The sequence below is a fragment of the Oryza glaberrima genome, chromosome 12 (assembly GCF_000147395.1).
Source record: "Oryza glaberrima chromosome 12, OglaRS2, whole genome shotgun sequence".
NCBI classification, from domain to species: domain Eukaryota; kingdom Viridiplantae; phylum Streptophyta; class Magnoliopsida; order Poales; family Poaceae; genus Oryza; species Oryza glaberrima.
Genome location: NC_068337.1, coordinates 21,662,524 through 21,731,876, shown reverse-complemented (window position 1 = coordinate 21,731,876; position 69,353 = coordinate 21,662,524). Strand labels below are relative to the sequence as shown.

Below are 69,353 nucleotides of genomic sequence, written 5' to 3'. Positions count from 1 at the left end.
AGTCCTGGGCCATGAGCACACATCGAGGAATTGGAGGGTCCAGTTTACGAATGGTGCGATGGAAAAAAGAAAAAGAGAAAGGACATGGCATACGGCACACATGGCAGCAAGTGACGATGCTTAGGGGTGGAAACGAGGCTCGGCTTGCAGTGGCTCGCAACAAATTAGGCTTGGCTTGACTCGGTTTAGTTAGAGAAACAAGCTAAAACTAGAGCTCGGCTCGGCTCGGCTCGGCTCGTTTCCTGGCTCGAGCCAGCTTGCAAGCCTTCCGGTTGATATACATATTCATATATATTTTATAATTATTAAAAAAAGCAGGAATAAATCATCAACATGTAAAATTTAAATAAGTTTATGTATTTAATTCTTCAAAATCTTCATGATAAATTTCAAGTTGAAAAATAATAACTCCATAAAAAGTAAAATAATCAATATAAACACACGACGGCATAGGCTCGCAAGCCAAAACAAGCAGCTCGCAAGCCAGCTTGGGCTCGGCTCATTTCAGCAACGAGCTAAAAAGGAGACTTAGGCTTGGCTCGTTTGGCTTACGAGCCGAGCCAAGCCCGAGCTGGGCTCATGAGCTTGAGCTTTTTTTTCCACCATTAACGATGCTAGACAACGTCATTGCTGGTCCAGCTCCTCCTCTCATCTGAGGTCAATCTTTTGTTTACAAGCAGTAACGATTTATTGGTAACTAAAAAATAATTTATGAGTAGAAATTTTTACATATATATTTTCCATGAGTTAAAATTTAATACTGAAAAGGGAACTATATTAAAAAAATCATCAAAACCAAATTTTAAAATTCACATCTTGACGACGGCGTATAAGCTATAAGGCAAACGCTGAGGCTGTCAAATCCTACTGTAGTTTTTGGAAGAGTGTGCTGACTGATGAGCTAGATATGTATATGTAGGCACTGTTCACATGTACACTATGTAAAAAATGTGACTTATACTGTAATTCATAGCGATCATTTCAAGCCATATTTCTATTTTTTTTAACTTATGGTGAAGTAAAAAAAGATTTAGAGTTTAGATAAATTAAATCTTATTATATCAAGTGTTTGCGATGAATAATTTTATTAGTTCATAAAAATATCACATTTTATCGTGCGTCCATCCGACGATCCTAATCAAGCCACCTAGGGTCACCAGACAATCCGATCCGCTGGTGCGAGAAGTCGAGGAGGGACAGAGGGAGACGAGTTCTCAGACAAGCTAGAACAGCTTCTCTATATATATATATATATATATATGCACATGCTTCGAGAGGGAGAAAGAGTGGCCGAATAATTGCCAGAGAAAATGAGAGAGGATAATAAACTTGAGCTATTTATTTTAAGAAACCTCCCAAATAACCCACTATGTTGCAACACTCGCCCTTATGATTTATCTCTACTAACTACATGATAAAAAAAATAACTTAGACTGTATTCGGCAGCAGCACAACAAGAGGAAAACTCTATCACTTTTGGCGAGCACGCTTTCCGAACTGATAAACGAAGTATTTTTTAAAGAAAATTTAACAAAAAGTTTGCTTAAAAAACATATTAAACTATTTTTCAAATATAAAATATTTAATATCAATTATCATACGTTAGTACGTGTTTCACCTAATTTTGTATATCTTCTCATCCCCCTCTCAAACACATCCTTACACGTCCTAGTGACGCCTCTGTATTATTATCGATGATGTTGTCGTGCATAGTACACGCGTCTGCAATTAAATTACCCCTGCACTCATCATATATGCACGCACGGCACTACACATATACTCCTAGCAAACAGAACCGACCACACTACTCCCTACCATAAATTAACCCAGCAAGTTTGCAAGTTAACCTTGCAAAAGTACATCAGTACACAATCACTAGATTTGTTTGCTTACAGTGAGAGCTTGCATGCAACTATGCAAGTACTTAGTACGACTGATCACATCGAGATGAGATGATGCGAGATGCACGTCAAGTGTAGTGGCTTTAATCCCGACATCTCGTTTTCAATCCCCAACACGCTCATAATTTCTTCTTAAAATAGTATTTGGAGGGATGTCAATCTCCCTCCAAATCTCATTCTTTTTTTAAGATGAGATGATGCAACCTGATGCATGATCGATGAAAAAAGTGATCATGTAAAAAGCTCATCTATGTCGATATCGATCGACCAAAGTTGTCCAAAGCTATGTCATGTTACCATGCGATGCATATCATATGCTCGATATCATCCTTTTCTGCATTTTTCAGGGACATGATCTTGTTGGAGAGATGTGCTGCTAGTACTATTTTTATTTGCATACAGGTCGTAGTACTAGATTGATGATCATATAGAGATGAGATCTCCTTTTTTTTTTCTTTCTTTAACTTGGCTTGCTTCCACTCCAAGCATGTGTACCATGTAACATGCATCCAAAGTGTCATTTCATCATCCATGATAGAGGAAAAGCTAGCTAGCCAACAATTTGAGGATGCATAACATGTTTTTTATATATATAAAAAAAGCATAACGGGATGTAGTTATTGTTGTTTTTAAAAAAGTTTTATATGAATTTTACCAAAAGCTAATTAATTATCTCTGGCAATATGTGGTTACCATACCTTGTTAATTATAGTGTGTTGTGCCTTTTTTTTTAAGTTGATGTAAAATAAAGTCATGCATGATTGTTGCAATCTGTTTTGCAGAAATTGTAGTTAGGCAAAATATGTTATCAAGACGTATCGTTCTCTCTATATATTAATTATAGTATTACCGTTTGCATTGCACCAAACAAGATTTGCCATACAACATATTGTAATACCAAACGGAGCGACATTCGATTGACAAAGATCAACCTATGATTTTGGAGATATTCTGCTTTTCTGATTTGAGAAAGACAAGCACTACATATAACTATAACTTGGAAGCATACTCCTGCCAACCTTAGATGGAAATATCTGTCATTGAGGGAGCATACTATTTAGTTTTATTTTTCCAATCAAGCCGTAGTTATGTAAGTCGCAAACATTCATCCTGCAATCTAGCTCTATATTATTTGGCCATAATATTTTGAGCAAAGATCGGGATAAATTCCATTATAAAAAAAGGGAGCCAAATAAATAGAAAAGTTAGAACATGTGCCAAAATTTTGTGCACATATGAGTGAGCTTCCTAGGAATTTAGTGAGACTAGAGATGTGTCGCTGGTCTCCGTCTCTTTAAGAGGAGACACAACAACCGTGGTGTGACCATGTTATATGTGTGCGCGTATTCCGTATAATAATAATAATAATAATAATAATAATAATAATAATAATAATAATAATAATAATAATAACTGGAACAGCTAAGCTAAGCTGTACGTATGTACTTACACTTCTGCGAATCATGCATGATATTAAAATTACCAACAGTACGTACCGAAATAGATATCGTAGGTACGATACTGGATACATGTACTGCACACAGTATCTTAGATATTTTTCAATGCTATTAGCTCCCTCTGATGATCGATCAGCTAGCTCCTACAATTATTATATATAATTAACTAGCTAATAACAAGAGAGATCGATCGATTGATATTCTTTAATAATTATATTCCATCCATCCACATGATTAGTTAGACTTATTTCATATTTAAGTTTTTCTAAATAAGTTGTTTCTATTTATAGTCTCTATACATATAAGATTTAAATAGAGAGGTAAATTAAATGTTTGGTCAGAATCCGATGAGTCATCTTAATACTTATTAGTTGCATATGTGCATATACATTCCTTAATTTTTGTTACATGCAACCTGAGTTAATTTCTCTTTGATCTTAGCGACAAAAGTAATAGGTGTAACTTTTTTGTAATGAGGAAGTAATTAATTAGTAACAATAGAGATCGATCGATCTAAAGCTTGACATAGCAGCATATGATCAGTTGTATAGGAAGTACTCTAGCTAGCTAGTACATGAACACTGTTGATCGATCTAAATATGCATGCATGAATTAATTGATTGATTGATTTCATGTACTATTATTTGTTGGAGGTACACCCTATAGCTAAGCCAGTACTGATAATATATGTATGAATGTACAACCACAAGAACAGAGTCCAGGGTACTACTGCACATGCATGCTTAATTTTCTTGCTAATTTTGCACGGCAAATGTAATGGTTTGTGAGTGGATGCAGTGGTGAAGCCAATAGATCATCGAAACTAAGCTGGCCTATAGGAGTCCTGAGCCCATGAGGGTGGGGTTCTAATCTGTCGAGGTACGCGGTTTCTTGTCTCAAATATAGGGGGCAGGGGCACATCGGAAAAATGTCACTGAGGTCACTGTTCAGATGCATACTAATTAAGCTGCTACCTTACTTGTGTTTTAATTTTGACGTTGGTTTTAAGATAAACTAATAGTTTTAGACTTGCTCTTATCAGTGCATGCATAATAGTCTCCAATACACATGTTTTATCGATATTTTTTTTCAAACTGTATATTTATAAATATTATTGAGAATATACTTCCTCCGTATCAAAATATAAGCATTTTTAAAGTCTAACATGTTCTCTGAGATGCTAATTTGATCAGTAATATCTATAAAAGTAAGATGTTTTAAATAAAAAGAGTTGCATGTTGTGATAGTTTATCTAACGATAAATCTAGTAATGTCAATTTTACCTGATTGATCTTTTTTATTTATTTGCTATTAATAGTCAAAGTTAAAAATGTTTGACTTGTCACTATGCTAAAAATGCTTATATTTTGGGACGGACGGAGTAAGTAATATGAAAGTATCTTTAATAGCAAATCTAATAGTGACATTTTGACATAGTAAAAGTATTTTTATATTTCCTTCTTTTCATGGTTTACTATTGTCATTCTAGGCTTCTAGCAAAATCACACCAAATAAGTAAGTGTGGCAAATTACCCTTACCCTCATTAATTACATCGCAATCGATTTTTATAAAGCAAGCATAAAAAGTTCTTCTCTAAAGTATTAGTACTATATTATGCCTCACTGATAAGAGCAAGTTTCTAATAGTAGAGCTCATTGTCAACTATTAGTTCATCTTAAAGCTAACATATATAGTATAATAGATTAGCTATATATAAGGTTGGTTTCAATTTTTCTTCTCCTACCTCTTTCTCTCACTTTGATGTATTTGTAGTCTTAGAGCATGTGTTAAGCTAACTCTTGTATGAGAGTTAACATCCTTTATTTTTTATTACATCTCTCCTCGAAATAAGGTTATAGTAGGTTTATAGCACATTATTATCCTTCTCTAAAGGTAGACAGTGAAAGTCACCTCTAAAAATACTTTAGAAAATGAGCATGACAAGTATTGTGAAAAAAAAATTAAATGCTAGAATACCCATGTAAATTGAAATGGAGTTATAGGATCTGTTAATGATTTAAGATTTTTAATGTTTGACTACATATATTCTTGGATGCTATATATCTACTCTAATTAACAGCAAACATAGTATAATTATATCAATACCTAATTGTATGGGTGATTTATTGGTTCCTAATTAAGTATATTTAATTGTCAAAGGGATTAATTAGGCTATGGGATGGGGTGGTAGACATAGGGCACATGAAGTAGTAGTACACTAGTACACCAGTACTCCCCCCAGTCATCAACAATATTTTGACAACCGTTCAACAGAGTACGTAACAGTAATTTAATTAGGCTCTGTTTCATATAGCTTATCCTTTCTATAAAATTTAAAGCTAAACATGCATACAACCATGCCACATCATCACCCACTAGCTATAATTATATATTTAACCTCGTGCAAGCATATATAAAACATGATCTACAATTTATTTAATTCTACAAATGAAAATACAAGCATATCTAATCATCACCCCTCGTATCATTTTTGCACAATATTTTAACAAATCTATCTATCACTTTTAAAATATTTAACATATACTTATCAATATGTTTCACACTGAAGCACGAGTATCATTTGACTGATAAACACTTATGTTTTATTTTTTTTCTTTTTACTGCTAACTTGATTGTAAAAATAATATTGAGAATTGCTCGGTAATTCTCACAGTAAAGCGTGGGGAATCATCTAGTATATATAACGGTTGCAGTTTATTCTAGAATTTCTAGCTTCACAGAAATTGGATTCTCACTTAGGTTTAAGAATTCGTAATTTTAATATCTATAAAATAAACAAGAGACCGATCGAGAAACCCAACATTTTTAGAGACTTTTACCATCCAGCTATATACGCATAAGTTGTTTCTTATAATTTCAAACTTTTCAAATATGGCATTAGTAACTTTCGGGGATAGGTAGTACTCCCTCCGTTCCATAATATAAGGCACAACTACTTTTTTTATATTCCATAATATAAGGCATGCATGCATGCATACAATTAATTAGGATATCTTCTCCATTAAATTATTACTTTTTTAAATCCTCCACCCTTAATATTTCTAATTTTATTAGATGCATGCATTATATTTATTAGGGTGATCCAAACCAGGAGATAATAATAATTGTTTCTTGGTTTTTAGGTTAAGGATGGTTGTGCCTTATATTTTGAAACGGAGGGAGTACTCACATCGCGTCATTAATTTTCAACCACAGTACTTTACCCACAGCTATAGTACAGATTAATTAAGCCACCGGTCTTGTCGTTCATCAAGAAATGCATGCTATATATCTACCTCGCTCACGTATCCCCCGAGTATGGATTAATTGGCCGGATTAACCCCCATTGAATCGATTGGTAATTATACCAATTTTCCGGTGGTAATTTATTGGGGAGAGAGAGAGAAGCAAACGATTGACATTAATTTGTACCCTAGGATCAATCGAGTCTACGGATGGACCAAGAAAGCCATCGATAGGTACGTAGAGTGGACCGGTCTCCGGTGGCCGCTGGTTAATTAATTCATTGTGTCCAAGCTCATTGATTAATTGATTTTCAGACCGACACGATTTTAGTTAGCTTGGAAATGCCTGTGGAGTAGCAGCTATGGGTAAACTGAGAGCAAGTTTTTATTGATTTTTCTGAACGAGATGCCCTTTAGATTGTAAGCAAACCATAACTGTTTTTTTTCCTATAAAAATCGCTCTCCCGGGACCTTCCAACAGCCATATATGAGAATTGCGAAAATTAGATTTTCACAGATGCCTCCTGCCCTCCTTACAGAGATTCAGTTTGCAAAAATCATTGTGAACTAAGTATAAAAACCAATTCCTCTCCATTAATTCCTCCACCTATCCTCTCTTATCTCCCTCCTCTCTCTCTCTCTCACTCTTCCTCTCCCTATCCCTCTCGTGCACGTGGATGGTAACGTAGCTGGAGCGGCGGGAGGGTCGACGACCGACGATGGGCAGGAGTGACCGATGCTGGGCTAGAATGGCAGGGAGTCGGCGACAACGGATCTGGCGTGAAGGACACCGAGAACGATGGCGGCGGGAGCGACCTAGGTATAGGTGACCGCATGTGAAAAATGAGATTTTCGCATGCGGTTGCGCCGGCCGCATGGGAAATGTGATTTTCGTAAACACCTGGGTGCACGCGGGCCATCCAGCCATCTGCGAAAAATTGATTTTAGTTGTAAGGAAAAATCTGTTATGGAGTAGTGTTGTATACTTTAATTTTATTTATATCATCTATTCATAAATTATTAAGAGGTGATGTATATAATAGATTATCTTTAATACACGAATCCCAATAACTCTAATACTCTTATATTTTTTTTCTATTAAAGTTTATGTAGAGATTGTTCTTTATACGTGGGATGACTTCCCTCTACAAGAAAAGAAAACAGAATGTCCTTGGCGGTTAAAAACCACCAAATATAGCATGAAAACCGCTGAGGATAATTATTTCGTCCGCCGACCGACAAGTAAATACCTTGCATTTAAGATACTAAGTGCTTAGAATTTTAAGATTAAAAACAAAACTTACATATTCGTAAGTACATACATACATACGACAAATCGTTCATAGGTATAAAATCACAATCATTCATGCATGCATGCATACATCACATGACACACGTAAATTGATACTACTACGTGCTACCAATTGAGTGGTTCGATCGTGTCGATAGCTAGCTAGCTTTGTCCCTGTCCTGCATGAACATATATGTGCAGACATGTACACATGTACATGCATACAGATCATGATCGGTCTAATAATTAATTTCGTCGGCTATACATATTTGCAACGACGTACATTACATTACATTGATCTGCTTTGCAATGCATGTGATATGGTCCTATTAATCTCGAGGGTAGTACGTGTAGCAATCTTATTCAAGAAGCCCAACACATTTTTTAACTATATATTCAGCCGGACGCAGGGGCGTGGATCCAGAAATAAAAAGTTTGAGGGACTCAACATACCAGAGTACGTTCCTCAACATACCAGAATACACCAGTATAAACACATCACCTCAGTATTAAACTATATTAAAATGCTATTAAGAGACCTTTAGCATCTTCTATCTTATAAACCATGACGAAAAAATTGAAGGGGGTATCCATAGATTCGGTAGGTGTGGGAGACTTGACTTGAGTCCTCCTGCACCCACACGTTGAATCCGCCCCTAGCCGGACGGTTGGTAGAGTGAGACAGATAGAGAGACGAATTTTCGATGGTCCTCCTGCATGTAGTGTCCATATGCTAACTAATTAACAAGCCTCCCGTGTATGAACAATATAATCTTGGTTATATATATATACATAAAAGTACTTTTGCAGAGTGCATGCAGCCGACCATGCATGAGGGCTGAGGCCCCTATATATGCATGAGGGAGCATGTTGGTGTGTGTCTCCTTTCAAAAAGAATTACTTCATTCGTTTCCAATGTATAACACCGTAAATTTTTTTAAGATACGTGTGATCACTCGTCTTATTAAAAAAATTATGTAATTATTAGTTATTTTATCGTGACTTGATTTATTATCAAATGTTCTTTAACATGATTATTTATACAAAAAATTAAATAAGAAAAATAGTCAAAAGTTTGTCAAAAACTCAGCAGCGTCATATATATGAAAAAAAAAGTGAAAGAAGTAACTTTTAACACGAACAGATCCAGGTCCTGAGCAATTTAGACCATAGCCCGGGCCTGAGTTATTTTGGATGCAGGATATGTAATATTTTGACTTGATCAATAGCAAAATTCAGTGAACTTAAATATATACATGTGTGTAATGAGTAAAGCCTCCAATAGACATCATAGAACGACAGATCTGGACCATTGGATTGTAAAGCAATATTTAACTGAAAACACACACACACACGTTATATTATGGTTGGACCCCCAAAGAAAAGAGAATGTGTTGCTGTTAAAATTATTTTTTCAGTCCTTCTGCCACCCTAGCTAGCTTGCACGTAGTACATGTACATTTGCCTCGCTGTTTCTGACTAAAATGTTCAGAGATGCTAGTAGTAGATGATTAATTAACCGTGCAAATTGATTGACTATAAACCAGATTTTACTTTTCTGCACCGACCATTGCTAGCTGTATGTGCTGCTGCTGCAGACTCTTTGACCAACCAGGGGAGCAACCGCATTTAAGGATCACGCACGCATTAACTAATTGAGAGCTAATCTAAACAAATTAATACTCCTACTGTTGTGGTGCTAACTGCATGTGTCAGATCTGATAATTATTTTTTCTGGTAATTTTAAACGTGTCACGTTTAGTTAATCATTTAAGTTATTTTTTCTGGAGTAGTATAATACTGTCCCTATTAAAGGATTGTGTAATATAAAGCTACAATTTTACGGCCCTATAGTTCATATATACTCACAAGTCACAATTTTTTGTTGCACCAGTTTCCAAATATACATTTGTAGGATTTAAATTTTGTACGTAAATATGAAAAGCATTTCTAGATGAGTACTACTACTAGCTAGTGTATTTCTATCACCAACCACCCTCTTCCTAAACCATCTAGCCTTATTTAATGAGAGGTGCGCAATATCTTTTATTCTACTCGCAGGGAATCTGGCGTGGGTGTTAGATCGATATTCATAAAATGATAGAATGAAGGGAGAAAAGGAGGGAGAGGAGGAAGAATAGGAGGGGCTAAAGGAGGAAGAAGATGAGTTATCCCTTTAATTTTATTTTGGATCCGCTAAATAGGGTAGAAAGTAATATTTATAAGTATTTAGGAATGGAGGTCCTTATTTAATGAGAGATACAATAGTCTTTTTATTCAATACTCCCTCCATTCCTAAAATATAAGGCATAACCACCTATAAGGCCATAACCTAAAAACTAATAAATAATTATTATCACATCATGATTTGAATAACCTAAACTAATACTATACATACATCCAATAGAATTAGAGATCTTGAGAATGTATGATTTAGAAAACAATAATTTAGGGGCGATAAGATACTACTCCCTCCGTCCCTAAATATAAGGGATTTTGGTCAAATACGACACATCCTAGTACAACGAATCTGGACAGGAAGAGATATGTCGCATATGACCAAAATCTCTTATATTTAGGGATGGAGGGAGTAATCAATTGTATGCATGCATGCACGCACGCCTTATATTATGAAACATATTTGAAAAGTAGTTTTTAATTCCTGCTAGACAACTTATAAATGTTTATAAGCGTAACGTTTAAAGTACAGTATTTGGGGAGAGGGATACATTGCAGTAACGAACATTGATGGTGAAATCAAAGAAGTACAGTATAACCCGAAGAGATCATCCATGTCTAGTTAAAACCTTAATTGCCCTCATAAAATTCAGCAGAAAACTAAGCTACTAGGCTAGGAGGACATTGGCCATCTCTGCATTAGGTGAGGCAGATCTCATGAGGACTACTGTAGCTGGGTGTGTGGCCCCTTAATTTGTAATCCTGATCCTATAAAAAAAACGAATCTAGTATAATAAATCTGGACAAAGACATATTCTAATTCATTGAATTATGATGTGTCACATACATTACTAGGTTGATTTTTTATGGAACGGAGAAAATAAGTTGTAAAGTTTGTAAATTAACCCTGAGTTGTGCATGCTGTACAAAGTTAGTTAACAGTACAGCCAGCAGGCACCTTAAAACCTAAGCGTCCGTAACCCCGTACCAAGGCCGATAATGGTGGTTGGATTTTGTAGCAATTAGGGTACAAGTTCAATTAATTAATTAAGCTGTTCCTTTTCTTGAACAGTGACATGCATCGTCATATGCCGTCATTCTAGCTTGTACGTGACCCCATCTGCAAAGTTTCATTAATAATTTGCTAATAAAAATTGCACCCCGTACACATGTAACTTGAAATTTTAATTTAGGTAGTATAATTTATACATGTGGATTAATTAGTGATGGATATGTATATATACCTGCTTTTCAACAACCTGATCAGATTAAATTTGTTGCAGTGATGCAGTTTGCTGCGCAACATATATATATATATATATATATATATATATATATATATATATATATATATATATATATATATATATATATATATATATATATATATATATATATATATATATCCCAAATTAAATGTTTATTTAATTAGACCGGGCTTCGTCCAAGACCAAATTAATATTCCTCATATATGAAGGGACATGTATAACTGGAAATTAAGGGAAATTATAATTCCATGGCCATGGAAATCTGGAAAAGCCAGCACTATTCCATGTTATTTTTGCGAAATTATAATTCCTAACGATTAACTTAATTATAACGTATGGTGGTTTAGCTTGCTTGCACGCATGTGCCCACAATAGTTAGGAGTTTATATATGTTAACAATAAAATGCAGGGCCAGCCATGCATGGTCCAATCAGCATTCATGAAGCCACATATATATATATATATATATATGTATATATATATATATGTATATATATATATATGTATGTATATATATATATATGTATATATATATATATATATATATATATATATATATATATATATATATATATATATATATATATATACACACACACTATTAAGTTTGGTATACAACTTTTTGTTGTTATTAATATACCAAATATTTTTGGAGGTCACACACACATTAATTAATTTGCCTGTGCACTGAGGTTAATGGAGCTAGCTGTCATGGTAATTAAGAGATTAACCATTGTTTGTGCCAGCTAGCTAGCCGGCCGGCTCTCCAACTGGAAGATTAGCTTAGCTAGCTGAAAGTGGCCTCCCTCCCAACACTACACTTGAGCATCACTGCTGCTGCTAAATATATGCTCAGTGTCATTGTTGGTAATCAATGGTGTGACAGTGATCAAAATCTATATGTAGGAGTACATACATACATACATACATACATACATACATACATATATATATATATATATATATATATATATATATATATATATATATATATATATATATATATATATATATATATATATATATATATATATATATATATATATATATATATATATATATATATATATATATATATATATATGTATATAGAGTACAGCTGGGGATGAAAGAAAGCTAATCAATTAAGCAAGCTAGGATGATTATGATATATCATAGGTGCTACATACAACTATGCCAAATGGATGGTTATTAATTGACACTTGATGTCAATTTTCTTGTGAATTCACGCAATTGTTGGAGTGCCCACACAATTGTATGGGTGGACATTACTAAAACATACCCATCAGATGGCGTTATATGATTTTGTAGTTTCAATGGATGGGTGGTTTTCATCGCGATTTAACCCTTAATTTATTGTCATATGGGCGAATGGTGTCCAGTCAGTTTCTTTTCACAAAATTGGCATCTTAACTTACGAAGTGAACTATATAAATAGGATATTAAATCAATATCTATATATCATTTCAAAAGAAGATAATGGTTGTCACCCTAGCAATTAACTCTAATGTATAGAGCATTGTATTACCAACTGCTTTATTAATACTACAAAATAGTCCTCCTACATACGATTTATTTCAAGCAATTAATATTAACACACATGTATAATTTATTTTAATCTATAGCGAAACACGTGTATTTAACTAGTAGCTTAAGAAGCCAAAAGGGAATTGAGGAAGACATAAATTAATGCAGCAGAGTAAACATTAATTGACATCAGAGTAATTAAATATTTTTCTTGACGTACCTAAAGTGCACCAATTTCATTGAATATGGCATGAGAAAAAACTGCTAAAAAGGGAACTTTACAAGGAAAAAAAGGAAACGAAGGTAAGATCTGCGCTAGGCGTTCCGCTCATGCTAGGGTCCAGGTTTTAGCCTCCTGAATTTTTGCAGCGAGAACTAAAGTCAAGAGCTCTTTATGCTAGAACACCCTTTGGTACCTCTCCTTAATTCCATATCGATCTCCCAAGACGTTAGGAGTAGTAGGGTGCGAATTCCTTTCCTAGGTGTCCTATGGTGCAGGTTGCCAGCGTCGGCAATCAGTTATGAATGGATCCCAATTGCTCGGTTTTATATGTTCTTGTGCTATCCAGTTTAAGAGTATGTATTATTTTTTTCATGTATCTGCAGTCCATGATAAGATGGAAGGCCATCTCTAAAGTGTGTCTGCCGAGTGGGTAGTACGTGCTGTTTGACCCCCTCGAATAGCTAGTCTATATCAATTATTTGGAATTGATATGGAAAGTAATTATATGATAGAACGATAAATAATACTACTAGTATGATATTTGGATAAAACGTATGCTTAGATTATATTATTGTTAGTTTGCTCTCGTATATATTCTTGTTACAGTAACCCCATATCTCATCAATTAATTAATTAACCCAGCATCATTTTCAGCAATAAACATGATATAATTAACTCTTCTCTCTAAGGTATTATATATAGGTATATCCTGCTGCATATGGCACGACTTGGCTAATTTCTTATATAACGTACTCACTTAGAGCAAGTACAATAGCAGGCTATAAGCCAGCTACAAACATATTTTAAGAAGATAAATAAGGAGAGAGAAGAGCAGCGGGCTATAGATTTGTAGCCAGCTGTAGCACGGACTCCAAGACGCAGGGTGTGTATGACAGGTGGGACCAGATATTAATAGTGTAGTACATAACTATTGTATGAATAAGCTATTAGATTGGCTATATATGAATTGGAGCTAGTAGCTGGCTATACTATTAAACTTGCTCTTATTGTCTTCAGTTCCAGGAGTAAATAAAACACACGAGAAAAACACTGCCCAATACTTTAATTATTTCTCAGACAGCATCCAATTTAATAATTTCGAGGGGTCAACCTTACTGCATTAAAAAAACAATTAATTAGCCGATCGAAATTTAGAGATCGTGCACAGTGATGATTCTCTTTTCAGTCGTGCGAATTGAAGTCCACCCCAAATTAAATTTAATTAACTTTCCCCCCAAAAAATATGCCTACATCCTGCTGCTAATATATAACATAATCAATTCTACGTACCTATATGATCTTATGTCTAGGAAGCTACTAACAGATTAAACTAGCTAGCTAGCTAGAGATCCAAAAAATTAACTGACCAGCTTGTGCATGCTCTGCTTAATTATCATGTGACCCTACTAACACACTCTCTTATGATCATGCCCTTGAGCGTGCATTGATGATCAATTAGCATCACCAACCAAACCAAAGTACTACTAATTATTAATCAACCTAGCTTGCACGCACGCCAAGTCCCCCTCCTTGATGGAGATAGTTTCATTGGCTAAGTAATGACTCATGAAATAATTAACCACCAAACAATAGCTAAATACATAATTAACCCCACGCTAGACACCACGAGTAGCATCAAATATACTAAATCTACACAATATTTTCGCGCTAGAGGGTACGGACAAAATCCGTCAAAATTATTAGAGTTTCAGCTGGTTGGTGAGTTCATCAGTTTAGTTCTACCCGGCCCCGTAACCTGAACCCACGTGTCAGCCTCGTAATGGATAAAAATCTATTTATACATATTTGTGCACATTTCGAAGCAACTAAAAAAATATTCTTGCTGTCCTCCAACGGTCGGGAGTGAAATCCTAGCTTCTAAGAAGCACACCTATGATTTTCTATACGTAAGCACGTTATTCATTGTTAATTATGTCGCATATATTAACACCACCTTGAGAGTGTTAGGTACGGTTAGATTCTTGTTTAACTTGACTTTGCCTCTTCATGGACAGCCTAATTTGGTGATTTCTTTTTTCTCGATAATTTGCAAAGAGAACCCGAACAGCATCTTCACACTATATAAATCTGTAAATCTGCTTCATGAAACACCATAATTGGTAGAAGGGGTAAAGAAGACCAGGGTGTGGCCTCTTTTTAGCTTTGAGTGATCAAAGCTAAGCAAAGCTAATTAGAGGCACTTATGAAAGCTAATTAAAGTGCTTTGAATCTAATCTAATCTAATCTAAGTACGGATTTCACAAGTGGAAGCTGGAAACAGGGAGCAAAAGAGACCCTGTCCGGTCCAGGTGAGCCCTGCGTGCGTGTCACGTGCTGCCGCTAAGCTAACGGCGTTAATTGGTGGCTTTTCCGTCCGCCCGGCATCAGAAGCTTCGCTAACGGCGCCGTCATGGGACGGCGAGCCCCAGTGTGGGGCCCACGGTGGCAGGTCTGGCTAGTGTGCTATGCTCACCTCACTAGGGTGATGGGTAGGCTTTGGCTCCATCACCTTTGTCATTTTCTTTTATTTACCTTTTGTTTTACAATTCATATATTGGAAAATTCTAAGCTGTCCTTACATCACTATCTACAGTGGTTGGTGTTAAAATAATAAAAAATATTTATATACATAGTTTTTTTATGTAAGGATTGATTTGAAAAATGTGTCTCAGCATAAAGGTTAATAGGTTTAGTTTTGCTTTTAATAGGTTAGGTTCTATTCTAGTATTATGTAAAGCAACATCATATCTACATGTCATTGTTTTGATTTTATACATAACACAGTTAGGACAATAAAACACAACCAGAAGCTAATTAGATGTTACTTTTCGTTTTACAATTCATAATTTGGAAAATTCTAACCGCCATTAGAACACTGTCTACAGACGTTAGGTGTTAAAATAGTATGGTTGATTATGAGGATCGTTATAAAAAAATGTGTCTCAACATAAAGATTAATAGGTTTAGTTTTTCTTTTAAGAGTAGGTTGGATTCTTCATTTTAATATGTATACTAATGTCATATATACACTGTCATCCTTTTGGTTTTATCCAAAATATAATTTATATAGTAGAACAGAATGACATGACAAAACATTGTTTAAGTTGTGTGTCTTATTATCCAATCGAAGAAGCGTGTTCTGAAGCTTAAGCAAACCCTACATTTCTTGTACGGTTGCATGTCTAATTAAAATTCTCATAATTCAAGATTTAACCCCCTCCAGAATCCTTCCGCGCATTCAATCAAAGTCAAACTAGAAACCGCAACCATTCCAAACAATACCCTATCTAATCTAAGCCAGTGTCGTAAAAAAAGACAATTCAGTACGACTGTTAATACAGGTTCAGTGAGCAACCCATTATGTACCGCTGATATCGTCAACATTACTTGTTCCCCGACCGCATAAATTCCGTCATTACCGATTAATCGACATCGACCCTTTTCACCCCAAGAGTAGAAGAAGGTGAAAAAGAAAAATTACAGTGCTAGGTAAAATACCAAAAATAGTGTAGGACCATTTATAAAAGGGGGGTGAGTTCACCATGGGAGGTGACCAGAATCACTGCAGCACACTGGCAACCGTATAAGCCCACCGCAGTCTCCTCGCTTCACACACTCCTCGCTCCACTGCCATTTTCCCGCAAAGCCCCCTCGGCTTCGCTTATATTTACATCCAGGTCCTCCCCACCTCTCGGTTCTTCAGTCTTCACGCGCGCGAGGGCCCCTTTGCTTTCTCGTATTTACAAACAGGTCCCTCCCATGGACAAGAAGCAGGGCTTCTTCTCCGCGCTCCGGGAGGAGGTCGCCCGCGGCCTCTCGCCGGCGCGCGCTCGCCGCCGGTCGCAGGCCGCCGCCGCGGCAGAGGTGGCCGCGGCGCTGCGGTACGCGGGTGGTGGTGGGGGGGAGATGCTCGCGCCGCTCATGGAGGGCCCGGATCCGGAGTCCGGCGACGGCGGGAGGTCGTCGTCGGCGGCGGCGGCGGTGAGGAGGGAGGGGTGGGGGCGGTGGGTGCGCGGCCAGCTGTCGCGCGCGCCGTCGACGGCCGGCGCGGCAGTGGTCGCGGCCGCCGGCGGCGGCGGCGGCGGCGGCGGCGCGGCGAGGCGGAACGACCTGAGGCTGCTGCTCGGCGTCATGGGCGCGCCGCTCGCGCCGGTGCACGTCGCCGCCGGCGAGCCGCTCCCCCACCTCAGCATCAAGGACACCCCCATTGTAAGACCTCTTCGGTGAAATTCTCTCGGGTGAAATTTTTTTGTGATTTTTGGTGTGTGTGGATTTTGAGTTCTTGGATTAATTAATTTCTAAAGTCGCCACCTATTCAATTATTTCTTCTTCTAGAAAACCTGCTGGTTCGTTAGGGAGAAACAATATGAAAAAAAAAAACAAGAAGAAGAACTGGTTCTTGATGTGATGTTTGGATGTGATACATTTTCTCATATCCACTGTACAAACGGTTTATTTCCTCATGTAGTGTTCTACCATTTCACTTTCAGCTACCCATTTACCGAAAGAAAAAAGAAATCAGCAACTCTTTGATGTAGTTGTAAAAAGTATTTTGTTGTAGCTGTAAATTTTACCATTACGATGTGTTCTTGCAGGAGACCTCGTCGGCGCAGTACATTCTGCAGCAGTATCTGGCTGCCTCCGGGGGGCAGAAGCTGCTGTCGTCAGTGAGGAACTCGTACGCCATGGGCAAGGTGAGGATGGTGGCGACGGAGTTCGAGACCGGCGGCCGCGTGGTGAGGAACCGCATGGCGGCGCGCGCCGCGGAGTCCGGCCGGTTCGTGCTGTGGCAGATGGCCCCGGAGATGTGGTACATTGAGCTCGCCGTCGGCGGGAGCAAGGTGCACGCCGGCTGCAATGGCAAGCTCGTGTGGCGCCACACGCCGTGGCTCGGCGCGCATTCCGCCAAGGGCCCCGTCCGCCCTCTCCGCCGCGCACTCCAGGTAGCACACCGGGGAGCCTGCCATGTCTTGTAGTTTGATGTCGTCTGAAATGTGCCATTGTGTGTATATGGTGGAAGAAGGTGGTTAGTCTGACTGAAATTGTTGTTGGTTCATGTTGTATCTTCAGGGCTTGGATCCTCTGACCGCGGCGAGCATGTTTGCCGGTGCGCGGTGCATTGGTGAGAGGAAGGTGAATGGGGAGGATTGCTTCATCCTGAAGCTGTGTGCAGATCCTGAGACGCTAAGAGCGCGCAGCGAGGGGCTTGCGGAGATCATCCGGCATGTTCTCTTTGGGTATTTCAGCCAGAAGACTGGCCTCCTTGTGCACCTTGAGGATTCGCACCTCACCAGGATTCAGTCCACGACCGGAGGGGACGCGATTTACTGGGAGACCACCATCAATTCGTTCATCGAGGACTACCGCCCGGTGGAGGGTATAATGGTTGCGCACGCTGGTCGCTCCGCTGTGACTCTCTTCCGTTTCGGAGAGGTTGCCATGAGCCACACCAAGACTCGCATGGAGGAGGCATGGAGCATCGAGGAGGTCGCGTTCAATGTCCCTGGACTCTCCATCGATTGCTTCATCCCGCCCACCGACATCAAGTCTGGATCCATCAGCGAGACCGTCGAGCTTCCTCATGGCGAGAAGAGCAAGGTTGGTCTTCTCCAATGCCATAGTGCTAAGGTGGCCGCGTTGGAGAAGGCAGACGACAATGTCGCGTGGAGCGGAGCGCTGCAGCGAGATTTCAAGTGATTTGCTGTCTGTTCATAGTTGCTTCTTGCAGTGCCAGTGCTACTGACTCATTTTGATGGTTGTAGGGTAGCAAGAAAGAGCCAAGGGAGGATGATTTGGAGCTTTGCAAATTCCAAATGTCCTGTAAATAGGAAGCTTAAGGAATTCACATGGTCTTCCATATCCCTGAGGAGGCCTATTGTGAAGAACCCTTACCTATCTTATTCAGATATATGGTAGTAGGTAGTTGTTAGTAACTTCTGGCGTTTTTTTTTGTCGGTGCCTTGTGGAAGAACCAGGAGGGGTGTTTCTCATCCTGCACCCAACCACATGGTAAGGGATCATGGTGGTGGTGCTGTTCTTTCTCTTATAGCGATACTAATTTATCGGAGCCCAGAGAGGAAGAAGGGTTTCTTCTCTGGCAATTGAGAGTGATTTTATTCTGATTTTAGCAGTCCAGTGTGCTTTTGGTTGGTGATAGTCTCCGGTCAAAACTAACTTTAGGTGAAAGATTAAGAGTTCTGAATTGCTGTTGCTCTTTGTTTAGGGTTATCATGATGGGTCTCTGGTTGTTTTTTTCCCTGTCCTTCCTTCACATCTCTCTTTATTTAGTATGAGATGGTGGTTGTATTCTACAGAAGTTGATGTAAGCCAGAACTTCTAATGAATATCATGGAATGAATTGTTTCTTTTTGTGGCTTATGGACTCAATTTGCCCCCACACTCCTGCATGCTAAAGCAAATGATGTTAGCTTTTGAATGGTAATATTGTTAGTTATATAATGCAACATCAATGTTAGCTTTTGCCACTGCTTGCATTCAGCTTTAGTATGCTGTATATGCTGGGGAGTATGATTCATTAATATGATGGCATGGTCCCCATGTGCTTCAGCCTCAGGTGCTGTGATGAATACATGTATTTCTCTTCTTTCTTATGAGGTGTAATTAGCTTTGCCACTATGATACTATGTTTTTGTGCTCCATTCCCTGAGAAGCTTTCAGACTTTCATCAGCACAATGGGTGCCACCACTCTGATGCCATTAGCATTGAATCCATTGATGGTCTTTGCAACACTCTCTTTCCTCCTGTGAGTTGGAATAGTTTTATTCTTAGGGCTGTGTGTTCTTCTTGGGAAGAAGAGATCAATGTCTCTAGTTTAAAAAAAAAATTATCACTGCCCTGCCTCAAGTCTGAACCTTCTCAGACCCTTCTGACCTGTCCTCTCTGGTCAAATTCTTGTAGATTGGAGCTTTGCAGAAGTTTGTAGCACTTGTTGGAGTTTTGAACCATTCAAGGCCCCTTCGATTTGTATGGAAAACATAGGAAATTTGTAGGGTATGACTCCTATTGAAAAATTTCCTATTTGGTTCTGAGACAAAAAGATTGGGACTTCAACAATCCTATGAAATTCATGTGAAATGGCACAAGACAATACAATTTCGATTTGACATGAGGACCAACCTCATGAAAACCTACATTTTGTTTTATCTCTGCTCTTTTTCTTTTTTTTTTGCAGGAGTTTTATCTCTGCTCTAATTCGTATATTTTTTTCGGTCTATTCAAATGGCCCTTCCTGTATTTTTCTTTCTTTTAAATATTTGTTTTACACTTGCGTTCTCATTAAAATCACATATTTTTCCTATTATCCCGTTTTCTCATTACACATGCTAGAATTGAATACCAAGAAAGCCACACATTCCAAAGGAAGCCTAGAAAAGTTCATACAACCATACTAGAATGGAACAAAGCAAACTGAACATGCCCTCAAGCATCACTACCTTAGCCTAGTTTGACAATGAAGCCGCTTCCTACACACAAAAGGCTACACAAGAAAAGCATGCAAGAACAAGCTCAACCCTACTCAGCTACTATCCAGCAAGAGCAAAATTATTGCAAGCCGTTTAATTGATCCTTCATTTTCACACATGGTTCCAAACCGGACCCTACGTCTCCAGAAACCGAAGAAAAATTGCGCAAAAGATCTCCCAATGCATTGCTGAAATCAATCAAACACACATGAATCCAGCGAGTTTCTGCAGCTTTTTCTCCTTCTGAAAACCGTTTGCTGCATTTGTGTGTTTTAAAAGTTCAGAGATCGATCAGGACCACACGCACACACACACACACTGCTGTCACTGGAGCACTCCAAGGTTGTTAAGAGCAGAGAGCACTTTTAGACTTGGACTTTGAACAGCAAAACACACAATCAATTATGGAGAGAGGGGATGTGTGTGTGTGTGTGTGTGTAGGGCATTGCATATTGCTCTCTCTTTTGACTTGGGTGAGCTAAAGGTGAAGTCTTGAGCAAAAAGTTCAGAGGGAAAAGTTGCCCTCACAAGAAAAAAAGAAAAGTTGCCACCTTTACTCCTCTAGTGCAATTGCAAGGTACTTTGTTTGATCAGCAACACATGATATTCCATTCCATGCCATGGCATGGCATCTCAAAGGCTGGGAGTCCAACTGAAGTGAAGTGGCTTGCTGCATGCTGCTGACAAGAGTAAGAAATTTTTTACTTATTCAGAGATGATCTGGGATTACTGTGGCAGGAACAGTCGGTCAGGGCTCCATCGGATCAAGAAATGCTGTAGGGTAAGAAGGAATAAAGATGGTAAACTGATGAGTGAGAGTGCAGCTGAGTTTCTGCAGGCACTTGGTGTAAAGTGTTTATGCAGAAAGGTTGGTGTTTACAGAGTGCAGGAATGTCTCTGAAGGTGTTATTATGGAGGACGTGCGAGAAGATTCAGAGGATTATCATGGCGTCCTGCAGTTTCAGCTTCACCAGCCTAGCTAGAAAAGAAGCTCAAAATCTATGTCCCTTAATTAGCATTTGCTGCAAATAGGATTAATACCCTTTCTGAAGCGTGGTCGATAGCATCTTTCCTCATATTAAGCATTTGGATAACGAGTTTATCAACCAATAAAACCTAACATGGCATCAAAGCCTATATCTATTGACCGATAAAACCTAACACGGTATCAGACTATCAGAGCGAATGTCTTAGTTCTAACCTATAGTTGAGTCTCGACGTGAGTGTTGGTTGACAAGTTTTTCGGGAATACACAAGGAGCGCATCTTTATATTAAGAGGAGTAAAAGTCTGTACAGGTGAAAGAGAAAAGCAGAAGGGGACGGGATTACAGAAAGTCACCCAAAAACATTAAACCCTATTCTCGCCACAATGGTTGACAAGTGGAAGGGTTGCAAAATGGAAGGCACTTTAGACAAAATAATTGGTGATGATGTAAACTGAACAATGAACAAAACGGATCAAATACTGAGGAATTTGGTGGTAGGAGGAGGAAGAACAGATTCTTGTGCAACTGGATAGCACTAGAGTTGTAGCAGTATCCAATGTAGCAAGTGCTACTACTATAGTAGTCTACACTCTACCATGGAAAAAAGATGGCTCTACCTACTGTTCTTGCAGATGACGCCATGCATCCACTGATAGAGTGATAGCTGGAGGCCATCTCGAACAAATGTTTGGGAACTGGATCCTATGACATTCCTATCCGGTCCAATGTTTTTTCTGATGAGTTGTACTTCCTCCATTCCAAAAAAAAATTCAATTTCTGGGTTTCCGTGTCTAACGTTTGACCGTTTATCTTATTTAAAAAAATTATGAAAAAATTTAAAAAGATAAGTCATGCATAAAGTATTGTTCATGTTTTATCATCTAATGATAATGAAAATACTAATCATAAAAAAAATTCATATAAAACGGACGGTCAAACGTTGAACACGAAAACCGAAAACCGAAGAATTCGGTCTTTTTGGACAGAGGGAGTAGTGCTGTACTGCTTCAATGTTGAGACTCCACTGAAGGAATCATCACTGGGTAGACAGTGAAGATGTGGTTTCTTCAGAAATTTGGTTTCGAAAAGTTTACTTCAGAAAAAAAGAATGTCAGGCTTGTGTTTGTTCATCTTCAGCTTAAGCTCAAAAAGAGTTTTTTTACTGTCCAGCAGTGAAGCCCGATACCAAATGTGGACCGTTGGATAAATATGATTGGATGGCTGACATCAATTGGTACCTTAAGGTACCATTTACTCCCTACATGGTGCCTGCCAAAGGGGAACGAGGTGGAGGGGTAAAATTGTATTTGCACATGGAAAGGAATTTCGTCGATTTGATCCGTGTTTTGGATAAGGCTTTGCAGAGGAAAATCAATGGCAGTGGCGGCGAGCCGGCGACGCTTCAGGAATTACGGTGCACTCCATCAGTCTTCTGCGGCCACAACGGTGCTCCAAGAGTTGTTCTCAGCGGCGACAATGGCAGCATTCCAGGAGTTATCGGCAGCGACGGCGGTGCTCCAGGGATCATCTGCAACTGCGGCGGCAGCGCTCCGATAATTGTCTTCGGCGACGACGGCAGCACTCCACGGGTCATTGCTAGCGACGACGATGGTTGATTTGGTTGAACGGTTCTTGAGCATGAAAGATACATACAAGAATAAATTGAGAAGCAGGAAGTTCCCCGCAAAAAAAAAGAGAAGCATGAAGTTGATTTGCCTAAATGGCTTCAGGTTGATTTGTCAGACAAACACAAAATCAATACTCATGCGAAAAGCTCCAACACAACCTCCGTTGCAGAACAATTATAGGGTGCAGACTACAGCGGCGGCGGCGACAAAGTCCGGCGCGTCAGGATACATGTTGCGGCAGCGTCGGCCGCACTGTCGTTGCCGCAGAGCAAGGACACGCTAGGGCTAGGGGGAGGACAGGCGGCAGCGACGGCGGTGACAGAGACGTGCGCGACGGCGCGAGCTGAGGAACGATGTCGTGCGTCAAGGAGAGCAGAATGCGACGGCAGCGGCGACTCGGATATGCCTGTGAAGATGAGGAGATTTCGTCGTCGCACGCTAGCCGGCTGCTTTACTTCATTTCCAATCGTACCCCAGTTTATTGAATGGCCGGATTTCGTTTGGTACCTGGTGGTACCAGTACCTGAAGATACCAACTGCTGGACCAGAACAAAGCTCTAGAAAGAAACACTCGTTTCATTTGTGTTTTCTGCATCTTCCATTGACTTGTGGGTCAAATACATCTATGTTTGCAGTGCATTTCAGAATGCGATGAAATGAAAAAAGAAACCCACAAAACATAGGAAAATATGAACGGAAAGAAAACAAAGAGGAAATTCGAAGACTCCTTTGCAACTAGATAACACAAACACACACACACAGAGACAGAGACGAGAGAGTGTGTGTGTTAATGGACTAGCAAAGAGGGTAGCTCAGTAATATTGGGCCAGTCTTGAAGCAAGAAGTGCAACATTGGGCTTCCAAAGTGCAAAGGCCTATCCTACATGGGCCAGGAAACTTATCCTGTACTTTGGGCCTTACAAAAAGCACAGCTACCTAAGCTACCTTTTCCTTCACCGACTTCACCTCACCTCCAACATTCCTTGCCTCCTCGGCACTTAAGTGTTACCATCAACTTAAACAAGAACAAAGTAACTAAAGGGAAAAGGTTAAAGCCAAAGCAAGCCGTTAATAGCATCATCATCTCATCTCAGCCCTTTTGTGAGAGAGAAAATCACTGTGCTGTCAATCTAGTGCTAAACAATTTTCGATTTTACCTTTTTGATCGAGTGCTAGATTCCTACCCAGTGGTATAACATTTTTCGCTAATATTTCTTTTTATCAGAACTTACTGTTTCAAATTTGAATTCTTGAAAACCATTTGAAATTTCACTCAGAATCTGATTTCGTCCCACGTTAAAATCTTGGAAATTTCGCAGTTTTCAATGGGTTTTCGTCGTAAATATAAACCCTAAATTTCCCTTCTCTTCTCCTGTCCTCCTGCATTCTTTTCTAGTAGAAGAAATAATTAATTTCAGCAGACAATGAACTGCAAAGCCACTGTAAGGAAAAAAAAAAAAGGAAGTGAGAGACTCAGCCTTGGTGTGGCCCACACACAGTGAGCCAGCGAGTGGCTGACACAGAGGCTAGCTGCTGCTGCCAGTGGGCCCCCTGGTCAGTGTGCTTCTTCTCACTCTCAGTTCTCCACCACTCATCAGTAGTGGTGGTCAGCTGGTCACTCACTAGCCAGTGTTTTTATTGCTCTCCTTCACTTCACTTCAGCTCAGCTTTGCTCTCTCCTCCTTCACTCCCTCCACTGAGCTCTCTCACTGCCATTGCCAATGGCAGCTCGCCTCCTCCTCCTCCCGGTGCTCCTCCTCCTCGCCACCGCAGCGCCGGCGGTGACCTCCCAGTCGTCTCCGGCCGCCGCGCCCAGCTCCGGCGCGGCGCACTCACCGGCCGCCTCCGCACCTTCATCTTCTTCCAAGAACCGCCACCGCCACATCTCCACCTCCCCCGCCGCGTCCCCGTCCCACTCCGGCACCAAGCTCACCTCCCCGGCGACCTCCCCGGCGTCGCCTCCGCCCGCCGCGGCCACCTCCCCGTCGCCCGCATTGCCGCCTCCCGCCGCCGCGCCGGCGCCGACGACGGCGTCGTCGTCTCCCCCGGCGCCGGCTCCCACATTGCCCCCGCCGGTGGCCGCGCCGCCGGTAGCGCTCGCCCCGGCGCCGGCATTGTCGTCGTCGCCGCCGCCGACACCGGCGCCCCTCGCGCCGGCTCCCGTCATCGCCGCGGCGCCCGCGCCGTCCGACGACGTCGCGGCGCCCGCGCCGGCGACCAAGAAGCCGAGGAAGAAGCGCCTCTCCCCGGCAGGCTCCCCCCTCGCCGCCGCCTCGCCGGCGACCACCGCCGCCTTCGCCCCCGGCCCCGGCCCCTCCGCCGCCGATATGTCGGTACGTATCCTCCACTCCACTCTCCCTCTACGTACGGCTCTGCTACGAGCCAATCTGGACCGTCGGTTTGATACCGCGAGTCGATCTGGGCCGTCGGATTCCAAACCCCGGAGTGGTAAGCCGGATTTGATGGCGAGCACCTCGCGTCCGCACGAACATCAAAGCGCGGCGGGGGTGGGGGTGGGTCCCACGTGTCAGCGCTTCCGGTCAAAAGAGACGGGGGCCCGGGCCCACCTGAGCCCGCGGAACACGCACCCACCCTCTCGATGGTTCGTGGGCCCACCATACACTCGCCATTACGATGACACGTGGAGCCCACCCAGAGGCCAAATACGTAGTTTTTTCTCGGGTTCATTTATACTATTCATTCCAAAATATAATAAAATTTAAGTCATTTTTTTAATGCTTGCTTTCTCTATTAAAGTATTATTTATTGAATCATCTACTCAAGATATTTAATTCTATTAGATACGGGCATTATACTATACTCCTCCCAAAACATAACAATTTTCGGTGATATGGCCGTTAGCTCGAAAATTATTATATTTTTAGATGGAGAAGTATTTATTAGTGTGATCAATAATTATGTTTTTTTAGGTTTTAGTATATTTTGTAATGTAGGGACGTACTGTACTTTTTTATTTTACGCGGCTGATTTATTGCATGCAGTATTTTTATGAGACGGATTTATTACAGTAATAATAATTGCTTGCGCTCTCTCTGACTGAAACGTGGGCCCCCATTTGTGCAGAGCGACGCGCCGCGAGGGTACAGCGCGGTGGGAGGAGGCGCGGCCCTGCTGCTGATGCTGCTGCTGTCGCTGACGGTGGGCCCGGCTTTCGTCTGAGCCGGTGGGGGCCACCTGTCAGAGAGCCACTGCCGCTGTTACTGTCACAGTGTCACTACCGATCATTGCTGCTGTAGAGAGAGAGAGAGAGAGAGAGAGAGAGGTGTAGAGTTTGAGAGAGATGCTTTGATAGTGTCAGTATTATTAGTGCAACTGCTGCTGCTACTTTTGCCTGAGCTTGTATGCTAGTAGTATTAATACTTGCTACAGTAGTATTGTGTTTTGGAGTATTACCTGCATTGATCTGCAGCACATTGTTTACCTATCCATATGATGATGATTAGTAGTACCACTATTGCTCATCAATGATCCACATTCTGCTGCAATTGCTGTAAACCCATCTTTTCATGAGGGGTTGTCACTGACAAGTGGGGCCCGCTCGAACTAACAGTAATTGTCGGTGACCTCTGGTTGACTCCTCCATGTGAGTGTTCAGGGATGCTGCTCTCTTTTGCTTCTCATTTTTGATACTGTAAAATGGAGTGAACACTGCCCAAGACTTTTATTTAGGCAAGGATTAGGTGAAATTACAGTAGCTTTGTTCAATGAAGAACAAGCAAGACTTTTATTTAAGCAAGGATTAGGTGAAATTACAGTAGCTTTGTTCAATGAAGAACAAGTGAGAGTACAGTAGGGAGTAGTGGTGTTACCAAAACAGCCTCTGGATTTGCACTTGCAGACAGGGGTATTCAATTTCTTTTGTCCTCTGCAACAGTGGAAGAAGGAAAGAGGGGTGTTAATGTGATTGATTACAGTTGGCAATTTTGTTTTCTTGCAGTAGGAGTAAGCTATAGATGTTGCTGCTGTAGCATCTGTGGAGGACTGGACCATGAAAAGTTGAAAACTACTACACACATGATATATGCAATGCCTTGTGAGAGTTCTTGTTGGAATGTTTGGAAGGAATTTCTACATGGACAAATGCATAAGGATCTCTAGGATGCTGACAATACTGGAACCAGATAATGACACCCCCAAGTCACAATCACACTCTGCTTGGCTCCTGATTGTAGTTAGTGGTGACCACTGACCTGTCCTATTATATGGAAACTGGAAACATTATGATAAACCTGTTATTCCAATATTTTGAGCTAGATGTATATGCATATGTTTACATGGAACATGAGAACCTGAGTACTGATGATCTTCAGAAAATAATGTTGCTCTTGTCTGATCATGTCTAGTAGATACAACCGTTGGGTCTTCGAACTTCACAGAAGATTACAATATCGGCAGTGCTCTCCTGTCTACTCTAGCATTATAGCAGGAGTAGCTGCCTAGCAAGCAGTGAAACAAGAAGAAAACACCAAGCCTGATAAAAGAGAAAGTCACAAAGGCTGGAAAAGCGCTTCTTTTGGTGACAACTGACAAGCCCCATGCTACTGCTACTGCTGTACTGCACACACACAAAAGCCAAGCAATCTCAGGTTGTACTTATATATTTTTGGAATCTCGAATCCATTCACAGTGTTCTACACATCTTCAGGATCAAGGAAAAAACAATCCTTAGCTTGTTAGATATGCAAAGGATCCATGAGGATTCAGGAACAATCTTTAGATTTTCCTTTTTCTGTTTTGAGGATCAGTCTTTGATGATTGATCCCCCACAAGGCCACAATAATCTCCAAAAGGAATGAGACTCTTTCTCCAGAAACATCAACTTGCTTGGAGAAGAGACATTCGTTTGGAGTCTAGGACAACTTTATACAAACCCACTATGTAAAAAATGAAAAGCAAAACCTCAAACCTCTAAATGCATCCCATATTTTGATATCTTGGTGAAAGTTGTGTTTGGCTCAATCTATGTGACAGAAAAGAGAATTCACCCTTTTTGTCACTTTTCTTTTGACTATATTTGGTTTTTTATGCAAAAACACAAACCTAACCCACAGCACCATCCATTGCAAGATTCAGCCTGAGAGGGTGGTGATCCACCTCTTCTGAGCTGCCGGAGAAGATGTCCACCGGCGCATTGGTGAACCGGAAACTGTTTCTGTTACCCAAATTAGGCCGCACACCATGCTTGTGATGGTCAAGATAGACCACAACGACTGTGATATCGTCGTGGAAATTCCGCCTGCTGCCTCTCTCTATATGTTTGATATCAGTGTATCTCATCTCTCGTTTCCTCGCCGCTTCAGTCAGCGCTGCTCGCACCAACCGCTTCGCTATCCCCTATCAAACACAAGTTCACACAAATGCATCAGATTTTGTATATACAGTTAGTCGTGAGATTGGAGTAAACCATAGCTTACTGCTCTGGGATTCTTGAAGACGATATCAACCGCTGCTTTATCAGTTAGCTGCTCCCACAGACCATCCGATGCAAATATCAAGAATAAGTCTTGCTGCCTCAACTGATGTTCTTTGATCGATGGTTCAGCCGTCATGACAGGTCGCTTCAATGGAATGGAACAAACATATTGCCGGAATATAGGGTCTCTAGCAAATTCAGGCTTCTTCAGGTATACATCTCCAATTGATCTGGAAACCTGAGAATGAAACAAACAGTGTCCATATGTTAAACAGCATCTCACATCTCAGATGCAAGAAAGCAGATAGTGAGTGTAACTGTTGAAAGTTTTGGGAAACGTGGTAAAGCATACTGATGATTATGGATGCAAGTAGCCAGTGTCATTCTTTTTATGTAATATAATATTCCGCAAGATCGATTACCGTGAGGCTTAAGAAAATACAAAAAGGAGAAACTTTACACGAGCATGGCTTAGCATAAGGGTTAGCCACACTGCACAAGCAATCCTACTTACTGGCTTTTTAGAACAGGATATATTCCTATGTTTTTATCGGATGCAAGAAGTGCTTTACAAAAGAATATTAGAACCTAAGTCACGATTTCGAGAACAGATGCATCAATGTACATTGAACATGAAATGAAAGTGACGTCCGAATTTTATCTAGGAAAGAGGAATATTGCCTTTATCCGAGTAACAAATTCTGCACATCACGGTATAAAGCCAGCAAATGAGATGCACGGACATAAATATGTAACTTTGCTAGAACTTTGGATTGCCCATCAATTTCAGGGTGTATTTAAAAGCAGCTATTATGAGTTGCGATGATAAACAGCTAAATCAAATTTCATTATATTCCCTTAAAACTACTATCTGGTCTCACTTATGTTTTGCTTGTTCATAATCATCTGAAATAACAGGAGGTAAATTTGAATTACTATGTTTCTGAAACTTAACGTCAGAAACCTGCAACATGTTTGTTGCGCCTTAGCTTCTGCATGAAGCTTAATAGTACAATCCAGATCACTTGGCGGTGCTACACATGACTCCAAATAGTATGCCACATACGACAAATATACCAACTAACAGGGTTGAACGGTACATACCTGAATGATGCCCTTAATCCTCCAAACTCCTCGGGTATAGATGACTATACGTGAATCATCAGGATGCTGCTCAGTGAGCTCCTTTCTGACCTCCTCCTCTGCAACATTGTGGTCATTGGATAGTCTCTCAGCCACTACCTCCCGACCATCAGGCCCCCTACGGCCAAGGACGGCCCTCGAGTCCCCTAAATTGGCGACATATAGAACGTTATCGGTGATTGCTCCGACGAGGCAGCATGAACCAACCGAGGCAATCTGTGGCTGCTTGAGCCAGGATCGCTTGACCATGTCCAAGAACTCCTCCTCCGTGGCATGGAATGCCCTCTTGATTGCATCGGTGGACATGCCACCTTGCTCAGATGCAAACCCTGATCCAATTAATTCAGAGCATGGCATCGTTAGTACATCTTAAGTTAATGGTGAGCACATAACTTGATTGAATTATGATGATATCTTTGGTCAGAATAAGTAGGTAAACCACAAAATTCATCTCATCAGTAATAGACAACACAATCTAGAGTCTACCAAGTACCAGCTGGAGCTATCAAAAGATAAGGCATATGCAAAGTTCTAAATGAGCAAGTGGTATATCAAGCAAAAAAAAATGGATAATCATCACAGTAGAACACTATCCAGGTATCAATAGAACCGGACAAAACAAAGGATTGTTACTTCGACAAACAGGTTATTAAATGCCAACTATATAAAGAGGAGTAAAAACTACATTAATTAAGTAATCAAATCCACCGAATTCTACGCTAAACCTGACTAAAAGGACGCAGAAAACTGAACGGTCAAGTTAAGCAAACCCATATAAGGAAAGAAAAAATAAATACTATTACGCCAAACAAAAAGAACGCATTATTTTTTTTTGTCAGAAATGAAAAATCTTAAACCTACCAAGACATTATTACGAACTGATTGGTTCTATTCTAAATCAAATTCACACGCTAAAATAATCTTGTTATTGAGGCACTAAACTGTGGAGGTGAGGGAAGAGGCGGGAGGAGATGAAGCGGGACGCCTCGGGGCCACCGTGGCCGTCGTAGACGCCGACGAAGGTCGCCGCCGGCGAGGTCACCACCTGCCCCTGGTCCTCCAGCTCCTCGTTCGCCTGCGCCACCGCGATGGAGTACTCCCCGCTCGCGTGCGGCTTCAGCTCCGCGTGCCACAGCAACCCATCCCCTCCTCCCCCTCCTCCGCCGCCGCCGCCTCGCCCCAGGCACCTCTCCGCCGGCCGCGCCAGCCACCGCAGCAGCATCGTCGTCGCCGCAAAGATCGCCGCGCTCCCTCTTCTCCTCCTCCCGAAAATTCCCACCGAATTTCCTCCGAAATTCGCACCAAAACTGCGCTGTCTTTGCTGTCTCTTTTGCTCCTATTGTTAGGAGCTCGAAAGCTTCGCTTTTTTTTTTCTGTTTTTTTATGAGGAGGCTTCCCAATTCAGAGGCTTGAGACGACGATTGACCGTCCGATTGGCTCTCGATGGGACACGTGGACGGCCCACGTTATCGTATCGCGACGACCGTGTGGATGGTGGGGCTCTGGGAGACTGACCGGTCAACGCACCGGCCGTGCGGTGGTGGGGCCCACGTGGAGTGGGGAAGACGAGTCGCCGTGGCGGTCGGGTTGACCGGCCACGTCGCCGCCGGTCAAGCTAGCCAGCAAGTACAGTGTACTACACGTACCCAGCTCTCTACTACGCGGCTACGCCCGAGAAAATATTAAAAAATACTTTCTCCATTTTAAATTAATCTACATATTTCGTAGGTACATCGAGACCAAGAAAAGCTAATAACTCTCTTATACTATATTTACTCTAGCAGCAAACTCAATACATGCACAATCCCCACTATTTCCTAGCCAATAGCAAATCAAGATATTGCATGTGGGTTATAAATGCCTGTGTGCATGGATGCATGTATCAATGTCCATTTATTTCAATGCACAAATAACGAATAGACCTAATGAATGAACACAAATATGTAGATTATTTAGGAATAACCTTAAAAAAAAACTATATGTAGATCAATTTGGAATAGAGAGAGTAGATATATAAGATTTGGCCATGCCATTCTGAGTGATTTTTTTTTACTTTCGGATTTGACCATGAGTAAAAGTTTTATACACATAAACTTTCAACTTTTCCGTCACATCGTTCCAATTTCAATCAAACTTCCAATTTTAGCGTGAACTAAACACACCCAAAAGTAAATGTTTTACTACCTTTATGTTATAAGCTATTTTGACTTTTTATAGTCAAATTTACTTAAATTTGATCCAGTTTATAAAAATATTAGCAATATCTATAATATTAAATTAGTTTCATTAACAATTAATATTTAATCTATTTTCAAAATATATTTGTTTTATGTCGAAAGGGTTATTATATATTTTTTTCTATAAACTTAGTCAAACGTTTAACTTGAAAAAAAAAATCATATAATATGAGCCAGAAGGGTGCTTAGGGGGAAGTTTCTAGAATATATGAAACGTTTTAACTGTATGTGTCCAAGTTTTTCTTTATTTTCTATGATATTTGCTAATTGGTGTGTACAAGGTGTGCACGGAAAAATTATGTGTATAGGATATGTTCATGTACTAAGGATGACGTGGATAAATGTTAGACATTCATTTTTTTTATTATTGTACGGTAGTTTTCATGTTTACACTAAGGTTTGCATTATATATATTTTTCTGTATTCTACGTGTATACTGTCTTGTATGTACTATGTATTTATACTTATCTACAAAATCTGGTCTTGTATGTACGTATTTATACTTATCTACAGAATCTGGAGACAAGTACGGGTGATAGAGATGTCGAATAGGTTATATAGAAAGTTCGTTGAGAATGTGACTTGTGTGATCAGGACAGAGATCTTTGCTCACTGAATTTCGTCAAGTATCGATTCTGCCTCTGAAAGTCTGAAGTCTGAATTCCAATTTTCCAGATGACGAACAACATACTTGCAGAAGGAACAAAAACGAATGAACGCGACACATAACAAACTGCAACGCTCAGCTGGATTGGCATCAGCAAGACGAGAGCAAAAGCAATCACTCACTTTCAGATTGCACAACATGGAAGAGCAAACAAAAGCTTCCATGGAAAAACAGGTAGCAGCTCAGCTCTCATTCTATATGCATGGAGAGAGCATGATCCAGTTGCAAACAACCCAGTCAGGTTCAAGACACATTCATGGTACAGTAAGATGCTAACTTTCTGAAGCCTCACACAGTGACAAAAGTATCACAGATTTCACAGCCTCATCAGCAAAGGGGGGAAAAAACTTAGTACTGGAAGAAGAGCATGTGAGCAGTGACAAAGTTAAGGGCTTAAAGAGAGGTTCTACAGAGCTGGGTTTAGTTTCATCCTCAAATTCTCATCCTTCTGCTGTTAGGAGCACGCTGGCCCTGCAGTAGGGGCAGTCGCTGCGAGAGCGCAGCCATCGCTCGAGGCAGGCCGAGTGGAAGATGTGCTTGCACCGCAGCTCGAGGAGCCCATCTGCATCCCCACATCTCTCCAGGCATATAGAGCACTCCGTTGAAGGTCCCGCGAGTTCGTCATCATCTGTTACTCTGCAGCTTGCTACTTCTTGTGTAGGAGCCGGTTCAGAACAATGCGCGATGAATGTATGCTTATCTGCGGTGTTGAAGGTTTCAGCTGTGCTCTCTTGGAGTTTGCAGGGAGCGATCGATACGTCAGTGTGGAAGCAACTGGTTAGACTGCTGAATATGCTATCTGCGGTGGTGGAGACGCCCGGGGCTACTCCACCATGAATGGTTTCTGATGACAACGATGTATTTTGCCTGCAACAATGGGATGGAATTTGTAAATGTAGATTCTCTGTAGCTTAAGTTCTAAGCTGGAGGAGGGAGTGCGAAAAAGTTGATGCGGACCTTCTTCCTGATAAGTCCACGCTGTTAAGCCTCTGAAGTAGCCGTTCCCTAGCCTGCTGAACGGAATCAGGAAGCCGGCCATGATCTGATACGCTGCGGTTTAGCCTTGAGCTGGAGCCCGTGCTGCCTGCTTGTCCTGTTATGTTTCCAGCAGATGCGACACCCTTTGAGGTATCTCTTTTGCTTCCTGGAACATGTTCCTGACCCTAGTTTCATCAATGACAAATGTTAGAAACAGTGGATTATTGCTGAAGAAGATTTCACAACAATCATCAATACATGAAGAAACATGGAAAACCATACTTATTTCTGCCGTGAAAATGATATTGTTGCATACTAAGAAAGAGTGCAGATAAGCAAGGGCACATGAAAGCAATAGTGTTCAGTAAAAAGAGATAGTGTCCATATGATTATTTGGTGCATGAGCACACTTCACAGTTGTCTGCACACCACAAAACTAGAACACTGGTTCAGCAGGCTACTACGAGGGCTGATACTTAACCTGCTAAAACACTAGAACTATGTTCTGACTGTATATGTTTAGTAATGGGAAATCTAGTCCATAATTTCGGCGCGAAGACAAGCATTAGTTAGTCAGAAACGATTGCTACTAAACAATGGGAATTTCCATAAAAGGTTTTGAAATAGCAGTTTACCAGCAATTAACATCTAATTAGTACTAGTATGAATGTAAAGTACTACAGGCTTAATTGGGCTACTAAATTTGAGCTACCAACCAAAGAACTGTCTTTGTCATTTAACCATAAATCTACATTGAAATTAGTTGAACCTCTCAGAAAAAGATTTCGGTATATACTACTAGTACTCCACGAGTACCTTCTTATCATGGTTGTAGTAAATACCCTTCACAAGTTACAGCACATGTACAGATGTACTCTATCTAGTTTGAAAAGGATTGTCAAACTTTCTACTAGTACCACTGTACCAGCTGATGAATTCCCCAGAACACCAGCAAACACATTAATGTTTCTTGAAGAACAAAAGATCACCGAACCCATCATTTACACTCATAATCATAGATCTCATCAACGACCAAATTTACTAACACATAACTTAGATTTTGCGAGAACCAGACTTGACATTTTTTTTTTTGAGAAAATTCGATCTATAGCACAGAAGAGAAAGCGGTACCAAAAAATAGCACATAAATTTTTCGCTTTCGGCGAGAAGCACAGGCCACCGTTTTTCCTTCGACCCGTAGCACTTCCGTCGCATTATGAGGTAACGGCGTTAGATCGAAGCGGAGAAAAATATCGTTGGACTCATTTGCCCTTCATCTCTTCTCCCTTATTCCCCATTTCCTCACTCTTTCCAAGTCCCTATACGAAGTCCCACCCTCTGCTACCGCCGCTGCAGCCATGCGGGCAAGCGCCACTGCACGCTCCCTGAAGGGCTTCCCCATGTCGCCGACCGCGGCGGCAATCGCCTTCGCCATCTGCCCAGAGTCAGGCACGGCGTCCGCGCCCTCCGCCAGGTGCATCGCCACGCCGGCCTCCACCAGCAAAATCTTGTTCACGAAGTGGTCGGCGCCCATGGGCCACGTGAGCATCGCGACGCCCGCCGACGTCGCCTCCAGCATCGCGTTCGTGCCGCAGTGCATCAGGGACCACCCCACGGCGCGGTGGCGCGGGATCGCCACCTGCGGCGCCCACCCGCGGATGACCAGGCCCGTCCCCACGCCGTTGTCGCCGCCTCGAACCCTTTCAGCAGCGCCGCGGCGGTGACGCTGTCCGCGGCCCACACGAGCGCCGCCGAGCTCCGCGTCAACGCCTCGGCCACGCACGCCACCTGCGCCGGCGACAGTGACTGCTGCGTCGCGAAGTTGACGTACACGATGGCGCCATCGGCGAAGGCGTCCAGCCAGGCACCCACCTCTATCGGTGGCACCGCCGGTTTCCCGCCACGGTCGCTGGACGAAGGCCATGGCTAACAACCTTGAGCCCACCGGAGGACACTTCAAGTCCAAATAGGCGGCCTCCAAGGCTGCGAACGTGTTGATGACGACGCACTTGGTATCCAGGCTCCACAGCAAAGGAACCATCAAAAGAGAATGAACGGGAAATAGCTGAGGAAATAGGGAATAAGGGAGAAGAGATGAAGGGCAAATGAGTCCAATGACATTTTTCTCCACTCAGATCTAACACCGTTACCTCAGGATGCGACGGAAGTGCTATGCTACGAAGGAAAAACGGTGGCCTGTGCTTCTCGTCGAAAGCGAAAAATTTGTGTGCTATTTTTTGGTACCGCTTTTTTTCTTGTGCTATGGATCGAATTTTCTCTTTTTTTTTTCTGTGAGAGCCAAACATTTGGTTACTAACTTGCCATAGATCTGACAAGGGCATGCATATGAAAGTGCAGATGATCTGATTCACTGATGCACGCCTCAGTTCATCTCAACTGACCACAACTAATCACTCTACCAAAGCTTCCAACACAAATCTTCACCGGGGTGAGCCCTACAAAACAAAAGATGAAATTCTCCACTTCTTTAGTTCTTACAAGCTGATTGCTGATCCAAGTACCAGATTGGAACTCCCCTGGTGTCTCCTTCCTAGGCAAATCTCTAAAACCATCCATTTCCCCTTCCAAATCAGCAATCAAATCTCAATCTAAACCCTCCCTTCTAAAATCGTTTCTTACTTTCTTTGGAACCTCACCCAAATCGTCAGCACTTGGCCACAACGCCACAAAACCATGAACCACACCATGATTCTCACTAGCTACTCCTAAGCTGAAATCCAACTAAACACTGGAGACGAAATCCTCCTCTGAAAACTTCTCCTCACTCGAGAAGCCGTAAAAATAAATAATATAATAATAACAATAATAATAATAAGTTCGCAGCCTTAGCCAAGAAACGGCAGAAAGCTAGCTCACCGGCTTGCGGCGGCGTGCGGCGGAGGCTCCGGCTCCGGCTCGGCAGGGCCTGCGGCGAGGGTCGGGAGGCTCCGGCTCCGGCTCCGGCGGCGCCGGCGATGGGCGGCGGCGCTGGAAGTAGACGAGCTTGGAGGCGATCGGCATGGAGAAGAAGAAGAAGAAGATGTGGCGAAATATTGCAGCTTCACCTGTTTCTCTCCAACTTTTATACTACCTCGGCTGCTTCTTTTTTCTCTGCACTTTTCTTCAGATATCTCTGCACTACTACTACTACTACTACTACTACTACCTCTTGAAAGTTGAAACCTTTCTTCTTCTTTTTTCCTCTGAAAGTTTCTGAATTTTCTCGCTCACGTCAACGTTGCTTTTTTGTATCGATTCTTCGCAAAATCCTCGAAAAGATGATTTGTTGTGTTGTGCGCCATCGCAGTTAAGGGTTTTGGACGGCTTAAATGAAGCTAGAAGCGTGATAAGGGCACCCGCAATGATTATCTATATGGTCTCTATAAGATATCCATATCAATATATTATCCTACTTGGAAGAGATTAAATGAAGAGAGAGAACAAAGCTATCTACTAACCTAGAGATAGTCTATAGAGAAAAACGAGGCAATGTATTAGAGAGCTATAGATACCCATGTAGATATACTATTGAGGTGTTTTACTATTAATCTAGTCTATTGCTGAGATGTACATGTTTTATAGAGAGCATCTTACTTTACCATTGCGGGTGCTCTAAGAGCATGTACAATACCTGGCTATAAGCCAACTACAAACATATTTTAATAAAATAAATAAGGAGAGAGAATAGCAGCAGGCTATAAATTTATAGTCAACTGTAATACGGACTTTAAGACGCAGGGTGTGTATAACAAGTAGGACCAGGTATTAATAGTATAGTATATAACTATTGTATGAATGAGCTATTAGGTTGGCTATAGATGAATTGAAGCCAATAATTGGATATACTATTAAACTTGTTCTAAACTGCTGATGAAAACGACATAATATCAAGGGCACAAAACAGGAGAGGAAAAAAATTGCAATCTTTAAAAACGCAATCTTTTCACACTACTTCAGTGATGAAGAAACGGTTATTTGAGATATAGTGTCGACATGTCTCCGTATTTAGCTGTGTAAACAAACTTAAGCGCACTAAATCAGAATCAAAATGGAACTAAATCTGAATGAAAATGATTGGTATGTAGAACAATTTTATTCTGCGTGGATCATATGTGGGGGCTTGATGATGGCCATATCTCCAAGTTGATCACTTTAGACATGATGGAAATTAGTGCGCCTTTTGGTGACCTGCAAGGTCATTAATCCAGAACCAACTCTGGAAGACCAAATTAAATGTTGCCAAATGTACATTGAGTATTATAAAGATCAGCTCAAAGTAGCTAAGCATATGGCCAAACTTCGAGTAACTATCAAGTGAGATTACAGCAACATGGCATAATTTGAGTACTTCCTCTGTTTCATACTTTTAGCATACCTGCATTAATATATATATTAATAACTTTAAATATATAAATGTGTCTACATTATTATAAAACACACACATATATATATATGTATGGGTAATGTTAAGAAGTTTTATATTATAAAACGGAGGGAGTAGTACATAGTATAAAACAACTAATTAAGCACTCCTCATGTGATGTGAAACTGACACTCCGTTTCTTCCATAGTTTGCTGTCACTGCATCAGTTTCGGTTGTAAAAGAAAAAAAATTCAACACGAGAGGCGCGTGAATGCGAAGTACGCTAACCGTCCAAGAATTTGACGTGATTTACTACCAAAAACGTCATTAGCGAGGAGTTAATTAGCACATTTTAAACAAGTGTCAGAATGGCCCTAATCGCTGAGCCAGGCACTAATAAAAAAAAGGCGTTGGACTAGTGTCACGCTATCACCGCGGTTGGGCCCACTCGTCAGTGACACGTGCCACGCATCGTTGTACACGTGGCGTTTTGTTGCAACTGATTTTGTCCGGATCACCGACACACGTGGCAGTGGCACCTGTACTGTACGGCAGCATTCTTTTTGCTTGCTTCTCTTTCCTTTTAAACTCATGCATTTATCCAATATAAAAGATTACATAGTACTCCTATAACATACATCAGCGAAAATCACATTTCTCATAGAAAGAGCGATGAGATTAGATAGACATACGATACAATTTATAGAAAGACCCTTAAAATGAACAAATTACACAGAGGTCCTAGAAATGGGAAAGAATGACTCCAAACGAAAATAAAAAGAGCAGTCTTTACTTCTTTCCTTTTTCCCGATCCGATGATCGATGAAATCGAGGTTGACTGCAAAAATTACCATCGATACGGCAGCATTTTTCCTCTGCTTCTCTCGAGTCAACAATGACAACAAAATTGTTGATAACCTGACCTTTGATAGTACTCCATAGGTCCTGTTTAGATCCTCTAAAATGGTAAAAGTTTTGCCATTTTATAGCAATTTTTGCCATTTTGGATCTAAACACTAGTAGTAAAAGTTGGCAATTTGGTATTTGGTATTTGCTAGTTCATAGTAGCAAATTATGCCAAAAAGTGCTTTGGGACCACTCTCTCTTTCTCTCTCACTTTAGTGCTAGAATAGCAAAACTTTAACATGCATCTAAACACCAACTAGTACTTTTGCAATGCTAAAACTTTTGCCACCAAAACTTTTGCCATTTGCCATTTGCTATTCCAAATGGATCTAAACATGCCCTAATTTTGATAGTCATATTTTATCTTGGCACATAGACCAAGAATAAGTGATTCTACTTATCATCCATTTAAAAATGCTACTAGTCATTCATTGTAAACAAGCGATTCATTAATATTTACATTTTTCGATGCCCATGTAGCCAATCTTGTGTGGAAGATGGAGAGTCACGCATTAAATCCAAGAAAGTCATTAAGATGATAAGTTGTTGGATTGAAATATGCCTATTAAAAATAAATTTTTAGATTTAGAAATATGACTATTAAAAATATATGGAGAGAGTATCATTTATCTTTAATAAAAAAAAACCTCCAGCGACTTAATAGGTCTATTAGTCTAAGACTCAAGGTAAATTGAGTAGTTGAATTTGCATATCCCACCGTGATATAATGATATGCAAGCATGCTAAGGTCGCATACTTCTTTTTTATTTAAGACCATGGTTTAGAAAATATTCACCTTCTATCTTTATAACCATTATCTTCGTGGATGTGTCAGTGATAACGATGATACCATTGTCTTTGCCTGTATATATGAAAATTTGCAAGACATATATAAAGATGGAGCCGATGCGAGCTCTTAGTTAATACTCCCTCCATCCCAAAATATAGCAACTTTTATTTAATAGGATGTATATATATATATATATATATATTCTAGTACTACGAATCTGGACATGCCTAGGATACGTCTCATCTAACTAAATTTTGCTATGTTTTGATATAGAGGAAGAACATACTACTTCCTACAATAGTAAAGGCAATAATAACTCTCAAACTTAATGTACCAAAATATTTTTTTATTACCATTTTTTTCTTTTGTCCACACCTTGCAACAAAATTTCCTTTAATAGTAAATGCTAAGAATCTACTTTAAGTTGTTATCATGAGTATCCATCATGTTTCCCTTTTTTTTCATCTTCTTCTTCCACGACACCAAATTTGCTTACATGACAACGAAGATAGTCCGTTATTAAATACCGTTGTACATGCTCAGATCTATGCGCGTTATAAATGTCCGCGTTTGTTTTGTGTTTCTAAAAAAAAAGTCTATTATAGTTTATGACGAATGTAATATGTAATGCTGGTATCTTTTGCTATGACCTTTGTGAAAAGTAAATTAATGGGAAAAAAAGTTGGGTAAAAACATGATCTAGAATTTCCACGAGAATATTCACTTTTTATCCTCTCCCACTCTCTTTTGTGTCGTTCACACCACAGTTACGATGCACCCCAAATCAACGGAGGTTTTAATTAGTGGAAGGTAGAAAGTAAAAAAAAATTGGGAGGTCAAGGTGAGTGAGACGTGACGTCGTGCTCACGTCGTCTTACGAACACGACCTCTTGGGCTTTTCCTTTTTGTGTCTGTCATGGGCTAGGCCCGGCAATTAGTGCGGTCCATGGGCTATAATTCCTCGCGTAGCATGTAGTTGGGCTGGGCCTAGGGTAAATCTGAATGCTGCAGAATGAAATTATAGATTTTCTTTTCCTCTTTTTTTTGGCAATACATCTTCCTGATTTTTGTCTCTAAAAACAAATATGCCTTCTTATATTGTTCCATCTGGTTGGTATCAAAGTGTATTGAGCCTTTGATTATACCAAAATATGTCTTACCAATTAATAGTAGTATTTGGCAACTAAACTAGTATTAGTGTGACTGGTTTGGATTGGAGCCAAGTCATTTGTAATGCCACAGTGCTCAATTTCGCAACACACTGAAACTTTCTTCACCATATCAAGCATACTGGTAGAGAACCAAACATAGAGAGTATTTCATATGAGCTGTATCTTACTAAAAAGAAAAAGTAATAATATCAAAATTTATCTAGATTTTGACACCACTATAAAAATGACCCAATATCACATCACACATTACACAGTCCATGAAATTCACAAAGGATTGTCTTTGCCTCTTTGAGGTGGCATGTTCTTCCACGAGGTATCTGCACATGAACAGAACAGTGCCAACACAGTTCCTGCTTGTGCTCTGGTTGATCAGACAATGAGCATACTGTGTACTCCATGTCATACATCGGATTAATCAAGACAGTTTATAGCTCTTCCAGCCGCTATAAATTATACTAGTGATGGAGAAAATAGCACCAACACTACTGTTTAGTTTTGTTTTCTTTTTAATGCATCGAACTCAGAACACAACGGACTGAGAGAGAGAAAGACAGTACATGTACTGGATAGCAGCTACTGATGCTTGAAGTACGATATTTTGTACCATTCCATGGTCATTCATTTCATTATTTTTCATAGAGATCGAGATATCTATAGCTATCGATCGCCATCGATCGATCGGTAGCTAGCTGCTAGCTGCTGCTGTCACGGTTTTCTTATTGGGATGCAGCCGGGAATCATGCCGGGGATTTTCACATACGTACTGCACAACATTGTCTTCTTCTGTCAGATTCAGGATTTCGGTACAAGGAATCGTTGGTTATATATATTTTTTCTTTGTTTAAATTTGGTTTGTGTTCGATTCAAGATAACGATGGATCACCTGCTAGTTGCACACTTGCACTTGTCTGTATTAATCACTTGAGATATTTCTTCAGGTAGTGGTTGCCTGCTCCTTACTACTCTCCTTTGAAACTTCTTTGCAAATGCTTCCACAATTTCTGAACATACCTTGCAATTTCTCCCTTTAAAGAATTCTTTTGTTTGCCTCTGATGACTTGCTTTTGCAAAAGATGGATGAATCTATTTCCATAAAGAAAGACAAATGAATCCAGATATGTATCCAGTACAGGTCAACTATTTTAATTTTATCCTCTTGTCCACAGCTTCCAAAGATATCTTGGTCTAGAATTACTGAAGCCAAAGCAACAACGTGTGACAACAGCTTCATTTTATCCATTTGCATCTTCTGAAACTTTTTTTTTTGGGTGTTGTTTTTTAGTTGCAATGATCCCCTTTTCTTGCCTGAAACTCTATCTTGTTGCATGCAGAATGTTCCCTTCAAGAGTCAATCATCATAGATAAAGAAAAGGAATATCCTTTTTTCCTAATGGTGCCATTTGTTCTACTTCTCTTAATTCTTCTTTTTTTAAAAAAAAAATCATTGATATTTAAATTCTGAACTGATCTGAACTTCTGGAGACAGCATGCCTACTGGCCATCAGCTGCAACCTTTTGCACTGCAAAGAATGCAACCTCTTTTCACTTCAATTTCCATGTAGTAGCTACCTATGCTTTCTTTCTACTACTCCCTCAGTTTCACTGCCTGATTATTTACCTTTTCACTGCAACTCCCTTTTTCCAGGTTACCTTTGCATTCATTCATTCATCCATGCATGCATGCAACTGTGCAATCAATAATGCTCCAATATTGCATTGCAAATCATGAACATGCCATGATCTAGTAGGAATAGACACAAATCAATCAGCATGCACTCATTAATTAGCCAAGATCGATCAAATGATGATCAATGGACACTTTGGGATCAGGAATTCAGGATTAGGACTTAATCCCCCCTGCCCAAACTGCACTGATCACCTAGCTAGAACAAATAATTGATTAATTAACAGTGGGAGAGGAAATGATTAAGCTAGTGGCTAGCTTCTTCTTGTTCTTCTTCTCTTCTTCTACAAACACAAGATAATTAAGCTAGAGTAGTAGTAGCACAGTGTGATCATGGACAGCTTGAGCTTGAGCTTGAGCTTGATCTTGCTGTTCATGTCATCCTGAGGCTGAGATACTGGCACTGAACCAGCCATGGCGACTGCTGCTGCTTCATGGCGTCGCCCATGGCGAGGTCGAACGCCATTGCACGCTGGCACGGCGGCGGCATGGGCGGCGGCGCGTGGAGGAACATGGCGGCGCCGTCGGAGTACTCGGCCGACGACGGCGACGACGAGAGGCCGCTGCCGGAGCAGTCGGAGGCGAAGGGGGAGGAGCCACCTGCGGCGGCGGCGGCGGCGGCAATGGCGGCGTTGCACTTGCGGGAGCTGCGGCCGCCGCCGACGGCGAGAGTGAGGTCCAGCTCGGCCGTGTCGTCGTTGTCGTCGGCGGCGTCGGCGCTGACGATGTACTCGTCGGCGGGGAGCTGCAGGTTCAGCGCGCGGCGAGGTTGCTTGCTGCTCCGGCGAGGCTGCCGGCGGCGGTGGCCGGAGCTCAGCTCGGCCATGGTCAGGTCGCTCATCAGCTGCCTCTGAATTCGGTACAGGCGATGCAGCTCATGAACCTGATTAATAATTAATTGAAACTTAATCAGAAGTAGTTCATATGTAGGATTCAAGAAATTTGCAATGGCCAGTAATTAACTACTAGTAGTAAGTAGTTGATAGGACTAATTTCAGTGAGATTTACCTGCTGCCTGAAGGTCTCCTCATGCTTGAGCATGGCCATCTTCATCACCTCCATGTCACATTGCCTCACAAGCTTGTCCATCCTCATCATCTGCTTCAGCTAAGCCTCTTGGAATTGATTGATTGATCCTAGTGATTCCCTCAACTTTGATTCAGGATTCAGATCACCAATTCTTGCACTTGCACCCTGCTGAAATGTGAAGCAAAGATACCATTAAGTACTTTAAAAAAAACTTCATTTTCATTGATCCTAATGGTTCAGACTTCAGAAATGATAAATTACATCAAAAGAGCTAGTAGCAAGATGAACAAAAAACTGAACTTTGAGAGCAGGAGCTCAGATCAAGAAACATGATGATGTCATCAGAACAATCTCTGAGTGACACAAACAACATTTCAGACAAGGATGCTAATTCTACCACAAAGAACAAGTAACTAACCAACTAACTAACCTTGTATATGTATCCAAAACAACCACCAAGATGCTTGCTTGTTTCTGTTGTCTGTTCCTCTCTTCCTCTACTCAACTTCCAGAGGACAAACAAGATAGGTTCAGAAGGAGGAGTATGAGTTGTGAGAGTGAGGCTGGTGAATGTGTGAAGCTGGAAATGGGAGTTACAGGGGAGGTGGTGATTTATAAACACTGGCAATGATCACTAGACACTAGGTAGAGGGTATATTTTTACCTTGGACCCTCCTCCTTTTTGGCATGCCAAGCAAGAGGCCCAGAGGCCTGGGGCAATGGCACTAGTCAGTTTGCATGAGGTGCCCCTCCCAGAGCAGACAACCCTGCAGGACTCTAGTTTAATCTTCTTCTCTATTCTCTCTTGTGTGGGCCCCCACAAGGAGGAGTAGTCGTACATTTCAAAGGTTTTTTTTTAAGTACATTTCAAAGTTGAAGCAGTGGCACTTTGTGTGTGATGGATGCAATGCTTAACACACTAAACAAGTTAGGGCCCCTTTGAAATGGAGGATTAGCAAAGGAATTTTGGAGGATTCATTTTCCTAAAGATTTTTTACTATAGAGCCCTTTGATTCATAGGAAGAGGATAGGAAAACTTTCATAGGATTGCATTCCTATGATCAATTCCATAGGAAAATAAGCAAGAGGTTAGACCTCTTGTGAAACTTTCCTTTGTTGAGTGTATCCTGTGGTATAATCAAAGGGCTCTTCTCTCCATTTCCTGTGTTTTCAATTCTTGTAGGATTGGAAAAACATACAACTTCAATTCCTATGTTTTTCCTATTCCTGTGTTTTTTCTATCCTGCGTTTCAAAGGGGCCCTTAGCATGCATGATCATTGCACAAATGCAGGCAAATGCATTGCACACATGTAGGAGTAGTACCATCTACCAATGCCTTGTGCAGTTGTGCAATTCTTTACTGAATGAATCAGTTTAGTTCTTTTTTTTTTCTTCTGAAATGTATGCGCAAGTCAGGTTGCAACTAACTGGAGCAGTAGTACCTAGTAAGATGGAGCTGTCAGTGTTGTCACTGAAAACAAGCAAAGGTGCATTTCCATGTGTGAAATGTACCTGATGATGATGATGAGGGGTGAGATGAGTGTCCTCCTGTACAATGAATTATTGCCACAGCATTGCAACATATGCTAATTTCCCTTTGCAATGCCTGCATATATGCATATGGATGCAGGGATCTAATATCTATCCAAATGGATGCATCCAAGAGCACAACATATCTTTGAGGAGGGAGATAAGAAGGGCAGGTTCTTGTCTCATTGTTGGCCCATCCTGACAAATCAGAGCACTGTTGTTTGTTGTTAACAGCAGTTGCTGTGGTATATGTTTGCATTGCAGGAAAACCAAGCAAGCAGAGAAAAGAGGAGAAGCAAAGGCTGGTGATGCAGACACATCCCTTTGAGAGGAAGCATCAGCTAAGCATGCATGTCTGAACTCTGATCCTGACACAAGCACAAACCATGTGGGGGTCTGCATAGTTTAATCACCGGTGCTTAATTAATTTTGCTTCACTGACCAAATTACTCAACACTGATGCTACTAGTGTGCCATTGCAGCAAACAGCTGACTATAAGACGTAATACCTATTAGCGATAAAAAAAAACTGTTCATAAAACCTTTATGTATACGTTCTTCGCAACTTAAAAATGAATGCTGAAACTTAAAAATCAATATTGAAAAATAAACTACGATGAAAAAAAATCATCAAAATCAACCTAAAATCAAGTTTTCAAATTTAAATTTTAGTTGCGGCTGATAAGCTGAAAAGCCTTAATATACATAGGTCGTATTCTTCGCCGTCCCAGCGAAAAAAAAAAAAAGTTGAAAAGCAAACGATGGAGCTAAGTCCACAGCTTCAAGAGCTGAGGAAGAGAGCTGTATTGTGCAGGGACGAATTGCTTACAATAATGGAGACTTGAAAAGAAGAAGAGATCATTTTTTAAGTGATTAGTGCACTAATAAGAAAGCCTAAGCAAAGGGTGATGGATGATAGTCCAAGGGACAAGACAATGGCGCACGCTTTGCCGGCGCAGGGAGGCGCATCCGTACGGCGAGGTGGGCCCCACATCTAGAGAGAGAGAAGCACTCCTGCTTTCTCGGCTTTCTTTTCTTTCTTTCTTTCAGTCTTCTTCCTACTGCAATGGCTTTTTGCAAGGATGATTATTATTAATTTATTATCATCACTATTTTACCATTAACAATTACTACTACTCTACTCACTATTGTTATGATTGTTACTAGTGCCTTTAGAATTAACAAGTACACTCACTGATTAGTACTAGCTCAATGCAAACCTAAAATTTAGCTCTAGCAGTAGTAGTAAATTAGTAATAGTAATGTAGTGTGCATCTTTTGTGGATAAAAGATTAGTAAAAGGTGAGGAATTGGAACAGTAGAAGCTTTGTAGATAGAGGAGAAAGTGCTAAAGAGAGAGGGAGCAAGCTCTCACCCATGGTGAGAAAAGACACTTTTGTCAGGAGGTTTTAGCCTCTCTTCTTCCAATTACTCCATGATTTTCAGGACAGCTCATCGATTGTTTTCTTCAGGAAAAGCAAATTGATCTGTGGTGACACACACAATGCAGTATAATCAGTAGTCAGAGTAGCAGAGAGTGTTCTTGTGCATCTCAAAAACATACTCTGTACTGAAAAAAGAAGGGGGTTCTGTTGATCTGTTCTATTCTGTTTCTAGATTCATGGTTATAACTAGATGATTCTTGTTCAGAAAAGTTTCAAGTTTCCAATCTGGTTTTATCCATTTCAAGCTCTCATCAGAAATTTTCCAGGATTAGATGATGCTTGCTGTTAATAAGTGATAGTAACAGACAGCAATTGTCATCTCTGATGTCTGATGGCTGCCTGACAAAACCTGTTCATGCTGTTACTCTAAAGTTGATGCCATTTTGGCCTGAATGATTTGTCAGGGTAGCTCTCAAATTTTAACCAACAGCAGCATGCATGCAGGAGCATCGACTGATCAGTGAAGTTTTTTTTTATAAAAAAAGCTACTTACTAGCACCGAGCAGATAAACAAACACAAGAATTAACCTGATAGCTATTGCAATGATAAAGTAATCAGGGGAGTAAGCAAAGCATGCAGATGAACTCGCACGGGGCTAGCTAAAATTCAGTGCTGAACTTTTCAGAGGGGGGAGGAAAAGTACATTACATCGGTGTCTGTAAAAATTCAGGTCGCAGCCTCCATTCTGTCTCCCCACACACACTGCATCCTCAAAGTTGCAGCCTTGCTCATCATTTCGGCTACCTGGAACCCTGTGCAGTGCAGCTCTAACAGCTAGTTAATCGTAGGATGTAAAAGAAATTGGAGGAGGAACAGAAGAATGTCCACTAACGTGAAAGAAAAATTCAGAAAAGAGAGCTTTGCTGATGCCACCACCACCATCATCATGATGATCACATAAGGGTGGTCAGTGTGAGCCCTCACCTATTTGTCAACACCTAAAAGAAGATGATGAACAATGCACTGATCTAGTCTAGTCCACTACAAAGTGAAGTAATTTTTTGTGGATGGTGATGATGAGTGTTTGTGTGAGCCTTTTCCCATCTCTGAATTAGATGGTGTGGGCATGGGTTTGTTCTGCATAAAATGGTTTTGTTATGCTTGTTTGACTATGTATATATGTAACCTGACCAATTAACATCATGCTAATTTCAATGACATATTTAATCAGCTGCAGATCAAACTGAACAAGATGGTGTGTGTCTGTGTGTGTGAGAGTTTGTTCTGAATTTTCTTTTTGTTATGCCTGTTGACCTTCTCTGCATATACAACCTGACTAATTAACATCATGCTAATCCACAAACTAATACCATAATAAAATCAGCTGCAGATCAGACTGAATATTTAACTGAACAAGATGATGTGTGCTTAAAATCTTCCTGTTATGCCATGTTGACCTTCTCTGCATATACATCCTGAATAATCAAACACCATACTAATCCATAAACCATAAACTAACACCATAATTAATCAGCTCCATACATCATATGAGCACATGACTAATTACACATCACACTGAAACCATGAAAAAGCTCATGCATATACTACATCAAAACTAATCAAAACTGAAGAACAGGATTAGATAATGAGACTAGGATAGGACCTGAACTTTTTTGTGCTCGGCTTTCCTCGAGGCCGGAGCCAGCCGGAGCCGACAGCGCCCCGCCATGCACGCTCGCCGGCCGTTGCCGGCCGGCGAGCCGAGACGAACACCGAAAGGAGAAGTGATCAGTGGACACAGGACAGACAGTGGCTGCTGCTACTTTGCAATTGCATGGTGGAAATCTTTTCTTCTTCCTCCTCTTCTTCTCAAAAGGCGAGGCGTGGTGATGACCTCACACACGCACACACAGTCACTAACCCTAAGCTTCTGTAGCTTCGAAGGATGCGCTTCATCATCTAGGCCTCTTGTTCTTGTTTGTTCGATTGCTAGTTGCTAATCTCCTCTAATTCTGGAGGGAAAAAAAATAGAGAGATTTTTTTTTCTTGTCTGAATTTTTGTTACTGTTCTGAATTTATCAGAGCCTCTGGGTATGAGGTTTTGTTTAAAGAAGGGAAATGTCTTCTGAACCCGAGTTTTGTTTGAAGAAAAAACAAAAGCATAGAGCCTCTGAATTTTTTCTGAGTTTCTGACTCATCAGAGCCTCTGAATCTGAGCTCTTTTCAGAAGAAAATGCAACTGAAGCCGAGTTTTCTTTTCAGAAAATTTTGCCTCTGAATCTGAGTTTTTCTTTAATTAAAAAAATTGATATTGAATCTTAATTTTTTTTTCTTGTCGTTCTGATTCATCAGAGCCTCTGAATCTGAGTATTTTCTGACAAAGAAATGCATATGATCTGAGTTTTCTTCTCAAGAAAAATAGGTGCATTTGAATCTTCTTCTAACTAGTAAGCAAAAAAGATTGCCTGTGATTCCGAGTTTTTCCATACAGGAAATTTTGGTTTTGAATCTTAGCTGAACTTCAATTTTTGGATGTGCTTGGAAGCAGCATGGACAGGTCTTTGCGTGTCTGATGGAGAACCCATGGACGTACGTGTGATAAAGTGCTTTGTTTCAGTGTTATTTTTGCAACAAGAAGTACACTACGCAGCTTTGTCATCGTCGTTTTTCTCAGGGCCTAGTATTTATCATGTCTTTTCATGGAGCTGAATAAAAGCGCTTTTAACTGAAAAAAAAAATAAAGTTAGCTGCCATGCTCATCGTTGATGAAAGAAATGCGTGTAAGTTTGAAAAAGAAAGACTGATACTATACTCCTGTAGTCCTGTTGGTACTACATGTCGTTTGGACATGATTGCCTGCAAACAAACGAACAGTTCAGGTCAAATTCGTATCGAGAAGAACTGATGAATTGTTGACTGAAAAAAAAAGAAGGATTTACATCAGGTTGTTTCTTCCAAATTTTCCCTCAAAGAGTTTCATTCCACGTCACAATCTTTCAGGGTTCTGACTTTGCATTTCAATTTTGCATGCAACCAACCCAGCATGGATTGTGAATTTGTGATTGACAGAAAGTGAGCCCTGTTCTTCAGAGATATCAGATAAGATACATGTATGACAGTATGAGATCATATAATATAATCCTCCAATTCTTCAGAGGTTTCTGAATCTCGGCAGTCTGTACCAACCTTACCAGCGAAAAATTTCAGCAATTCTTCTTTGACCTGGAGAGAAGGCCAGTCTTGAAGATGCGCTTGAACTCTTATGATCTACCCCATTCTTGATAAGAGGGATAACTGACTGTATCAGGTAATATGTGCTGTTGTACCAGATTAAATCAGACAGCACCAGAATACATATATATTCAGAAGAACACAGAAGGAGCTGCATAAAAAATGTGAATCCCCATGGAACATAGAGATGTCAGACACTGAAGATGCAGAACACCAAATCTTGTTGGGAGATATGCTGCATTGCTGGGTGACATAGATCATGTAAAAAGTTCAGATACCAAACCAAACTCTGAAGGATCAACACAATAAACCGGGAACAAGAACGATGCTCTGCGGGCAGAGCAGTGACAAATCAAAGATTATGGCAACACATGGTAAAACAGTTGAGAAGAAATATGCCTTCGGTAGAGGAACAACAACAAATCCAGGCAACACAACCGAATTCTCCATACAGGTAAAGGTAAACTGTAACATTGACCAGTAAAATCCAAACAACAAAACCAAATTCTCCATACAGGTAAAGGTAAACTGTAACATTGACCAGTAAAATCCAGGCAACAAGACCGAATTCTCCATACAGGTAAAGGTAAACTGTAGCATTGACCTGTAAGCGACGACAGGATCAAAGGCATTGCCAGAATTTTTCATTATTGTTGTGATTAATCACAAGTAATGGAAGTTCACTATCATGTACCCTAAGATGTATCATCCTGACCACCAAAAGCCATGGGTGTACCACCCAGCCCTATGACACTAACTCTCCCTCCGCCTGAACCTAACTAAACTGTAGCTTTCTACAGCAGAATGAATGGCAATGCAACACTGCGACAGGTTGCCTACACTGGTCAACATAAGATTCACTAAAAGAATCCGAGATAACTAGCCACCCTCATTCATCCGTTTAACAGATGAGCAGAAATCTTGTCACGTACCCGAGAGGAGTTACCTCCCAGTAACTGGGGATTACACACTACAGCTGTCTCAAGATCTAGCAATGAAGCTTGGTAGGAATAGTCAGCTGAACCTGTAGAGCGTTGATACTGCACGCCATTTATAACAGCAACAGTAGTCACATTTGGATAGTTCATCATCACTCTCTTTCCCCTTGATTTCGCCACGCCCATACAAGATTTCAGCAGCCGACTTAAGTATGCATTCAGCCCAGAGTTGAGCACATCAGCACACTCCTGAGTCAAGCTAAGACCTTCAGCTTGCAGCTTATTCTCAAGTAGCTTCAACAAGCGCTGAGCTTCTGGCAATTCACCATTTTTGTAGCATATCAACGAAGGATGAGGAATCGAAGGCCAAGAATTCTGAGCCTTCGGATCTCCAAACGAAACACCCAAAGGAGCCCTAATCGGGCTTCTGCTCTGCGCATACACTGGACTGCCCCCGGCCTGGTTAACCTCCTCGCCATCCTCCACAGACACAACCTCCAACGGCGCCTTGCTCCCAGCCGACACAAACTCCCCGGTGCCCTGATGACCAAGCGGCGACTTCCCGAGCGGGCTCGGCCTCTCGAACCTCGCCTCCCGGGTAGCCAACGCCGGCCCTCTCATCACACCCGCCATCACGCCATGGTTGGCCACGGCCCCATTGGACACGGACACGGTGCTCGTCTGCGAGTTCCCGGTGGTTGCCTGCCTGCTCGGCGGCGGAGGTGGGGGCGGCGCGGTCGCCGAGTAGGCATTGCTGAGGATCGACCTGATGAGAAAATTGTGATACTTGATGTTATCCCTCCCCATTGTAGCCACGCAGATCTTGTCGAACTCCTCCTTCCCAAGCTGCCCACCCAGGAACTTCTTCAGGCTATGGAAGTAGTGCTCGGAGCGCTCGGCGCCCAGCTTCTTCGCAATCTGCGACTTGATCTCCATCGTGTCCACGCGAGCAGCCACCTTCTTCGCCACCGGCGGCTGCATCTTGGAGACCAAATGCAGCAGCTCACCGGCGACCAAAACCCTAGCCGCCGCGGCGCGCGGCGAGATTCGAAGCGGCAACCTGCGAAAACCAGATCAAAAAAAAGAAAAGAAAAGAAAGCAAGCAATCAATCTTTAGCAGGGATCAAGAACTCCACAATCCAGCACAAGAACACACGCATCCCCCAAGCTGCTGATCCAGGAGCTCACCGAATAGTTGGAACAAATCTAACCCTAACCCCATCTCTGAAGCAGACCTAAACAGTAATAACCTAATCGGAAACCGGAAGCAAACCAAGCTCGAATTTTAGACAAACCCCAACCAAATCCGGGATGAACACCACCCAGAAAAAAAAAAAGCCCCCGAATTTCACGGGGTATAGAACTAGATTACGAAACACGGAATGGATTTGGGGGAAGATGAACAGCAAGATGGAGACTAACCTCGATTGGGAAGAGCGTGATGATTCCGGATGTCAAGAACTCAGAATTAGGGTGAAAAGAAAAGAAAAAAATGGATCTTTTTTTTTCGGATTGCGGCCGCCGCAATCGCAGTTTATATTTCCCCCAAATTTTGGTTTTTTTTTCTTTTTTTTTTCTGGGCCGCGAGGACGAACTCGACCTCACAAGGCAGTGTTTGTCACGGTGGCTCGTGCGCTAATGTCTCGCTGACAGGTGGGCCCCACGCACACGCGTCAGGTGTGTGTGAGACAGGCAGGAGAGGAGATAGGCAGGTTTGCCTCTGCCCCTGACACGCACGTGCCGAAATGCAAAACTGACTTATTAAGGCTAATGATGAGTACTTGTGGTCTAATGCAAGTGTTAAGTGTGGTCTCTCCGTTTTGTTTGGGTGTAAAAGATGGTTAAATGAACAAGATATGGTAGATTTGGTTCTTTACTCTCTATCTCTCTCTCTCTATAAGTGTGATATCTCCTTTTATTTGAGTTGGAGATAGTAAAATAGAGAAGAACTAATGTAGTGTTTGGTTTCGGGACTAAGTGGGATGGGATGGAACCATCCCTGATTTTTGGGTTGGGATGATTCCACTCACATGTTTGGTTTGTAAGATGGGACGATCCCAATTTTTTGTTTGGTTGAAGGGATGAGAGAGGGAAGGGATGGACGCCGTTTGCAATCACCGTCAACCGATCGCCGGATCTCCCGCCACATTCCTCCCCATCGCCGGAGGAAGAGCAAGAGGATGAGCCGGCGGCGAGCAAGAGCAAGAGGAAAAGCCGGCGGCGAGCAAGAGCAAGAGGAAGAGCAAGAGGAAAAGCCGCCGTCGCTCCTTCCCATCGCCGGATCCGCCGCCGTCCCTCGACTTCCTCCTCACACGCCGCCGCCGCTCCTCCCCCGCGAGCTCCTCGTCGCAAGCCGCCGCAGCTCCTCCCCATCGCCGAATCCGCCGCCGCACCATCGCCAGATCCGCCGCCGCCCCTAGACCTCCTCCTCGCACACCACAGCCGCTCCTCCCCCACGAGCTCCTCCTTGCAAGCCGCTACAGTCCCCATCGCCGGATCCGCCGCCGCCCCTCGACCTCCTCCTCGCATGCCGCCGCCGCTCCTCCCCATCGCCGAATCTGCCGCCGCAGTCCTCCCCATCGCCGGATCCACCGCCGCCGCCCTCCCCACCACTAGATCCGCCGTCGCCGTCGCCGAGCCCCCCACCGCCGCGGTCATCGTCGCCGAGCCCTGCATGGTCGCCGTCGCCGAGCTTACCGCTGTCGCCATCGCACGAGCCGTATGCTGCTACTCTCGAGGGCGAGCAGCGCGAGCGCGGTAGGAAGGCGTCGTCACGCTGTTCGCTCGTCCCAGGTGGGACGAGTTCGTCTGCCACATTTTCCCGGATCTGTTGGTCCCAGATCTAAGAATTCCTCTCCAGGGACCAACCCATCCCACTCACCCCTCAACCAAACACCCCTAAAAATGGGTTCGTCCCATCTCATCCCATCCCATCCCCTCAACCAAACACTACCTAACAGATTGGTACTCCTAAAGAGATGAGGAGAGAGATAGTGAGAGATAGAGTATTGAGTGGACAAAGTAATTGGTAGGGAGAAAGTCCATTTTTTTAATAGCCATTGTGAGATGATTGAACTGTAAAATGAGATTTCATAATGTGATTCTAAAACATAGGGATATTTCCCATTTGTTTGTGTCGGAATAGAACACTAGCTAAATTATACTCATTAGTTTTCACATGGAAATTCTATTGTATTAACTTGTGGCTTTCCACGCTAAAATGAATTAACATGCAGTTTCCCGCGCAAAAATAAAAAGTTGATGTGTACCATTCCCACGTAAAATTAGGTCTACGTGTCACTTCCCATGCTAAAATGAATTAACATGTAGTTTCCCGTGCAAAAATAAAAAGTTGGTGTACCCTTCCCACGTAAAATTAGGTCTACGTGTCGCTTCCTACGCTAAAATAAATTAATATGCAGCTTCCCGCGCAAAGCTAACGTGCAGCTTAAGGTAAGTTTAGGGTTTCCTTGTTTAAATGTTATATAAGGAAAAAAAAAGTGCTATATATACTTAGGCTGTGCTTGAGAAGAAGAAAATAGATAAGATTGAGAAGATACGTAAAACGAGGTGAGCCATTAGCGCATGATTAATTGAGTATTAACTATTTTAAACTTCAAAAATGGATTAATATGATTTTTTAAAACAACTTTCCTATAGAAATTTTTTACGAAAATCACACCGTTTAATAGTTTGAAAAGCGTGCGCGCGGACAATCTCTCCTATCTCCCCTGAAAGAACGCAGCCTTATATGAGTACAAACTTTGTCGTATATGGTCACGCTTCAGCTCTTGGTGCATATAGGATGACGTTGGGTTGTCCGCCTCTTTTCTCCAATCCAATCACCGTCTTGAATGCACTACCCCCAACAGAAGATATTGTCTATCTAGAAATTCTCACAACAAAATTCATACAACGATAATAAATTTATCAAAAATTAATAAAAAATAAACTGAGTTCAACTCAGTAAGAGATGTCGATGTACATCCCCGCTACCCAAAAATCAAATTTTGGTGGAATTATTTATATGTTGGAAACAAAGACTCTCCCTTCGTAAAAGTTGAGGTAGCATCATTTTCAATTGTTGGGGAGTGATTAAGTTGAAAACAAAAATAGTATCAAACTGCAATATTGTGCAAATCAAGTGACCAAATAAGCTAATATGCCCAACCCTTTTTTCGTTCATATGTTGCATCTTTTTTTAGTTTAATCACTTCAAGCAATTTATTTATTTCTTAATTAAACTAAGTACACGATCTCTTTACAGTAACAGAAATAGAGAGCAAGTTGGAGGCTCCATCTTACCCACGTCCGGCGTTTACTTCCCAAATCCGAAAGCAATTCGGCAACATCGTTTTCAGATGCACCAATAAGTCGCAGATGACACTTTTCTGAATATCACATCTTTCTGATTGAGTAGACAATTAACTTTCTTGTCTAATCACCTGATGTATTTGGCATCATTAAGCTCTGAAACCTCAGAAAAATCCTTTTTTAAGTAGCTAATGTTCACCTCTGATGCATGAATTAAAGAAGAATCAAGAAACAGCTACTGAAGAAGGTGAGAACAATAATTTACGGATAAAACTTCTACATTATGTATCTATGTTAGTGATTTAAAAACTAACGCTGCAAAATAAACTACAATAAAAACGTCTAAAATTAAGTTTTAAAATTTAAATTTTGACAGCAATGTATGGGTCAGCAAGCGTGCAGTGTGAATTTGGCTGCAATCGGATTTTTAGTGTAGGGTGTACTTTACTGAAAGATGAAGTAGTCCGCAAAATCTACAACAAAATTGATGCTCTTTGATGAAACGGCCATAACATCTAGTAGAGTACTTGTTACTACTTCATTTCTTATTGCTCTGATAGTCTGCATCACAGGAGGAATCTTGCATTATTTCTGTAGTTTACTAACTAGGTTTCACTTTGGTCAAATTAAGATTTCAAAAGACAAGATTTGCTCCCATGTTTCAGGGTTCAGAACTTCAGATATAACAATAATCTACTAGTACTGATTAGAACACATGACAAGTTCAGAAACTGACAGCATATTGACTAAAACCTGTAAACAACAGATGCAAATAATTGTGCATTTTGCATAATTAACTGCACTGGGAGTTTGATGGGGCCTTGGGGCTACATTGATTAGAGGAATCAGCAGTTTGGCTACAGCTAACTCGAAAAAGGATGGATCATTAACGCATAACTAATAACATATTAAATATTATAAATTAAAAAAAGATTTATTTATTTATTTATTAAAAATATTTTTTTTCATAAACACATTATTAACGTAGTTTTAGAAATGTGCTAACAAATAAACGAGAAGTTGTGTTTCAAACTGCTGAAAAAAATGCCCATGGTAAAAAAGACAAAAAAAAGAGGGGCCTTTGCCTCGCCAATTGTTTGCTCTCGTCGTGGTATGATCAAGATCCTCTGTAGTCAAAGTCTGACATGTGCACCCGATAATTTCTGAGTCCACATGTCAACGATAAAAGTATCGTACATTTGACTGCAAAGGATCTCAATCGGTCGTGGTGGGGGATGGAATGGGAAGGGTGAGAGTGTGATATAAACAAGTGGACCCCACTTCTCTCCACCAACGTTATCTAGGACCGTGTATTTGTGTGATCCAACGGCACGAAATACCTCAGGGGGTTCCAGTTTTTTCCCCCCGACCCCCGAGGGGCGCTCGAAATAGGCTTGAAAATGAGGGCTCTTTTTGGAAATTTTTGCGAACCTCCCGCCGCCGCCTCACCGTCGCCACCGGCGATCGACGGGCGGCGGCCGGCCGGCTGGGTGATGCACATCATGAACTTCTCTGTTATTTTGCGATGTGAGCTTGCTACTGATGAAGTGATTAACCGCTTGCTGCTATCTTGAGTCGGTTTTCAGAAATGTGTTAGATCAAAAAGTGTCTGCGTTGTACTATGTAATTCTATAAAAAAAAACTATCAGTTTTTTTTTTTGATGAACTGGATCGAAAGAGCAGGAATTGCACTGCAAGATAAATGTAACATTAGCTCCGTTTTGCGCTTTGAAGATGAATTTGAGTTGCACTGCAAGATTGATGGTGTCATTGGGCTTTCTAGCTACTTGCTGCAGATGAACATGAAAAAGGAAGAAACTATTTTTCAAGCTGAAAGACCAAGCTTCTTGATTTGAATGTGATGAGATTAATTGCAATTGTAAAAAGAATCAGCTTCTCAGCTCTGAAAGCTGAAGCTGTTACACTTTACTGAAAGATGAATTTGTGATGTAACTCTGCAACAGAATTGGTTGATGTTCTTCGCTAAATTGCCACAATTTCTCCTCAACTAATTTCTGATTGATCTGCCAGTTTGCATGACACAAAGAGGAATATCTCTGTACTTAATTAACTAACCTGTATTTTTCACTTTGACATATTTGCAAAATGTGTTCCCAATGTTTCAGAACACAACAATCTCCTGACAAGAACACATGATCATCAGGAGTTCAGAAAACTCACTGTACTCTTCTGCATTTCTGTTGATATTTCCAGATGTGAATCACTGTACACTAATTCTCCTTGCTGACACTGAAAATTCTGCAACAAAACCCATGTCTCTCAATTCATTTCTGATTGATCTGCTACTCTGCCATTCTGCATCACACAAACAGGAATATCTCTGTACTTAATAAACTAAACTGTATTTATCACTTTGGGGGCAAATTAATCTTTGATATGTGCAAGATTTGCTCCCATGTTTTCAGGATTCAGATCACATAAGACAACAGTTTTTTTTCCTGACAAAAGCTCATCAGGAGTTCAGAAAACTAAACTGTATTCTTCTGCATTTTCTGTAGATATTTACTCAAACTGAAGAGAAGCCACTGTAATAAATTCCAATCACTGTACACTAATAATTCTCCTTGCTGACACTGACGCCTTCTCCGGCGTGCTCGCCGGCGGCGAGGAGGAGGGCGCAGACGTCCTCGACGTCGTCGTCGCCGCCGTTGTCGGACGCTGCCGATGAGGATGATGATGATGATGATCCACGGAGGCTGTCAGGCGGCACCGGCGTCAAGAACTCGACGCAGCCGGTGGCCTTCATGTGCTCGACGCCGTAGTACATGGCGACGCCGGCGACGGCCACGGCGGCGCTGACGACGAGCGTCCTGGCGGAGGCGAGGCACATGACGGTGGTGATGAGGACGACGGGCGGGACGCACATGGCGGCGGCGCCCGCGGCGCCGACGGGGATCCGGTACGGGCGGGGGAGGTCGGGGTCCTTGACGCGGAGCTTGACGAAGGCGGCGAACACGGCGAGCATCCCGAGGCCGTAGAGGAAGTTGAGGAACTCGACGATCTCCTGGAAGCTCATGAAGGAGAGGATGACGACGCCGGTGGCCGAGCAGAGGATGCTGTACGTCGGCGTGCCGTGGCGCGACCTGCGCGCGAAGATCGCCGGGATCATGCCCATCTCCGCCATGCCGAGGAGCTGGAACGAGTCGCCGCTCATCTCGGCCTCGAAGAGCCCCATGTTGGACATGGCCGCGGCGGCCTGGATCCACACGCGCAGCCACGGCCCGCCGATCCGGTCGCCGACCACGGAGAAGAACCCGTCCGTCCACTCCCCCGCCGTCTCCGACGGCAGCGCGCCCGTCCCGGCGAGGAGCGGGATGAGGTACGCGCCCACGACGAGCCCCACCGCGCCGAACACCGCCTTCGGGAACGTCTTCCTCGGCTCCTCCACCTCGCCGGCGAGCGTGCTCGCCTTGTCCCAGTAGTTGAGGTTCCAGAACATGGAGTTGAAGTAGGCGCGCGGCTCAACGGCGGCCACGTTCACGGCGAGCCACCGCGACGGGCGGATCTTGGGGGCGGCGAGCACGGCGAGCGCGACGAACGGGGAGAGCGAGAACGCGGTGAGCGCCAGCGCGGAGAGGCCGACGAGGTGGAGCCCCCGGAAGTTGAGGTAGGTGAGCGCGGCGGTGAGCGCGAGCACGGCGAGGGAGCGGGCCGGCGGGGAGAGCACGAGCCCCCCGCCGGAGCGGAGGTAGTCGAGGAAGAGCACCGGGTAGAGCGCGTTGTCGAGCGTCCCCGACGCCCACTTGGAGAACCCGACGAGGAACGCCGCGGCGGGGCCGAACGCGGCGGAGACCCAGGCGACGTAGCCGGCGTTGGTGGGGAACGCGGAGGCGAGCTCGGCGGTGACGAGCGCCTCGGGGAGGGACCAGAGCACGGGGAGGACGAGGAACCCCAGGATCGGGAGGAGCGCGCCGCCGCCGGCGCGGACCGAGTCCTCGATGCCGAAGGGGCCCCCCGACACGTCGTAGAAGATGAGCGCGACGAGGGGGAGCACCGTCAGCCCCCGCCGCCGCGCCGGCGCCGCCTCGCCGGCTCCGGTCATAGGCGCCGCCGCCGCCCGCGCGGGGGGTTGGGGGTTGGTGGGGCGCCGGTGAGGCGACGGCGACGGCGACGGCGATAAGGTGTTCGACGAGGTCGCGTGGGCGTGGGTGAGGAGGGGGGGAAGATATTGTGGGGGGTGGGTAGGTGAGTGGATGACAGGTGGGGCCCACGGGGTTTCTGGTCCCGCGGGAATGGGAGGAATCGCGCGGGGTAATCGCGTCGGGTCGGTGGGCCCACATGGCAGTGTCGGATGCTTTAAATTAATTTTTGCCAATAGGCCTTCTAATTGTTTCTTTTATGGTTGATAAATTAAAGTTTTTATGGTTGACAAAAGGCAGCACATGGCGCGGCTCTGTCGCTGGTTGGTTGCAGGAATTGTACTCCTTCCCAAATAAAATAAACAATGTCTGACTATAAGCAATTTTTTTTAAGAGTAAAGTGTACGGACGGTCCTTAAACTTTTAGCGGTATGTCATCTAGGTCCCTAAACTCTCAAAATGCAAATCCAAGTCTCCGAACTTGTCATAGTGTGTCATCTAGATCCCAAATCGCCACAACCCCTTCAGGATCCTACGTGGCGTGTATGTGGCATGCCACACGGACATGACATGGCATTATTTTGACTGACAAATGGGACCCATTTAAATTTTTTCCTTTTTCTTTTTTTTCTTATCCTTTTCCCCTTTCTTCTCCTTTCTCTGTGACCCGTGCAGGAAAAAAAGGAAAAAAATAAGAATGAGAAGAAAACGAAAAAGAAAAAGAAAAGAAGAAAAAAAGAGAGAAGGACACGTCACGTCCATGTGGCATTGCCACATCAGCACCACGTAACATCCTAGAGGGGATGTGTCAATTTAGAACCTAGATGATACACTTTGACAAGTTTTGGGACCTAGATATGCATTTTGAGAGTTTAAGGACCTACATGACACAACCCTACAACTTTAAGGACCACCAATGCACTTTACTCTTTTTTTTAACGAATCGATATTTATAGTATGTCAATTTCATAGAATTTAGTAGGAGTAAAAGTTGTGCAAATACGAAAAGAAAAGAAGTGTAGAGAAAAATTAAGCTAAGGGATGAGTTCGGATAGCCGTTTCGTTCCTGCTAGGGCTCATGTTTTTTGACCTCATCAATTTTTGCCACTAGGGCTACCGTCGAAAGTTCGTTGTGTTGGAACACTATTTGGTTTCTCTCCTTCCAAAATTCCTACACCGTAAGTACGATGAGGGGTGCGGATACCTTGTTTTGGTAGTACCTCGCTAGTGGCCAATATCGTCCATCATTCATGGACCGTCGTAGTTGTGCACCACATTACCGATTTGATTTGCTTGAGCGAGGTATATGTTGATAGCATGTCCCATATATCTATTCGTGTATCTATATTCCATTAGGAGGTGGAATGACATTGTGGGTTGTGCCAGCAAAGTGAGCAGTAGGTAATATCTAAACTTTAATCATAAGTTAATTTATTTTGTAATGGAGCGCATAACAAGGGGCTTAGCTATTAATTTTTGGTTTTATATTGATACAAACCAAACAAGAGCTAGCTAATTTTGCACTACTGGTAGGATAGAGTCATAGAGAACCAAACGAGTCTAAAAGATTCGAGTAAAAATTGGTCAATGATAATCCCACGTCATATCCACCCTTTTGCAATAATGTACACCTAACGTTTGTCACGTTGTTAGTTGGAAAAACGCACAAGATACATTAAAATGTGTGACGTTTGGGATTTCGCATCAACATCAGCGAGACGTCCGTGCGTGTGCCCGATGGGAGAATCGATGCTCGCTTCTTCATTTCTTCGCTTCCGTTTTTTTTTTCCTTTTGCTTGATTCGATTGGTGATTCTTTCATATCTGTTTTTCTTTTCCTCGATTGGATTGGTGATTCCTTTGGTTGTTTACAGCTGAAGCACGCTATAGTATTGCATAATCAAGCGTACTAATAATTCTTTTAAAGCAAAATGGATCAAACAAAATTGCTTGTAACTCCATCCATGGCGATTTTATGATAAAAAAGAGGATGGGATTGTAAGTAATCTTTGTTTCCAAGAGCAATCACAATCACAATCACAGTCAAAGAGCTCCACTACCCAACAGTCCATGTTATTCGGCCACAAACGCTAAGCATCCACAGTCCATGTTATCATTCTGTCTGTCTGTTAACAAGTTAGTAAAAGTTTAGCAACATGTCTATTGGGAAGAAAAGGGAAAAAGATCGGCAAGGGCTACAAACGTACGAAAACTCCATCAGATCGGTTGGACTGAACTCCATGCCACAAGAGACTACTAACAACATACTCACCCAGCTACAAGTCTACAGTGCTCATTCATCCAGGGGCTCACATAAATTACAAGATGCTGTACGCCCCTCCAGACTACATATATGTACAGATTAAAATTAGCAGTTACAAGGCAGCAAAATCCTCAAGGAAGCGTTGTAGTTGTGACCTCCATAGGTTATCTGCAAATTTGAAGGTGCAAGGAGCCATCATTATTATTATTATTTAAAATTGTGTTCTCCTAAATTGGAAGTAAACTGCAGTCAAGCACAGTAAGTAGGAAAGGGCAGCCAACAGTCCATCACATGGTAGTGATGAATCATATCTGAAACAAGTATCCAAATCCTATCTAAGATCAAGGTAGTGTGGAAATTAAAATCTTTCTTGAGATGATTTATTCCTTCAGTTTCTGCTGACCATCTGGATTCAAATTGGAAAGTTCAGATTTATAGGTGCTTGTAATATTAAAAAATTCAACATATTGCAATTTAGTAAGGAGTGTGCTCAAAGTTCACTCCCACGTATAACAAAAGACACAAGTGCAATTATCCACTGTATAATTCTTACTTCGAACTTCCGATGTTTCTACCACACACTGCATACCTAAACAACAAAATAAAGACGTACCATTGCTGGACTTTTCTGAACTCTGTTAGCACAGGGTATATGTTCTCAAAGGCGGTATACGTCTCATCCCTCACCTATAAAGACAAGTACATTCAGACATACAAAAAGGAATAGACAATCAAGGGTATACAAAAGGAAAGGCTGCTTACCTTTGCTCCGGTCAAAACAATCTTGCCTGAAACAAAAATCAGAAGAACAATCTTCGGTTGCTTCATCCGATATATCAGACCAGGAAAGAGTTCAGGCTCATACTGGAAGACAAAAGGCACAAGACATGAGAATAGCATAACATATGTGAAAGAAATATCCTAAAAAAACATGCAAGGATTCAACTTACACTTGAAAAAGCACCATGAGAATATGCAAGTCCCTCCAGCCTGATTGGAAATTTAACATCACAAGAACCAACAATGTTCTGAATCTTGAAGTCCTGGTATAGTGCAAATGAGTTAAACATTTAGGTACAATCTTACAGAATGAAAATGGTAGGCATTTGCACAGATGAAAATTAATCAAGCCTGAAATAGTTACCTTAAACTTAGCAGCAAAGCCAAGCTTTTGGATAATACGAGCATACTGGCAATAAAAAAGTGTTAGACTTCACGTAGCAAAATAAAATGAAATAAAATAAATACTCCCCATACCTTTCTTGCTGCAAGCTTTGATTGTTGTTCGCTCTTTGCCCCAGTACATACCTGGTAAAGGACAACAAAAGATTTATAAACATGCTTTTAATTCCACCACAAATGCTAGCAGGTCATGGTGCCCACAGAGAAATTTTGGTTAACAAGCAAATTTGATTTTTATAAAAAAGAAGCAAAGACGCAGCAAATCGGTGCATCAAACCCAAGACAACCCCTTCTTAAGTCCACTGCCTAATAGTCAGGCCCCATACAGCGTACTAGTAAGCCTAGGCTGTGAACTCCTTCGTTCTCATGCTTAAAATGTGAATTTATTATCAGAAAAATGTATTACTTTAAGTCTGTAAAACAGATATTATCCCTCCTGCTGAGAACCAGCAAAGCAACTTTTAATGAAGATTTTATCCCAAAAATGCTGACCACCAATTATCCTTCAACAAGCTTATTCGGATCAAGATATTGATCCAAAAGGAAAATCAAGTGAATTTTCATAAACAAGCCTTTTAAAATTAAGATATTGACGCGACATGAAGTCCATGTGATGTGTCATTGCTGATTATCCATCAACAAATAAATATGACAGGTTCAATTTATTGTCAATTCTGATTATGCTTTAAGACAATAAAAAAGTTAACAAGGACAAACTATACATTTACAGAAAGAGCACTACTTATCTGTTATTATGTAACAGCAATGCAACAGCAAACATGTCAGAAAATCAGAGCAAACTTAAATTTACAGATTCAGCATTGAACTACAGGCTGCATGGATCAGGTATGGATGTGATAGCTGTTAGAAAAACTAAAAAGATAGTAGGCTAATAGAAAGCAGTTACACATCAGCAAAAAGAGTTCATGAATCAATATGCGTTATAATAGCTACAAGAGCAACAAAGACAGGTGATAAAGCAATTCACAAGTCAATAAGAAGATGAACAAACAGAATATTTGCAGTCTTAGCTATACAAAGAGGTTGAACCATACCATTTTACCCGATGCAAATATCAGAGCTGTAGTTTTCGGTTCTCTTATTCTCATGATAACTGCAGCAAAACGCTGTTTGTGAAAAGAGGAGTTAGCAAACTAAAACATATATTACAGTGCTTATATTTTGGAACGGATGGAGTAGATAGAGATGCTATAACCTCAGTGTGCAGTTATCTCTGTTTCTTTCAAAATGTATCCATTATTAAAATAAACATAATAGCCTAGATTTAGATTATGATATTACATATAATTACAAAATCCCCCAATACATCATGCTGTATCTGATACGTGCAGCACAGATTAGAAAGTGCATAAGCACTAAATAGAGCAATTTTAGAATCTTAATTGTAAAGCAATTTGCTTATCCATGGGACAAGCTGAGCGTGATGAATGTATTCACTCTCTTAACTGAGATTTACAATATAAAACTGGACTGCCAGCTATGCATTTATCCATACCGACCTCTAAAATTGCACTCACACTTGCGTTATACACAAAGGAAGTATCATCCTAGGAACAGACCATAGGATTGTATGGACTTGTCTACATATTACATGCTAGCAGGATTAAAATAGGTAAAATTTTCACATGCAAAGAAGATATCCTTTCGAGCAAAATCAAAGACACAAGAACACACCAAAGCCATCATAATACCTTTGGATTATATTCTGCATTGCGTGCTTGCAAAGCTATAGCTTTGAGGTCTAATTTGCAATCCAAATTGACCGTCGACACGATGTTTCTGCCATCAAAATAGATGAGAACACATAATGAGGACTTCAATTTCCTTGGTGAGAGTATCCAAAGGAAGCATGATAAGCCAAAACAGAGTGGAACACATGCAGTCTACCAGCTATGATCCCAACGCTGAAACATAAACAACCCAGAAAGGCAGCAAAACAGGCATGCGCACTTGTGAGAACACATGGAAGCAGGTACACTATGACAAGCAGCAATATAAGCATGCTCGACTTTTTCTGCAATGCACACCAGCATGCAAAATATACATGCCTGGTAGCAATGTAGGCAAACCCCAAAAACGTTTCGATGCACACCAGCAAGTACAGCATGCTAATAAACAGCCAGGTTTGGGCATATTGGCCCGTACAAACAAGTATAAAACTTAGTGGGGTTATACATGGATCAAGCCTAAATATGTGGTTCACTTGTTCAGAGCTTGATGCTGTCTAAAAACATGCATTGACCCATTGTCAACTGTATGTATCACATGAGCACCATAAACTCTCCACAGACACAATACCTCCCTCTAAGGTTGAAATACGTGATGAGGGGAAAGAATTAAATCCTACAATTTAGATGCATGATTGATTGATTGATTATTTATTTATTTATAAACCTTAATTTTTTTTAAAAAAAAGAACAGCTGACAAGCTGATTCTCCAAGACTCCAACCATATGAATTCATTCATGAGAAAACAAACATCTGTCCAGCTAAAAAGAGTTGTTATGAAGACCGGACAATGGATCCGTCACAGCACAAGCTCATCGGCTGCCTCTATTTCTTCTCGTACCGGACTCGCGGATCTCAGATCGCCCCCCTTTTTCATCAATCAAGCAAATCAGAACCTCAAACATGTAGTAACCCCCCAAGCTAAACCTACCACCAATCACATCATTTGCAACAACAAATAATATCCCCGGCCCCCAAAACAAAACCAAACCAACAGCGCGCGACGAGTTAACCGCTCCACCTCAAACTCAACCAGCTCGATGAACCCGCACATACAGATCCGGGCGGGGGCGGGGGGGACTTACTGGAGCGTGGGGATGATGCCGGAGGGGTGCTTGACCAGGTCCACGGGCTCGCTCCCCTCCAGCGCCGCCGCCGCCTCCGCCGCCGCCATACACACCCCCAAAAACCAGATCCGCACCCCACGAATCAATCCCACCGGTGAAGAAGAAGGGAAAAAAAAAGGGCGGGAAGAGAGCGCGCGCGCGAAGGGGGAGGGGGAGGGAAAAATTTCGAAATCCTAGGTCTTTTATATAGCGATCGGAAATCGGAAGCGGGAGAGGGGGGGAGAGCTAGGGTTATCGCGAGGAGAGGATGAGGAGGGGAGGGGAGGGGAGGGGAGAAGGTCGCGGCGAGATGTGGATGCGGATGGGTGGGGTGGGGTGGGGTGGGGCCCAGCGGATGGGTGGACGGGGTGCGGCCGGTCGGCGGTCGAGGTCACCTGCTGCAGCCGGTGGCCGTGTGGCATTTTGTTTTTTTTTTGTTTTCTTTTTAAACCTCTTTTTATTTTTAGGTTTTCTTTTCAAACCTGGAAAAAAATGATAGTAGTATATTTCTCCATTCGTCCTAAGATATCGGCATGTTTAGATTGGTATAATTAAGATGTGTTTATCTATAGGAGGTGGGGGGCGGGCAAGGACATCGTGAAGCAGGTAATTAACGTTAAATACGTTCTTATCATCATGCAAATGGTAAACAAGTAAACAACTACTACTATTGAGCATAGGCTTATTGCCGGCAATAATAAAATAAACTAATATTACGGCGTGTTCCACTATTTTTTAAGAAAAATGTTCACGTTATACAACGGTTAGTCTTTTTTTAGACGAGTTTCACCATATTTCCTCACGAAATAAGTTCACCGAGGTTCCTTAGCTTAACAGGATAATTTTTGTCTCTTAACCACAAAACTAGAAATATGTACCCCTAAACTCACTTAAACCGTTTAAAGGAGGTCACATTACAGTATTGACTATATTTTTGCCCATTTTGCTAACGTGGCATCCTAGTCAACAAATAAAATAAAATAAATAAATATATAGGACCCACGTGTAAGTGAGAAAAAAATGTAGGGTCAATAATTTGTGGGGCCCACATGTCATGCTCTCTCTCCTTTCCTTCTTCCTCCTCTCTCTGCCTCCCTTATCTCTCTCTCCCCTTTCTCTTATCTTCATCCGGTGCCGGCGGGGCGGGGCCTCGAGTAGCGACGACGGCGTGAGGTGGCCGGCTGGCGGGTGGGCGCTGGAGCGGAAAAGTTGCCGAGGAACTTGGCGCGCGACTCCGGTGCCTGACACCGCTGTGCCTAAGGTAGGCCGGAGGTCAGCTCGTAAGGCAGGCGTATGGCATGACGTCAACTCGATGGAATCCAGCGAGGGCATAATGTCCTGTAAGTAGATCGCGGTTGTGCGAATCCGACAAAGAAATCGATGACGATGAAGGTGCTCTGGTTGGCGCGGAACGCAATGGTCAAAGGTCAACACACTACACGAGAAGAAGCTCGTGTTCCCAACAAATGCAGTTGCCTTCTTTCTTTGTTCACCTACATTTTCTTCTTCTTTATTGAATTGGATTTGACTAAGGACAAGACGCGCTGCTAGTGCTAGTTTCAGTAAGCCTGTCCCTTATAGAGGAAAGGCTTGCGGTGGATACCTAGGTACCCAGAGACGAGGAAGGATGTAGCAAGAGACGAAATGCTTTGGGGAGTTGAAAATAAGCATAGATCCGGAGATTCCCAAATAGGTCAACATTTTGAACTGCCTACTGACTGGAAGACCTAGAGCTAACTATCGAGACTTTGGGCTATCCGGACACATATGAAACATCTTGAATCTTCTCAGAGAGCTTGAGAGTGAAATGAGTGGGCCGGCCAAAGAAGACCACTATGGAAGTGAAAGGGAATCACCACCATTGTTGAGAGTAAAGACTACTAACCACGGGGAACACGTTGTGACGCGGTAGGTTATGCGAGAAACTTACCGTAGAAAGAGATCAACGGGGTGGAGCTCGACATGGCATCAATGGCAGCCGCGACAGTTTTTGGTGTTTCACCACCGGGGGAGACGCTGAGCCTGCCGACCCCCCTCCCCGCGCTCACTCGCCAGCTCCTGCTCGCTGCTGCCACACTGCTCCGGATGCGCGCTCGCCCGCTACCGCTGTCACCCCACTCCACTCCGCCGGTCGCCACGCGCTCGCCCGCCTGCTCCGGTCGCTCGTCCTCGCTCGCTGCCGCTCCCCCCTCTTCTGTGGCAAACAGAAGAACCAAAAGATGAGAGAGGAAAGAAAAGAGAAGAGAGGAGAAAAAAAAGAGAGAAAGAAGATATGTGGGTCCCACATTTTTTCCCTTCTCACTTACATGTGGGTCCCATAACTTTTTATTTTTTATTTTGCAGACTAGGATGCCACATCAGCGAAACCACCCATATATACTAGCATGGGACCTTCTTTGAACGGTTTGAGTGAGATTAGGGGTATACATTTCTGATTTTATGGTTAAGGGATCTCAAAAAATCGCGCTGTTAAGTTGAGGGACCTGCGGTAAATTTATTCCTTTCCTCACTCTATACATACACACATTGCGGGGAATTTGTCACAACCTGAATTTCCGTTTCAGGATTTATAAATTATTTAATAAATTATTAATAAATTTTATATTAAATGTTTATTAATTTACAAGTGAAGTTAAATATAGGAAATAAAATTTTCTAAGTGTAAAGCATGGTTGGATTTATTTTTTATTAAATTCTCCATGATCAATTATACTCTCTGGAATTTTCTCGGATTTTTCAGAGCTCAATTACTAATTTTAATAAATTAGGAAACATTTAAGTAATTATTTAAATAATAAATTAATCATTAAATGATCTGATTTTAATTATTTTTATATATTTTGAGTGTCTAATTATTTTTAGAATTTTTCTTGAAATTATTAGAGTATTGGAATTATTTTTAACAATTCAAATATCATTTCGGTGATTAATTTAATTGGAAAAGTAAATCAAATCCTCTTTTCCTTTTCGGGCCGAAATAGGAAAAGTTCTCTTTCAGTCCTTGGCTGTCCTTCCTTCCTCTCTCTGGTCGGCCTTTTCTTTCCAAAGTCTAGCCTGAGTCCTCCTTCAATCGGGCCGAGGAATAGAAGCCCAGCCGGAAGTCTGACCTCCAGCCAGCCGTCCAGAGCCCGTGCGCGTGCACTGCCGCCACCACCTCTCACCAAATCCGGCCTCCTCGTTGCTCCTCTTCCCAAATTAGTTGCGGGAATGGAATCCTCTCAATCCCCTCTACAATTTCCCCAATAAATCCCCAAAAGTTTCTATGGAAATCCTTTCCAATTTCGCGGATCAAATCATTCCTTTTTTTTTCCCGGCGAAAACCTTAGCTTTTCCCGGCGTCGCCATGTTCGTCTTGGGCCCGATCTCTCCCTCCCATGGCTATATATAGAGCCCCCTCCCTCTCCTCTTTCGGGCGCCACCTCTCCCTCTCTCCGCCGTCGGCAGAAACCTTTTCCCCGCGAGCACCCTCTCTCCGTCGCCGGTAGCCGCTCCAGCCGCCCCTAGCTGCCGCCTCGGTCGTCGCCGCTCCGCGCCACCACCTCCCTCGGCTCTGCAAGGACAAGAGAAAGCCCGGCAGCCATCTCGCCGAAACCGAAGACCCCGGGACGCGTTTTGATCTCCAGCGTGGCCCTACTGCTCCTCCCGTCATCGCCAATCTTCACCCAACAGGGCTTTTTCTGAGACGGCGCACCCAACAGTGATGACGGCGAACGATGGACATGTCTCCAAGTCCGACTACATAGACTGAGAATATGTCGCTGTGTTCCCGGCGTGGCATCATCAGAAATAGAGAGATGGGAGGGTGGGCGAGACGACCGATTCGGCCCAACCGAATTAGGCACGTCTCCAGTCCAGGGTTTCCCATCAATTTTAGTGATTTCTCTCACACGATTTTCTCTAATTTTCATCAAATAAAATAGATGCATGTAGATAAAAGCAGGAAATTAATTTACCACCTGA

General features: G+C 42.0%; 8 protein-coding genes and 1 pseudogene across 11 annotated transcripts; 2 read left to right on the top strand and 7 right to left on the bottom strand.

The window, feature by feature from the left end:
- Window positions 1-16,712: 16,712 nt before the first annotated feature.
- On the top strand, window positions 16,713-19,469 carry LOC127757056 (uncharacterized). Its single transcript, XM_052282478.1, has 3 exons — window positions 16,713-17,300; window positions 17,687-18,034; window positions 18,162-19,469. Exons 1-3 carry the CDS (start codon window positions 16,851-16,853, stop codon window positions 18,786-18,788), a joined length of 1,425 nt encoding a protein of 474 aa, XP_052138438.1. The 5' UTR covers window positions 16,713-16,850; the 3' UTR covers window positions 18,789-19,469.
- Window positions 19,470-24,794: 5,325 nt separating this feature from the next.
- On the top strand, window positions 24,795-26,693 carry LOC127757061 (lysine-rich arabinogalactan protein 19-like). Its single transcript, XM_052282484.1, has 2 exons — window positions 24,795-25,524; window positions 26,276-26,693. The coding sequence occupies exons 1-2, from the start codon at window positions 24,913-24,915 to the stop codon at window positions 26,369-26,371; spliced, it is 708 nt and encodes a 235-aa protein (XP_052138444.1). The 5' UTR covers window positions 24,795-24,912; the 3' UTR covers window positions 26,372-26,693.
- A 125-nt stretch (window positions 26,694-26,818) lies between these two features.
- Window positions 26,819-31,119, bottom strand: LOC127757059 (probable protein phosphatase 2C 78). Its single transcript, XM_052282482.1, has 4 exons — window positions 30,711-31,119; window positions 29,730-30,097; window positions 28,627-28,863; window positions 26,819-28,546 (listed from the first exon to the last, which is right to left on the bottom strand). Exons 1-4 carry the CDS (start codon window positions 30,988-30,990, stop codon window positions 28,253-28,255), a joined length of 1,179 nt encoding a protein of 392 aa, XP_052138442.1. The 5' UTR covers window positions 30,991-31,119; the 3' UTR covers window positions 26,819-28,252.
- A 1,617-nt stretch (window positions 31,120-32,736) lies between these two features.
- Window positions 32,737-36,951, bottom strand: LOC127758235 (probable E3 ubiquitin-protein ligase RHY1A). 3 transcript variants are annotated; one of them, XM_052283860.1, is made up of 3 exons: window positions 36,528-36,951; window positions 33,630-33,835; window positions 32,737-33,539 (listed from the first exon to the last, which is right to left on the bottom strand). In XM_052283860.1, the coding sequence occupies exons 1-3, from the start codon at window positions 36,669-36,671 to the stop codon at window positions 33,113-33,115; spliced, it is 777 nt and encodes a 258-aa protein (XP_052139820.1). In that variant the 5' UTR covers window positions 36,672-36,951; the 3' UTR covers window positions 32,737-33,112. The 3 variants fall into 3 exon arrangements, with proteins under 3 accessions (XP_052139820.1, XP_052139822.1, XP_052139821.1); XM_052283862.1 differs by lacking the exon at window positions 36,528-36,951 and adding an exon at window positions 35,969-36,450; XM_052283861.1 differs by lacking the exon at window positions 36,528-36,951 and adding an exon at window positions 34,782-34,964.
- Window positions 36,952-42,634: 5,683 nt separating this feature from the next.
- On the bottom strand, window positions 42,635-44,333 carry LOC127756855 (uncharacterized). 2 transcript variants are annotated; one of them, XM_052282244.1, is made up of 3 exons: window positions 44,025-44,333; window positions 43,574-43,759; window positions 42,635-43,448 (listed from the first exon to the last, which is right to left on the bottom strand). In XM_052282244.1, the coding sequence occupies exons 2-3, from the start codon at window positions 43,661-43,663 to the stop codon at window positions 42,939-42,941; spliced, it is 600 nt and encodes a 199-aa protein (XP_052138204.1). In that variant the 5' UTR covers window positions 43,664-43,759; window positions 44,025-44,333; the 3' UTR covers window positions 42,635-42,938. The 2 variants fall into 2 exon arrangements, with proteins under 2 accessions (XP_052138204.1, XP_052138203.1); XM_052282243.1 differs by having other exon boundaries at window positions 43,574-43,762; window positions 44,025-44,331.
- A 5,566-nt stretch (window positions 44,334-49,899) lies between these two features.
- Window positions 49,900-52,276, bottom strand: LOC127756568 (uncharacterized). Its single transcript, XM_052281923.1, has 2 exons — window positions 52,103-52,276; window positions 49,900-51,740 (listed from the first exon to the last, which is right to left on the bottom strand). Exon 2 carries the CDS (start codon window positions 51,659-51,661, stop codon window positions 50,636-50,638), a length of 1,026 nt encoding a protein of 341 aa, XP_052137883.1. The 5' UTR covers window positions 51,662-51,740; window positions 52,103-52,276; the 3' UTR covers window positions 49,900-50,635.
- Window positions 52,277-52,800: 524 nt separating this feature from the next.
- Window positions 52,801-53,497, bottom strand: LOC127756935 (uncharacterized; annotated as a pseudogene).
- A 3,839-nt stretch (window positions 53,498-57,336) lies between these two features.
- LOC127756601 (probable polyamine transporter At3g19553) lies at window positions 57,337-59,158 on the bottom strand. Its single transcript, XM_052281951.1, has one exon. It carries the CDS (start codon window positions 59,055-59,057, stop codon window positions 57,567-57,569), a length of 1,491 nt encoding a protein of 496 aa, XP_052137911.1. The 5' UTR covers window positions 59,058-59,158; the 3' UTR covers window positions 57,337-57,566.
- A 1,532-nt stretch (window positions 59,159-60,690) lies between these two features.
- LOC127758234 (TATA-binding protein 2-like) lies at window positions 60,691-65,669 on the bottom strand. Its single transcript, XM_052283859.1, has 9 exons — window positions 65,373-65,669; window positions 64,251-64,338; window positions 63,594-63,665; window positions 62,614-62,664; window positions 62,501-62,545; window positions 62,307-62,399; window positions 62,119-62,220; window positions 61,970-62,043; window positions 60,691-61,524 (listed from the first exon to the last, which is right to left on the bottom strand). Coding segments are annotated over exons 1-9 (615 nt in total). The 5' UTR covers window positions 65,462-65,669; the 3' UTR covers window positions 60,691-61,523.
- Between the last annotated feature and the right edge of the window lie 3,684 nt (window positions 65,670-69,353).

What these genes read in the sequence shown, in the direction of transcription:
- LOC127757059 (XM_052282482.1), bottom strand. Translation starts at nt 30,990, where the DNA reads ATGCTGCTGCGGTGGCTGGCGCGGCCGGCGGAGAGGTGCCTGGGGCGA. An exon ending in CCTCTTCCCTCACCTCCACA is followed by an intron (nt 30,098 to 30,710) that starts GTTTAGTGCCTC and finishes TAATTGGATCAG; the next exon opens with GGTTTGCATCTGAGCAAGGT. An exon ending in GGATTAAGGGCATCATTCAG is followed by an intron (nt 28,864 to 29,729) that starts GTATGTACCGTT and finishes TTTCATTCTCAG; the next exon opens with GTTTCCAGATCAATTGGAGA.
- LOC127757061 (XM_052282484.1), top strand. Translation starts at nt 24,913, where the DNA reads ATGGCAGCTCGCCTCCTCCTCCTCCCGGTGCTCCTCCTCCTCGCCACC. An exon ending in CCTCCGCCGCCGATATGTCG is followed by an intron (nt 25,525 to 26,275) that starts GTACGTATCCTC and finishes CCATTTGTGCAG; the next exon opens with AGCGACGCGCCGCGAGGGTA.
- LOC127756568 (XM_052281923.1), bottom strand. Translation starts at nt 51,661, where the DNA reads ATGCAGCCGCCGGTGGCGAAGAAGGTGGCTGCTCGCGTGGACACGATG.
- LOC127756855 (XM_052282244.1), bottom strand. Translation starts at nt 43,663, where the DNA reads ATGATGAGGATGGACAAGCTTGTGAGGCAATGTGACATGGAGGTGATG. An exon ending in AGGAGACCTTCAGGCAGCAG is followed by an intron (nt 43,449 to 43,573) that starts GTAAATCTCACT and finishes ATTATTAATCAG; the next exon opens with GTTCATGAGCTGCATCGCCT.
- LOC127756601 (XM_052281951.1), bottom strand. Translation starts at nt 59,057, where the DNA reads ATGACCGGAGCCGGCGAGGCGGCGCCGGCGCGGCGGCGGGGGCTGACG.
- LOC127758234 (XM_052283859.1), bottom strand. Translation starts at nt 65,461, where the DNA reads ATGGCGGCGGCGGAGGCGGCGGCGGCGCTGGAGGGGAGCGAGCCCGTG. An exon ending in GCTTTGCTGCTAAGTTTAAG is followed by an intron (nt 62,400 to 62,500) that starts GTAACTATTTCA and finishes GCACTATACCAG; the next exon opens with GACTTCAAGATTCAGAACAT. An exon ending in TTGTTTTGACCGGAGCAAAG is followed by an intron (nt 62,044 to 62,118) that starts GTAAGCAGCCTT and finishes TTGTCTTTATAG; the next exon opens with GTGAGGGATGAGACGTATAC.
- LOC127758235 (XM_052283860.1), bottom strand. Translation starts at nt 36,671, where the DNA reads ATGCCGATCGCCTCCAAGCTCGTCTACTTCCAGCGCCGCCGCCCATCG. An exon ending in CCGCACGCCGCCGCAAGCCG is followed by an intron (nt 33,836 to 36,527) that starts GTGAGCTAGCTT and finishes TGATGAAACTAG; the next exon opens with GGTCAGGAACATGTTCCAGG. An exon ending in GTGGACTTATCAGGAAGAAG is followed by an intron (nt 33,540 to 33,629) that starts GTCCGCATCAAC and finishes CCATTGTTGCAG; the next exon opens with GCAAAATACATCGTTGTCAT.
- LOC127757056 (XM_052282478.1), top strand. Translation starts at nt 16,851, where the DNA reads ATGGACAAGAAGCAGGGCTTCTTCTCCGCGCTCCGGGAGGAGGTCGCC. An exon ending in GCATCAAGGACACCCCCATT is followed by an intron (nt 17,301 to 17,686) that starts GTAAGACCTCTT and finishes GTGTTCTTGCAG; the next exon opens with GAGACCTCGTCGGCGCAGTA. An exon ending in CTCTCCGCCGCGCACTCCAG is followed by an intron (nt 18,035 to 18,161) that starts GTAGCACACCGG and finishes TTGTATCTTCAG; the next exon opens with GGCTTGGATCCTCTGACCGC.